Source organism: Salvia splendens, chromosome 11 (genome assembly GCF_004379255.2).
Source record: "Salvia splendens isolate huo1 chromosome 11, SspV2, whole genome shotgun sequence".
NCBI classification, from domain to species: Eukaryota; Viridiplantae; Streptophyta; class Magnoliopsida; order Lamiales; family Lamiaceae; genus Salvia; species Salvia splendens.
In genome coordinates, this window is record NC_056042.1 from 30,358,235 (window position 1) to 30,424,683 (window position 66,449).

At 37.5% G+C, this 66,449-nt stretch overlaps 5 protein-coding genes and 1 pseudogene across 6 annotated transcripts; 3 read left to right on the plus strand and 3 right to left on the minus strand.

Moving 5' to 3' along the window:
- Nucleotides 1–2,633: 2,633 nt before the first annotated feature.
- LOC121755954 lies at nucleotides 2,634–3,854 on the plus strand. 2 transcript variants are annotated; one of them, XM_042151405.1, is made up of 4 exons: nucleotides 2,634–2,883; nucleotides 3,089–3,238; nucleotides 3,385–3,599; nucleotides 3,689–3,854. In XM_042151405.1, exons 1-4 carry the CDS (start codon nucleotides 2,647–2,649, stop codon nucleotides 3,699–3,701), a joined length of 615 nt encoding a protein of 204 aa, XP_042007339.1. In that variant the 5' UTR covers nucleotides 2,634–2,646; the 3' UTR covers nucleotides 3,702–3,854. The 2 variants fall into 2 exon arrangements, with proteins under 2 accessions (XP_042007339.1, XP_042007338.1); XM_042151404.1 differs by having other exon boundaries at nucleotides 3,385–3,854.
- Nucleotides 3,855–3,877: 23 nt separating this feature from the next.
- On the minus strand, nucleotides 3,878–4,755 carry LOC121755957 (protein RADIALIS-like 3). Its single transcript, XM_042151407.1, has 2 exons — nucleotides 4,435–4,755; nucleotides 3,878–4,077 (listed from the first exon to the last, which is right to left on the minus strand). Exons 1-2 carry the CDS (start codon nucleotides 4,692–4,694, stop codon nucleotides 4,047–4,049), a joined length of 291 nt encoding a protein of 96 aa, XP_042007341.1. The 5' UTR covers nucleotides 4,695–4,755; the 3' UTR covers nucleotides 3,878–4,046.
- Nucleotides 4,756–39,498: 34,743 nt separating this feature from the next.
- LOC121754760 (GTPase HflX-like) lies at nucleotides 39,499–42,462 on the plus strand. Its single transcript, XM_042150069.1, has 7 exons — nucleotides 39,499–39,561; nucleotides 40,054–40,122; nucleotides 40,644–40,714; nucleotides 40,797–40,890; nucleotides 41,314–41,442; nucleotides 41,545–41,634; nucleotides 42,075–42,462. The coding sequence occupies exons 1-7, from the start codon at nucleotides 39,499–39,501 to the stop codon at nucleotides 42,165–42,167; spliced, it is 609 nt and encodes a 202-aa protein (XP_042006003.1). The 3' UTR covers nucleotides 42,168–42,462.
- A 154-nt stretch (nucleotides 42,463–42,616) lies between these two features.
- Nucleotides 42,617–46,473, minus strand: LOC121754761 (bZIP transcription factor 11-like). The gene is made up of 3 exons (XM_042150070.1): nucleotides 45,972–46,473; nucleotides 45,354–45,375; nucleotides 42,617–42,863 (listed from the first exon to the last, which is right to left on the minus strand). Exons 1-3 carry the CDS (start codon nucleotides 46,200–46,202, stop codon nucleotides 42,670–42,672), a joined length of 447 nt encoding a protein of 148 aa, XP_042006004.1. The 5' UTR covers nucleotides 46,203–46,473; the 3' UTR covers nucleotides 42,617–42,669.
- A 12,950-nt stretch (nucleotides 46,474–59,423) lies between these two features.
- On the minus strand, nucleotides 59,424–62,684 carry LOC121755948 (annotated as a pseudogene).
- A 1,632-nt stretch (nucleotides 62,685–64,316) lies between these two features.
- Nucleotides 64,317–65,960, plus strand: LOC121754762 (bifunctional nuclease 1-like). Its single transcript, XM_042150071.1, has 3 exons — nucleotides 64,317–64,667; nucleotides 65,229–65,525; nucleotides 65,782–65,960. Exons 2-3 carry the CDS (start codon nucleotides 65,237–65,239, stop codon nucleotides 65,958–65,960), a joined length of 468 nt encoding a protein of 155 aa, XP_042006005.1. The 5' UTR covers nucleotides 64,317–64,667; nucleotides 65,229–65,236.
- The last annotated feature ends 489 nt before the right edge of the window (nucleotides 65,961–66,449 follow it).

Genomic DNA, 66,449 nt, shown 5'->3' on the forward strand with positions numbered 1-66,449 from the left:
CGGGGCGGATCTTGTTTGTTATTACTAACTCGTGTATCTAGTGTGCAGGCTGTGAAGTAATCAAGGAAGCTAGCTAGGGTTTTTTATCAAAAAATTGTAATAGCTAGAGTTTCTTTACTCGTAAACAAGTTTGTAATATTTGATTAAAATCGGCCGTGTGGTTGAGAGTTTGACTGAGCTCTCTTGTACAAGAACAAAGAGGTCTCGGTAATTAGTGAATTCGGACTGGTATGATCCCTACAATAACAAATGCCAAGCCATTATTATTCCCCTTGATTGGAATATTAGATTCATATATTATATCCCTAGATATGCTAAATCTTCCCTCGTCATCAGCAATTATTCCCACTCCTAAATAATTTGAATAATTAAATCTATTCATCCCAAGAGTCTCAACTTCAGATACTCCACTTCATCGCAAAAGGTATATCCACCTTTTTATTATGTTAAAAATAGATAGACAATGGAACACAATTCGGTTACACCACTTCATCGCAAAAGGTATATCCACTTTTTTATCATTTTAAAAATAAATAGACAATGGAACACAATTCGGTTGATAAGAGGTTTCTCCTCCATGCAATTGGTACTAAAGGATTCAAGTTATTACAAGATAGACGAAGAGCTATTATTGATTATATCAATGTTCGAGGCCAAAGATCCCCATGTTTGAGTCCATCCTAACACATCCTTTAAATTTTATGATCATTTAACTGTAAAAAAATTTAGAAAAACAAAAGTACCATTTAAATTACATACATCACTAAAAAAAATTACTCACAAGTCACAATCACATCTCATCCTACTCTCTCCGTCCCATAATAGATAGCATAGTATGAGAATGACACGAGATTTTAGGAGATGTTGTTTTGTATGTTAGATGGAAAGAGAAAATAGTATATTTATACTAATGTGAGAGAGAACCTTTTTCTAAAAAATGAAATATGACATTTTTTGTTGAATAAAATAAAAAGGAAAGTAATCTAAATTTTCTTTTACTGTTATTTTTAAAATCTATACATGTTATTTAAACTAACTAAGTCAAAATACAAGGCAAAGTAATCTTAATTTTCTTACTCTCAATGTAGAATTGAATGGTCGGTATTCAGTCTTCAAATCATTCTCCTGTGTTTTCTTAGATAAAGAAGAATGAAATACTCCATTAATTAACAAGAACAAATATCGAATATCTAATTAAATCGTATCGCATTGATATCGCTTACTTACCAACAATTGGTAGAGTCCAAACTGTAATCAATTAAGTTGGGAAGAATCATTGAATAAAGTTGTAGGAGTATTCAAAAATGTTTGACAAGAGATACCCAAATAGTTGAATCAGCCGCAGAAAACAGAATCCTTTGAGATGAAAATGTTCCTCGAGATAAAATAGATTAAGTCATAAATCAAAAAGGTGCATCTACAAATAATAATGTACTAATTACCGGAAAGCATTTAACACAATATTTGACATTTCTTAAATGTAAAAACGATTCTCTACTAACAAAATTTAGGTTATTAATTCTTGTGAATTTGAATAAAAAAAACTAATGTTTACTGGAAAACCGATTAACAAGGAAATCATGAATATTTTTTGAATAATGTTGTTTATGATCATGTTAATTCTATTGATAGAAGCTAGCTGAACGTAAAGTGTGGTGAATTCTATTATAGGTAGGTCTACTTAAATGGTTAGATTCCAAACCGAGCCAAACTATCGGTTTCCGGTTAGCATATTAACCAACCGACTGTAGTAGGAAAAAAAAACCAACCGACTGTAGAAAGCATGCCTAGGTATGTATTCATATTTTTAGGTGAAGTAATAGAGACTTTAATATACATATCACACACTTGCATTAGGTGCTATAATAGATGAGATGCCACAAATTTTCTTGTAATGACTTCATATAATACAGACCAAATAAGAGAACTCATTCCAAAAGACTAGCCTGTTAGAAGAGAGAGTTCATTTAATCTATATATCATACACCAGTTGTTTTCACAACCAATGTGGGAATTGAGTCCGTAACATCATATGACTATAGTAAGTACCATTAATATATACTCCCTCCGTCTACGAAAAATAGGACACATTGTGAATGACACGGGTTTTAATGTGGAATTGGTAAAGTAAGAAATAAGGGAAAAAAACTAAGACAGAAGTAGTGTTAGTGTAATGTGGGGTCCATATTATTAGTAAGAGAGGGGAAAAAGTAAGAGAAAAGTAGTGTTAGTGGAATGTGGGTCCATATTATTAGTAAGAGAGGGAAAAAAGTAAGAGAGAAGTTGTTGAAAAACTTTCTCTTTTTAAATGTGCTCTATTTTTGTGGATAACCAAAAATGACAAATGTGCTCTATTTTTTGTGGACGGAGGGGGGAGTAGTTGTGATATGCGCTAGCATGAATTTATTCATTAGTTGATAAATACTCCTATCCGTAATCCATGTATACAACTTATACGTTGAAAATCAAACTTACCATATATAGAACTCATAAGTTTTTTTGTTATCATTTCCACAATATTTACATATGAAACTATAACCGCAGATAATTAGACAAATATAGTAGTTACACACATGTTATGAAAAGAAGAAAACAGAAAAGAGAGAAATTAAGGAGAAACCAGTCGATTTGGTTGCGCCGTGGGTAATGGAAAGCCCAACGGCGACAGAACGCAGACCGCGGCGGCTGAGCCGGTACAGAGAATTGGTGGAAGACAAATACGGTTTGCTTTCTCCCTACCGCCGAAAGTTCGTGTTTGAGGACAAGGAAACATTTGATTATAAGGGTTGGTACGATTCCGACGAGGAAGACGACGTCGATCTCCAAATCACCGACGTTCATGGCACCATCAAGAGATTCCTCCAACAAGTCCGCGACAGCGGGGTCCGTCATTTTATTCATATGCTATAATCTTATCATACATTCTACCTACATTTTAAAAAAACCCTAAATAAGTCATGCGTAAATTCCAAAAAAAAATTTGTTAGAAATTTAAAATCATGTTGAATCCAAAATTTGATTAGCTAGAGACGTGCATTTTTCTTAGCAAATATTATTGTCATAAGTGTTCGTTCATGTATCGTTGTAGGGTTACGATTTGGATTGTTGCCCGCCTAGTTGGTTCCACGTTCCTTTCCGGCCAATAGATCTGGCGGCTGCAAAGCAGAATGATGAGGCATTTTATAAAGAAGTGATCAAAGCAGCACATTTCGCAATCCGCGAAATCAATGCTGAGATGGTACGTATATGTTGCTCGTTATTTGTGAGCACCACCAACATTTAATCCATCCTAACATTTAAAAATAAACATGAGAAAAATGTTGAGGTGGACTAAATGTGGTTAATAAGTAGATTTGGTTATATCTAAAATTATGAGGTATGCAGACGGACAAATGTTACGAGTTTGTGGAAGTGGAAAGAGTGGTGTTGACGTCGACATGGACGAAGCTTCTGACTTTTAGTGCGAAGGAAGAAGTTATGAGGAATGCATGTGCTGATTTTGAATCAGATTCAGAGGTCGAAGGTGATGCATCCATCAAGACTATTCAGGCAATGGTGCATGAATGTTTTGATGACTCTTTAGAACTTGAACAGTGGAGGTTTAAACCACTTCCTGTTAATTCTATGGAGGTTTCAGTTCTTTGTCCTACTTCTAATTAGTTTCCTTTGACATTCTTCAACCTTGAAGGGCTGATGAATAAGGAGTAGTAAAATGTTACGTACAGAGAAACCGATCTGCCTTCGTCTCTCCAAGACCCCAATTTTGTCTAATTGTTGGGGCTAGGATTGTGACTCTAGCGTACATAATGTTAGCCACCTTTTTTACTATGATCAGTTGAATTCTGTTCTTTGAAGATCCACTATATATATGACTATATGAGAAAAACTATGCTTGTTTTATAACAATAAGGTGTACAAAGGATAGTTACGCACAACTAAAAAAAGTACAAAAAAAGTGAAGGGAAAAATACAATTATGTATGTATGGAACATCATTCATGAGATCACAAGCGTTACACACTTCTATAACACCGAACCGATTTGAGATCACTTCAGTTTGAGATTCTTCATCATAAGCCTGTTCAAGTCATGAAATCTATAATCAGTTTAGAATGAGGAAAAACACTCACAAGAAACTTTTGCTATGCATAGGCACTTATTATTGTTAAAAAGTAGTTGGTAATCAACATACATTACATCAGTTTTTGACAATGAAGTTAATATTGTTGACATGCATCAAATTGCATGAGATGAAGATGATTCTTTGTAATCTCATGTTCCAATAGTACTAATGCATGTGTTCTTCTATATGCATGCATACGTATATAAAGTACTAATAAATAAACAATTAATAACTAAGAAATGAAAATTAAACACTAAAAAACAATTATAAACCCTAATAAAAATAGATAATTGCAAAGTTGAATTAGAGTACCGGTGGTCGTTGGTGTATCCTCTGGTGGTGGAGATGGGTGTGTAGTTGGGTATAGGAACACGATCCGTTTCAATGTTGTTGATGTCTTTCTCTAAGGCCTCGTAATGCCTCCTAACTTCATCAACCGTTTTTCCACATGCTCTTGCAATGTTATGCCATCGGTGGGTCGTATCCTTCTCGTACATCACCAAAGCCTCCTCAAATTGCTTGTTCTGCTTGGCCGTCCACGACGACCCTCTTGCCATCGAGCTCGATGCCATCAAAATCAAGATAGATAGATATAGAAGAGTGTGTGTTGTGTTGTGTTGTGTTGTGTTGTGTTGTGTTGAGTTGGTGTGAATATTACATGGCACGAGGTCCTTAAATACAGAGAAAAGGAGATGCTGTGAAGCAAGTTGACGAATATTTATGGAAGGTTGTTTCTTTTTTTGGGTGAGGAATTGGGAATATGTGAAAGAGAGAAAAAAGAGAAGAAATATAAAGGAGAGAAGCTTTTAGCTTCTTGAAAAGTCGTTTTCTTGTATTTTAGAAAATGGAGTGGAAAACCAAGTAGGATTAGATCCCCCTCAATCTGATCTCTTCCTACTTGTTGTCAAGATAGAGATGCGCCAATAACATAAATTCATATTCTTTAACTTTTCATGGGATACCATACGTACGCATTTACCAAAAATGATTGGATGGCCAAATATATAAATATAGTCATTTATTGTGTATGCATCATCATTCATCAGTGATACATTTTTTTTTACTTTATTTCATCTTATTATTACTTGTTTATATTGTCAACTAGTATACGAGTAGCCACTCATTAGTTTATATAGGGGGCAGAATAAGTCAACGTTTAAGAGATGAATGAGACTTTTTTTAACTTTTGATTAAAAAAAAAGGTAAAAATGATGTTTCATAACTTAAGTTCAAAAAAATCTAAATACGTCATCATTTTTCGGGATTATAAGGAAAAAATTAAGCTCTCTTAGCAGTTTAGGTTAGTTATGTCTATTGATTAGTACTATGTCCAAACTGGAGTTAATGTTAACATACATGCAAAATTTATATGTACATTAAAAGTATCATTAAAATTCATAAAGGATATTTAATATAATACAAATATATTTACGAACGTAAGTAATAAATATTTCATTATAAATAAAAAGTACAGTACGTTATAAAGTATCAAAAAATTGATTTTAATTAAGAAATAAAAATACAAAATCAATATAAATAAAGTAGTACACGTTTAGATCTCACAAAGTAGTTCAAGGGTCTCCATTTAGTACCCATTAAATAAGATGCACTATTATGGACCAATAAAATTAAGTATTTTAGGATAAATAAACACATAAATATAAAAAATAGAACACACGATCATGAATTCATGATCATGATAGCACAGTAAACTAAACTGTCTTTTCTCCTTTTGCATGTTTTTCATTCCATTACGACGTGTTAGTTAAATAGTGCCATTAATTAATTTTCAACACTTGTAGCATCACAGCAATTCTCAAGGACCCCTAATTTTTAGGGTTCAAAATTTAGCAGTTGTTAATTTAGGAGGTCTCGAATTTGCTTCTATTTTCTGGATAACATTGGATTATGCTTCAAGAGGAAAAATAGTTCAGTAAATGGGATTAATTCTTCATTTTCTTTTGTAAATGAAAAAAATAAGATATAAAACGATTGATTTGTCCAATTATTCCTCAGGGTCAATTCGATAACTATTATTGCACTGTAATTCTGCAATTTCCCAAGATAGCAGAATTGATTCCTTCCAGATCTTAATCAGCATTGCTTTTACATGCATGATCCAAATTATTCCCACTTAATTAGAGAAAATAAAACTATAAAATATTATCATGCCAACCGTTGACACACGAGAAAAAATTTAGTATAAGCCATGTAATTAATTTTAATATAAACCCTCGAATAAGAGAGAGTTGAAGACAAGGATACGATATATTGGTGGAGTAATATAATAGTCATCTTAATCTGTGGCCGAATCGCAGTGAGGTGCCATAAATTCAAATAAGTGAATCAGCATCTAGGCGACCTATACAGCTACAGCATCGGCGGAAGGTCGACCTCAGGTATGGTAAGTGAGTTAGATTTATATTTCGATTCACTCCTTTCCTTTGGTGATGAAGGTCCTACTCCTCCCGCCCAAATCGACGTCCTCGATTGGTGGGGAACACACAAGAAAGATTTTGAACTTACACAATATACATAAATTTTGAACTGTGAATGAATTACTTATAATTAATAGTATGAGGTTTTGTTAACATGCCAAAATCAGTTCAATGTTACATGAATGAGAACAATGCTTCCGAAGAAGAGGCGCGAAAGCATGTTCGATCACTAATAGAGCAGACATGGAAGACGATGAATAAGGAAATGATGGATTCTCCATTTTCAGTATATTTTGAAGAAGTTTGTGCTAATCTCGGCAGAATGGCGCAGTTTATATACCAGAAGGAATCTGATGGATTTGGAATGCAACACTCATTGGTTAACAAACAGCTCACAAATAACATGTGATACAGTAAATTATATATTTATACATTGTATGCATAAATTTAGTTAATAATTCTATATAAGTATTGAATACTCCATATTAACACGCCAGATTTTGCCTCCAAGACAAGCATTATTCGAGGAAACCAATATACAGTTTTGATTATATTGTGTTTATCTAAATTGTTCTGCGCTCTTCCTTACTTGCATCAACTATATTAATACTCCCTCCATTTCCTAAAATTTGGAAACGTCATTCATTTAATGTAAAATTTATAAAGTAAAAGAGAATAAAAGAAAAATGAGTAAATTAAAAATGATGAATGTAATTTGTGTTAATGGATTGTTAGATATATCTCTCAAAATAGAGAATTTTTGTTATTAAAAAAATTGGACCAAAAAAGAACAATTTTTATTTTGATGAAACGACAAATGGTGCGTTGAAATAAATTTACTATTTAATTTTTATTTAATGTTAATATTTTGTGTTTATCTAAATTGGTATGCGGTCTGAAAATGACATTGATTATTATAAAATTTGTAAAGTAAGCAACAAACCTTCGAGTTGTTGGTACAGTGACTGGAATTACAGGAGATAAACAAAAACCGGGCGTAATACAACCAAAAAAAAAATCATAAACTGAAAATACAAAGAAACGATACTAGAAAATAAACTTAGCCGAGTCGAGGAGGCATCTTTCCGCAAGACGAGATACGCCCCGGTAGTGCTCTCGGTTTGGCGTGTCGTCCCCAAAGATAAAACGGCTACGTCTCTGGTGAAGCAGCACCGCAATCAACAGAGCTCCGGTGAACTGGATGGAGGAGAGGGCAGAGCTTCGACAGAAAGACAATGCAGAGAGATAGAGAGCTTATGATGCAAATGTTTGTGAATGTTGTGTAAAGATGCTTGAAATGGCTAGCCTATTTATAGGCTCAGTCCACTGCTGGGGGTCAACAGCCATGATGGCTGTCATCATTGCGAGGTTGTAACCGTCGAACGTTACGGGCGTTACAAACCGTTACGAGAACTGCTCCTTGACGCATCGGGACACGCGCGCGTCTAGGTTCATCATGACGTGGACTTCATCACGTGTCAGCCACGTAGGTTCTTACCGCGTCATACTGACGATGTTTCATCCTACTTGGCTCGCTGGCGTGGAAACGTTGGTGGTCAAAAAAGAACTACACCAACCAGCCTTGGGTCGAGCCCAAGCACCGAGCCCCATGATCAGGCCCAAAGAACACCCAAAGACCAATTGCCAAGATCCAAGGACAAGGACAAGGGCAAGGGCAAGGGCAAGGGCAAGGGCAAGGGCACGAGCACAGGCTCAGGCTCGGGCGCGGCTCAGCTCGTCGCGCGTGTGGGCTCTTCAACCCATCTTAGTCCACTATAATTTATTAAGTGTATTAGTTCACTTAATAAATACACATTAAAAGAAGTGTCTAATCTCCTATGTTGGATAATTAACACTTAATTAATCTCATGGCTTCTCTCATAGCTCATTTAATTAACTAGTAATTATTTCGCAACTTTAATCCATTATTTCTCACTCACCGGGAATCGGATTTGAGAAAATGAATATATCACGGTCATCTACTCCGAACGTAAATCGACGTTATATTATTTAATTTCACAAAATTAAATGTCTCGTTGGAAGTATTCTTGGTCAAAGTCCTTTGACCGCAACGATTCCAACAATCCCCCACATGAGTGGAAATAGCCAAATGCATATGCATGCAGACACAAGCTCAACCCTCGAGAGGTATATAAGCATAAGGATAGGTAGTTGTTGGCTTTGAACCCTCCATAGTCGACACCATCGGATACACATGTGGCTTAGTAGCGCGATGCTTTGAACTAATCCCCCACGGCGTGCACCGAGACAATGGTGTTAACGCTTAAACACCTCAGCCTCATCCGTTCTCACGTTTTGTGTCCTTTGCGGCCTTGGACACCACTTTGGATTCATAAGTGTGTTATTTGAAGCGGCCTCACTTCACACTTATATAGGTGATTTCTAATCGAGTATCTTGCCCTACTCGGTCTCCTTGAGAACTCAATCTTCTCGAGATCCTTATGAGTCATTAAAAGTCATAGACTTAGCCTCACCACTAGACTAGTTTTCCAACACTCTATTGCTCTTTAGGGAATAGATATAGTTGAGTGTTTCTCATGAACTCTCATAGCTTAGTTGTCCCTTTGAATCAAGTTCTTGGGATCTCCAGTCATCATGGTTGGGTTACCACTATGACAATTCTTTAGTTTGTGGATTTCAAACTCATTCCCTCTAACAACTTATTCATTTGATCACGGTTTAACCCTTTGGTTAGCGGATCCGCTAGATTATCTATTGACTTCACATAGTCAATTGTAATCACCCATGTTGTGATCAAATGTCTCACGGTGTTAGGCCATCCACAACGCTGTTCCTATACCGTTCCTATACCGTTCCTTAAACCACTATTTGAGGGCCCCACTGTACTTTTTTACTCCATTCCTTAACTAAGGAACGGAACCTGCAACCCTCCGTTCCTTAACCGTTCCTTAACCGTTCCTTAAATTACTATTCATTCTATTTCAATTTTTATTTTTATTTCCAACTAAATTAAATTAAATAAACACACTACAAACATACTTTATTAAAAAACAAACATACTTTATTAAAAAACACACAATATTAAAAAAAAATTACAACTTAAACTTAAAAAAATTAAAAAAAACACACAATTCAAATCCTAAAAAAATAAAAAACACACAATAAAAAACACACAATTAAACGTGGGAAAATAAAAAAACTACTCCGCCGGCGAATCATCCTCCGGAGGCGGTCGAGGTTTAGGGGGAGGGGGAAGACCAAGTAGTCCTGCCATATGCACAATTCCGTTCCACCAGGCCGTGAATTGGGCGTACGAGAAGCGGGAAGTGTCCGCCATTGTGGCGTTATGTACGCCACCATAAGTGTGTTCGAGCCTCCTTGTGAGCCCGATCCCGAGGCCGACTGGCTTGATTCTCCGGCCCTTCCTCGCTCTAGCCGCTTTCGCCGCCTTCGTCCCTTGCGGACGACGGCGCCCACGGCTAGATCCCTCGTACTCGGCGGCCGTAACCCAAAACCTCCTGCGTGCCACGATCACTGGGCGCATCGGTGTCACCAGACGAGTACTGGCCGCTCGTCGTGTGCTTCGTCCGCTTTGAGGTTGATCCCGAGCTGGAGCGGACACCACCGGGCCCACCTTTCCTCGTCCTTGACGAGCTGCCAAATATCAACATATTTGAACTGTACACCGGTGTCCTGGTGGAAGGCGCGCATAGCCGCCCTCAGTATGTCGGCGCCCGAAGCTCCGCTTTGGTAGTGCGCCGCTTCGGAGGAGTAGATCCCGCAGAATTTTTGACCTGTAAATCGACTCGGCCAAAGTGAGCACGAAGCATTGTAATATTTGCGCTTCCGGGCCCCTTTCGGCTTAGTCTCGTGGTAGACATCACGGACCTTTTCCCAGAAGCACTTGGCGGCTTGTTGGTTGCCGGACGATGGGATCATATGAGACGGGTGAGCCAGGCGGTGGTACACCCGCCTTTGTTTCTTCGTTGGTGTAGGGATGCCGGCCCGATCCTCCGGCTCCTCCTCCTCATCCTCCTCGGGTGCCTCAGACGCAGCCCTGTAGCTTCCACCGCCTCGGCCTCCTCCCTGAGTGGGTTCAACGGGATATCCTCCCGAATCTGGGACAAACCCTGGGAAAGCAGCCGCGAGCCGGAGCCTCGAGCGTAGGCATCCAATCGAAAGTGGTGGTTGGTACCCACCCGGCGTCGCCGCCCCTGCGTGCCCGGCGTCGATGACAGAACCCACCAAGTGTGTGTACATGGTTCCCAATCGCCGAACGCGGTTGAGATCCCACACCCTCCGGCGCCGCCACCACCGTAATTGCCGTCGCCGGACATTTTTTGAAGAGATAGAATATGAATTGGAGAGAATTGATGTTGATGTAGGAAGAATAGATGTGTAGTTGTGTATAAAATGATGAATTAGGTGTATTTATAGAATAAGAAAATAAAAATAAAAATTAAAAAAATTAAGAAAAAGTTAAAAAAAACGGTAATGTACCGTTTAAAAAAATTTTTTTTTTTTTTTTAAAATTCGATTTTTATAAAAAAAAAATATTATTGCGTCATTGCTGACGTGTCCCACTCGCGGGCCGGCGAGTTGGAAGCACGCACGCACGGGGATCGGCCACGTCGCCCAGGCGCGTGGCGGCTTGTTCCGTGCCGCGTTACGTGCCGTCGGCACCCGGCACGGAATGGGAACGGGACGGGAGCGGAATGCAGCGCCGCAACGCGTTCCGCGGCGAAACCGTTCCGGCGGAACGGCACGCGGAACGGTTTCGGCACGCGTTGCGGGTGCTCTTATGTCGTCGACATATATGTCGAGACTTACCGTTATAGAAGCCATTATTTGCCCTTCCAATAGCCGCTTGGCTATCGCAGTGGATCAACACTGGTGGCACTGGCTTAGACCAACATGGTGTTAGGATTGGTATACTGAAAATCATATTTCGAGCATGTTGCACGGATAGAATTGCTTGTATACAATAAACTCTACAATCCACTTTTAACCCAAGACGAGAAGAATTAATTTTATCGCATTGATGTTTGCTTGTGCATTTATAAGATGTATCTCAAACATTAAAATGTATAAGAAGCAAATAAGTCTAATTCTTCTGCATAGTAGACTGGTCGTTAACGACGTTCACAGAAGGTGACACAGTCGGTCCTTTGTAGAAAAGAAATAGAATTTCACAACCTAGATAGGCTTTGGCTACCTATCGTGAAAGGTTGCAGTGTCAGTCCGCATGTTTCCTTACCTTAGGAAATAAACGACACTAGTGTGGTATAGCACTGAAGGATCTAACAGTTGAGATAAGTCTTTCTTGCTATTTACTGAAAGACGAGGTCTCAGTGATTGTTATTTCTTAGTCATTGTTGATATAACATTGAGCATACGATATTAATTATGCACTACTTTGATTTATCAAATGGTGCGGATTTTTCGCAATCCAAGAATCCTGATATCTTGGGTAGTGGTGATTAATGTCTAGAGGTGCTAGTATTGTTATTGCAATGAATCGTGTGCTGGGTGTCCAGTTTGATAATATCCTCAAGAGGTGTTCGAAAAAGGTTTTATTATTCAGAACCCGGCCGGTTGGAATTTATTCCAAAATAATAAATAAAGATTTTGAACTAAACAACTCTTGGAAAAAGATATTAATTAATTAAAGTCAAATAGCAGACTTAAATTAATTAATGGATATTTATATCTTAAACACAAGAAATAATAAATTAAAGAGGTAAAGCCCAGATTACTCGTAATTTGGGATTGGACGGACAGTCAATATTATTATACTATAGTGGATGATAATAATATTCTATTGGACTTGTATTAAATTGAGGCTCAATTTAATTAGTAAAAGTCCAACAGGTTTGACCCAAGTCCAACTTCCATGGATCTCTAATCTGGCACATCATAACTCTATATAAAGGAGACTAGATAGAATACAAAAGGAATTGATTTTAATGATAAAAATTCGTGTTCCCTCTCTCCAGGGAGTGGACGAAATTTTCAGTTTCACGGAACTGAAGTTCAGTCTTCTGCCTAGTTAAGTCCTTTCAATTCTGACAAGCTTTGCCCACCCAAAGGTCAGATTCTGAGTTCGGGATACAGATTAGAAGGTTCGTGGTTGAGTATGAAGAACATCACGTGGAGAAGGCGCAAGCAATCGTCGATTCTTTGGAGAATCAGATCGGTAATTCTAAACCGTAGGAATTCATGAATTAGGGTTAAATTCCTTAAGCATGAATTAATGTGCGTTCTAGCATGCAATTGATTGTTTAACATGTGAATCAATTAATCCCATAATCAGTCAAATAGATCTGTTGATCTGATTTATTTGTTTATGCATGTCTTCCGCTGTGCAAGAGGCTCCAAACCCCAGCACATGGAATATCTTCAAGGAAGTTCTTAAGCCACTCGGCTTCCTCACCAGCCTTATCTAAGGCAATGAACTCCGATTCCATTGTTGATCGGGCTATACATTTATGTTTTGTGGATTTCCACGATACAACACCACCCCCTATAGTAAAGACGTATCCACTTGTTGAAAGTAAGTCTCTATTGTCGGATATCCAATTTGCATCACAGTACCCTTCAAGTACCGGGGGGTATCTCGAGAAGTGTAGCCCATGATTTTGAGTATGTTTTAAATATCTCAAAACCCTCACAAGAGCTCCCCAATGTTCTTTGCTTTGATTGCTCGTGTAATGACTCAACTTGTTCACGGCACAAACAATGTCAGGTCGAGTGCAATTAGTCATGTACATAATGCATCCGATGACCCGTGCGTACTCTTCTTGTGCAACAGGCTCGCCTTTGTTCTTGCTCAAGTGAACGTCGAGTTCAATTGGAGTCTTAACCGGCACGCCATCATAGGCTTTGAATTTATTAAATATCTTCTTAACGTAATGTGATTGTGTTAAGATGATTCCATCAGACGTTCTTAGAATCTTCATTCCAAGAATTACATCGGCTAGACCCATGTCTTTCATGTCAAAGTTTCTCTTTAACATGGTCTTTGTATCGTTAATTACTTGAGTGCTGCTACCAAAGATTAACATATCATCAACGTATAGACACACTATATCATGGCCGTTATTAGTGCTCTTGATGTCGACACATTTGTCGCACTCGTTGATCTTAAATCCATTTGATAACATCACATTATCAAACTTCAAGTGTCATTGCAATGACGCTTGTTTCAATCCATATAGAGACTTTACGAGCTTGCATACCTTTTTCTCTTGTCCAGGTACTACAAACCCTTCGGGTTGTTCCATATAAATTTTGTCTTCTAGTTCACCATTTAGAAACGCGGTCTTTACATCCATTTGATGAATCTCAAGATTGTGCAATGCAGCAATAGCGAGAAGTGAAGGGGTTGGCAGCAGAAGCGTGCATAAATTACCGATCACATAAATTTGATCTATTTAGCAGATTATTTAGACAAATTCTATTCGCGTAATTATCACATGTATCATGCTCATAACTTGAATTAAAATCATGCTTTAGAATATAAAATCCCTAAAACATGCACACTACGGAGTTAGCCAAATTACCTCGTTGATTCGATCAAGAATCGAAGATAGCTTGCGTCTTCTCTACGTGAAGATCTTCAGTACTCGACCTCGGACCTTCTGACTGGTGTCCCGGACTATACGCTGATATTTGTGTGGGCAAATCTCACCAACGTACTAGGACTTGAATAACGAAGACAGAAACTGCTCACGGAGGAAGCACAAATTTCGAACTCTCTCTCTCTAGAGGGGGACGAAAATTTTGATAGAAAAAAGTGTATTTTTTGTCTCGTTTATTCTCACCTAATTAGCTTTTTACTAATTAAATTGAACCCACAATTTAATATAAGCTTATATTGGAATATTACAAGCAACCACTACAAAAGTAATATTGCACTGCCTTCCAAATCCGAAATTACAAGTATTCCGGGTTTCCTTTAATTGCATTTAATTTATTTCCCGCGCTTAAGCTAGAAACATCCATTAATTAATTATTGTCTGCTATGGGCTTAATTAATTAACATATTTTAATCTCCAAGAGTGGACTTAGCAAGAAACTCTTATTTATTATTCATAGAGTAATTAAACTCTAACTAGCTAGGTTCCGAATAATAAAACCTAGTTTCGAGCTCCTCTTGTGGATGTTATCAAACGAGACTCTCCCCGCGCACGATTCAACGTAATAGCAATCCTAGCACCTCTAGATAATGATCACCACTACCCAATATACCTGGATCGTTGGGTGACGAAAAACCCGCACCTTTGGTAAGTCAAAGTAGTAGATACTCAATATCGTATGCTCAATGCTAACGTACATTGATTAAGAAATTAATTATCAAGACCTCGTCTTTCAGTAGATAGCATAAAGACTCGTATTGCTATTAGATCCATTCAGTGTTATACCACACCAACGTCATCCTATTTCAATAAGACTTAGAAATAATCGGACTGACATTGCAACCTTTCGCGATAGGTAGTCTAGGGCTATCTAGGTTGTGAAATTCTTATTTTTCTTTGTTTAGAACTGACCGTGTTACCCTAAATTGGACGACGCCCACAACCAGTCTACTAAAACAAAGACTTAGACTTTGTTACGTTTGCTTATACATTTAAATATGCAATAAACAACCATTAAATGTAAAACATAACAACATTATGATAAAAAATAATCTGTTGCATTTATTGGAAAATAACAATTAGAGTTTTTACAGTATCCAATCACTCGAAAGGTGATTTCTAGTATACAAAACCCTAACAAGAAGCACTCGAATAGATGTAATCCTTGTTACAGGTGAGTAGGTATCGAAGAAGTCGTGTCCTTCATTTTGTTTAAAACCCTTTACTACTAGTCGGGCTTTATACTTATCCACTGTTCCATCGGCCTTAAATTTCCTTTTAAGTACCCTTTGGTTTAGCAAAATTGAATCAATTTCGCTTTGAACAGCTTCTCTCCAATGTAGCCCGTCTGGGCCATCGACGGCTACTTTTATAGATGTTGGTTCGTCATCTAACATAAAAACAATGTAGTCAAGACCAAATGTTTTTGGTGTTCTGACCCTACTACCACGTCTTAGTACTGTATCCTTTGGATCGGGTCTTGCACGCTTGTGCGATTCAGGTTCCTCATCCGCTGATTTAGAACTAGTGGCTTCTTCTTCAATTCTTGTCTCAGAATTGGTTGAGACTTTTTTCTTGTCTTTGCAAGGAAAAGTATTTTCGAGGAAAACAACATTCCTTGACTCAATTGTTGTTCCTACAATAATAGTCGATATTTCAAACTTGTGAACAACAAATCGATATGCACTACTGTTAAGTGCATATCCAATGAAGATACAATCAATTGTTTTAGGTCCAATTGTAACTTCTTTGGGCGGAAGAACCATCACATTTGCCAAACACCCCCACACTTTGAGGTATTTGTAGGATGACTTCCTTCCCTTCCACAACTCATAAGGAGTAACATCTTTTCCTTTGAGAGTGATTTTATTCAAGATATAGTTGGCTGTCAAAACAGCTTCCCCCCACATGTTATGTGGTAATCCTGAAGTCAGAAGCAGTGCATTCATCATCTCTTTTAGAGTTCGATTCTTGCGTTCTGCAACACCATTAGATTGTGGTGAATATGGAGCAGTTGTTTGATGAATTATACCACTTGCGTTGCATAACTCCTCAAACGGGGCCACATATTCGCCTCCTCTATCGCTTCAAATCGTTTTGATTTTACAACCAAGTTGATTCTCAACTTCGTTCTTATAATTTTTGAACGCTTCTATTGCTTCATCTTTACTTCTTAAAAGATAAATGTAGCAATACCTCATGCAATCATCTATGAAAGTGATAAAGTACTTTTTACCACCTCTAGTTTGCACCATCTTTAAATCACATACGTCCTTGTGAATTAATTCAAGGGTTTTGTACTTCGTTCAACCGAGTGAAACGACAACTTAATCATTTTTGCTTAAAGACAAATTTCACATTTATATCTGGGTATCCATTTCATTAGCCTTTAGTAAATCTAAATTCACTAATCTTTTATTGGCTTTTGAATTTACATGTCTCAATCTACAATGCCACAAATTTGAACACTCAGTCAAGTAAGAGGAAGTAGATGTTTTATTATTATTATTAGCCAACGGCTTTGCAACACTGCGAGTTGCCACACTGAGCTTGAAAAGTCCATCGGTTACATAACCTTTTCCGAGTGACTTTCCAAACTTGGACAATGCAAACCTATCAGACTCAAATACAAGTTTAAACCCCTTATTAACTAGTATTGATCCTGACACTAGGTTCTTGCGGATGTCCGAGACATGCAGCACATCCTTCAAAGTGATAGTGACGCCAGACGTCATCATGAGAATCACGTTGCCAATTCTGAGGACTTCGGACGATGCTTGATTCCCCATGTTGATCTTCCTCCCTTCAACAGCAGTGTAGGAGGCAAACTTGCTTCTATCTGAGCAGACATGAGCAGTAGCGCCGGTGTCGATGTACCAGCCACCCTTGTTATCAACAAGGTTAACTTCTTCAGTGACCACAGCAATGAGGTCGTTTTCGTCCTAGTCCTTGAACTCCTTTTCAACGACGTGGGCTGCCGGCTTCTTCTTCTTGCTGCGCCAGTCCTTGGCAAAGTGGCCAGTTTTGCCACACTTGAAGCATTCGCCTTCAAATTTCTTTGCATGCTACTTTCCTTTCCCTTTATCTTTTTTATTTAGGCGAGGGCGTTTGTTGGAGGGACTGCTCCGCTCCAACAGATTGGCTTTGGCTTCCAGTGGGCTAAATCCCTTAGTCTTTTGGTCGCTTTTGCGCACATCAGCCTCAATGCGCAATTTCACGATCAAGTCTTCAAGGATCATCTGCTTTCGTTTGTGTTTGAGATAGCTCTTGAAGTAATTCCAACTGGGAGGAAGCTTGTCAATGATCGTGCACCTTAAGAATTTGTTAGGTAAGGTCATCCCTTCAGCCACTAGTGCGTGGATGATCATTTGGAGCTCTTGAACTTGCTCCATGATGGGTCGAGAGTCGATCATCTTGTAGTCCATAAATTTGGATGCTACAACTTGTTCAGTACCTGCAGCATTATCTATGCTATACTTTCTTTCTAAGCTTTCTTACATCTCTTTTGATGTGGTTACTGTTAGAGTTTAGTATACTGAAAGCATCTTTCGAATGCTTGTATATGTAATAACTCTTTTATCCATTTGTCACCATTTTATGAGAAATAATATTTTGTTACAATGTATTTTGCTTATGTATTGCTTATGTATTTATGAGATGTTGAAATGCGTTTTCCATTTAAATACATAGTTTAAGCAAAATGAGTCTAAGTCTTCTGCATAGTAGACGAGTTGTGAGCGGCGTTCACAGTAGGTAACTTGTCAGTTCATGCAGAAGAAAAACTGTTTCACAACCTAGATAGGCTTTGACTACCTATCGTGAAAGGTTGCGACGTCAGTCCGAAAGTTTCCTTACCTAAGGAAATGAACGACGTTGGTGTGGTATAGCACTGAAAGGATCAAACAGTGAGATAAGTCTTTCTTGGCTATTTACTGAAAGACGAGGTCTCGGTGATTGTCGTTTCTTAATCATTGTTGACATAACATTGAGCATACGATATTAATTGAAAACTACTTTGACTTATCAAATGGTGAGGGAATTTCGTTGCCCAAAATCCTGATAGATTGGGTAATGATCATTAATGTCTAAGTGGTGCTAGTATTGTTATTGCAATGAATCGTGTGCTGGGAGAGACCAGTATGATAATATCCTCAAGAGGTGTTTAGAAAAAGGTTTTATTATTCAGAAAACTGGCCAGTTGGAATTTATTCTATGAATAATAAATAATGTTTCTAAACTAGACCACTCTTGGAAAAAGAAATTAATTAATAATAGTCAGATAGCAGACTTGATATTAATTAATGGATATTTATATCTTTAACACGAGAAATGATTTAATTAAAGAGGAAGTCCCGGAATACTCGTAATTTCGGTTTGGACGGGCAGTCAATATTATATCTATAGTGGATGATAATAATATTTAAGTTTGGGCTTGAATTAAATTGATTTTAATTTAATTAGTGAAAGCCTGAACTGTGGCCCAATCCAATCCTCCACAGATCCTGGTCTGGCCCAAAATAATTAACTTATTATAAAAGGGAGAAGAAGAGAAGGCAGATTAATAATTCTTCCGTAAAATTTCGATCTCTACATTCTGCAGAGAGAAAAATATCATTTTTTTAGGGTTCTTCCGTAGAGATTTCTGTCTTCAATTCTTCTCCAGCTTTTGAGGATTTGACAAGCTTTGCCACACAAAGGTCAACTCCGAGTTAAAGGGAACAGATAAGAAGATCCGTGGTAGAGACTATTGAAGAAGGAGTTCGAATTCAATTACTTGAATTCATACGGTAAATCGTTGTATTTAATTGCATATATATTTAATATGATGTGTGATTATATGTTTATAAACATGTTTCTAGTTTACAATCGGATGAAAGCATGTTTAGATGTAAATCGTTCAATCAAACTAAATAGATTTCCGCTGCAAAACCAACAGTTACAACGGAGTATACATTGTACAAACTATCATCTAAAGCACATAGAATGAAATTTTACAAAGGTAATCTCTTTTCTCCAAGCTTCATAGTCCGGCATGACTTCGAGCCTAGTCTCTTGATCGCTCGGCGCGGGCGGCTCGTTTTCAGTGAGGAAGTTGGCGACGCCCAATGTTGTCAAGTAGAACAACATCTTTTGGTACCACCTTTTGAAGTCAGGTCCTCCAAACTTTGGTGGCTTCTCGGCAGGTGGCATCATTCTTGGTGTCAAAGGTATCGTACTTGGTCCATGGAAGGGACCAATTCCGTTGCCCAAAAGCAACAACGTGGTTAGGCATAGAGCCCCCACCAGTTTGCACACCATCTTTAAATCACAATACGATCCTTGTGATTAATTCAAGGGGTTTTGTACTTATCTTCAACCGAGTGAAACGACAACTTAACATTTTTGCTTAAAGACATATACATTTATCCTCGGGTATCCATTTCATTAGCCTTTAGTAAATCTAAATTCACTAATCTTTTATTGGCTTTTGATTTACATGTCTCAATCTACAATGCCACAAATTTGAACACTCAGTCAAGTAAGAGGAAGTAGATGTTTATTATTATTATTAGCCAACGGCTTTGCAACACTGCGAGTTGCCACACTGAGCTTGAAAAGTCCATCGGTTACATAACCTTTTCCGAGTGACTTTCCAAACTTGGACAATGCAAACCTATCAGACTCAAATACAAGTTTAAACCCCTTATTAACTAGTATTGATCCTGACACTAGGTTCTTGCGGATGTCCGAGACATGCAGCACATCCTTCAAAGTGATAGTGACGCCAGACGTCATCATGAGAATCACGTTGCCAATTCTGAGGACTTCGGACGATGCTTGATTCCCCATGTTGATCTTCCTCCCTTCAACAGCAGTGTAGGAGGCAAACTTGCTTCTATCTGAGCAGACATGAGCAGTAGCGCCGGTGTCGATATACCAGCCACCCTTGTTATCAACAAGGTTAACTTCTTCAGTGACCACAGCAATGAGGTCGTTTTCGTCCTAGTCCTTGAACTCCTTTTCAACGACGTGGGCTGCCGGCTTCTTCTTCTTGCTGCGCCAGTCCTTGGCAAAGTGGCCAGTTTTGCCACACTTGAAGCATTCGCCTTCAAATTTCTTTGCATGCTACTTTCCTTTCCCTTTATCTTTTTATTTAGGGGAGGGCGTTTGTTGGAGGGACTGCTCCGCTCCAACAGATTGGCTTTGGCTTCCAGTGGGCTAAATCCCTTAGTCTTTTGGTCGCTTTTGCGCACATCAGCCTCAATGCGCAATTTCACGATCAAGTCTTCAAGGATCATCTGCTTTCGTTTGTGTTTGAGATAGCTCTTGAAGTAATTCCAACTGGGAGGAAGCTTGTCAATGATCGTGCACCTTAAGAATTTGTTAGGTAAGGTCATCCCTTCAGCCACTAGTGCGTGGATGATCATTTGGAGCTCTTGAACTTGCTCCATGATGGGTCGAGAGTCGATCATCTTGTAGTCCATAAACTTGGATGCTACAACTTGTTCAGTACCTGCAGCATTATCTATGCTATACTTTCTTTCTAGGCTTTCTCACATCTCTTTTGATGTGGTTACTGTTAGAGTTTAGTATACTGAAAGCATCTTTCGAATGCTTGTATATGTAATAACTCTTTTATCCATTTGTCACCATTTTATGAGAAATAATATTTTGTTACAATGTATTTTGCTTATGTATTGCTTATGTATTTATGAGATGTTGAAATGCGTTTTCCATTTAAATACATAGTTTAAGCAAAATGAGTCTAAGTCTTCTGCATAGTAGACGAGTTGTGAGCGGCGTTCACAGTAGGTAACTTGTCAGTTCATGCAGAAGAAAAACTGTTTCACAACCTAGATAGGCTTTGACTACCTATCGTGAAAGGTTGCGACGTCAGTCCGAAAGTTTCCTTACCTAAGGAAATGAACGACGTCGGTGTGGTATAGCACTGAAAGGATCAAACAGTGAGATAAGTCTTTCTTGGCTATTTACTGAAAACGAGGTCTCGGTGATTGTCGTTTCTTAATCATTGTTGACATAACATTGAGCATACGATATTAATTGAAAACTACTTTGACTTATCAAATGGTGAGGGAATTTCGTTGCCCAAAATCCTGATAGATTGGGTAATGATCATTAATGTCTAAGTGGTGCTAGTATTGTTATTGCAATGAATCGTGTGCTGGGAGAGACCAGTATGATAATATACTCAAGAGGTGTTTAGAAAAAGGTTTTATTATTCAAAAAACTGGCCAGTTGGAATTTATTCTATGAATAATAAATAATGTTTCTAAACTAGACCACTCTTGGAAAAAGAAATTAATTAATAATAGTCAGATAACAGACTTGATATTAATTAATGGATATTTATATCTTTAACACGAGAAATGATTTAATTAAAGAGGAAGTCCCGGAATACTCGTAATTTCGGTTTGGACGGGCAGTCAATATTATATATAGTGGATGATAATAATATTTAAGTTTGGGCTTGAATTAAATTGATTTTAATTTAATTAGTGAAAGCCTGAACTGTGGCCCAATCCAATCCTCCACAGATCCCTGGTCTTGCCCAAAATAATTAACTTATTATAAAAGGGAGAAGAAGATAAGGCAGATTAATTAATTCTTCCGTAAAATTTCGATCTCTACATTCTGCAGAGAGAAAAATATCATTTTTTTAGGGTTCTTCCGTAGAGATTTCTGTCTTCAATTCTTCTCCAGCTTTTGAGGATTTGACAAGCTTTGCCCACACAAAGGTCAACTCCGAGTTAAAGGGAACAGATCAGAAGATCCGTGGTAGAGACGATTGAAGAAGGAGTTCGAATTCAATTACTTGAATTCATACGGTAAATCATTGTATTTAATTGCATATATATTTAATATGATATGTGTATTATATGTTTTAAACATGTTTCTAGTTTACAATCGGATGAAAGCATGTTTAGATGTAAATCGTTCAATCAAACTAAATAGATTTCCGCTGCAAAACCAACAGTTACAACGGAGTATACATTGTACAAACTATCATCTAAAGCACATAGAATGAAATTTTTACAAAGGTAATCTTTTCTCCAAGCTTCATAGTCCGTCATGACTTCGAGCCTAGTCTCTTGATCGCTCGGCGCGCGGCTCGTTTTCAGTGAGGAAGTTGGCGACGCCCAATGTTGTCAAGTAGAACAACATCTTTTGGTACCACCTTTTGAAGTCAGGTCCTCCAAACTTTGGTGGCTTCTCGGCAGGTGGCATCATTCTTGGTGTCAAAGGTGTCGTACTTGGTCCATGGAAGGGACCAATTCCGTTGCCCCAAAAGCCAACAACGTGGTTAGGCATAGAGCCCCCACCATTCATGGGCAAAGCCCGCCATGGTCGTACCAGCCCCGAAGGGACCAGCACCCGCATGAGACCCGAAGGTCCCAGCATTCGTGTGAGACCCGAAGGCCCCAGCACTCGATCCATTAAAGGATCCGAAGGAGCCACTAAAAGTGGAACCAACCGATCCACTCGAGGTGGATCCACTAGTGGGGCCAAGGGGTTAACAAACTCCCAAAGGGTTGTAGATGAAGATGGATAGCGCCCGGGAGTGGGCATCATCGTCGGAATCGACGACGTATTGACCGGTGCAGTGGTCGACAAGGTGGATGGAGATGCGGCGGTGGTGGTGGCAGCAACGGTGTTGGATTCAGTCGACATCTCCAGCAAATGTATTAAGTTTCGAAAGTGATTAAGTTCAGTTTAGGTTCTGTCCTTCGATGGCAGGTTTATCTCGTCTTGTGTTTGTTGGTACAGTGACTGGAATTACAGGAGATAAACAAAAGCCGGGCGTAATACAACCCAAGAATGAAGAACAAAAACTGAAAATACAATGCAACGATACTAGAAAATAAACTTAGCCGAGTCGAGGAGGCCTCTTTCCGCAAGACGAGATACGCCCCAGTAGTGCTCTTAATTTGGCGTGTCGTCCCCAAAGATAAAACGGCTACGTCTCTGGAGAAGCAGCACCGCAATCAACAGAGCTCCGGCGAACTAAAAGACAATGCAGAGAGAGAGAGAACTTATGATACAAATGCTTGTGAATGTTGTGTAAAGATGCATTGAATGACTAGCCTATTTATAGGCTCAGTCCACTGCTGGGGGTCAACAGCCATGATGGTTGTCATCATTGCGAGGTTGTAACCGCCGAACGTTACGGACGTTACAAACCGTTACGAGAGCTGCTCCTTGAGGCATCGGGACACGCGCGTGTCTGTTCGTCATGACGTGGACTTCATCACGTGTCAGCCACGTAGGTTCTTACCGCGTCATACTGACGATGTGTCATCCTACTTGCCTCGCTGGCGTGGAAACGTTGGTGGTCAAAAAAGAACTACACCAACCAGCCTTGGGTCGAGCCCAAGCACCGAGCCCCATGATTAGGCCCAAAGAACAGTCCAAAGACCAATTGCCAAGATCCAAGGGCAAGGGCAAGGGCACGGGCACGACTCAGCTCGGCCCGCGTGTGCGCGCGTGTAGGCTCTTCAACCCATCTTAGTCTACTTTAATTTATTAAGTGTATTATTTCACTTAATAAATACACATTAAAAGATATATCTAATCTCCTATGTGGGATAATTAACACTTAATTAATCTCATGGCTTCTCTCATAGCTCGTTTAATTAACTAGTAATTATTTCGCAACTTTAATCCATTATTTCTCACTCACCGGGAATCAGATTTGAGAAAATGAATATACCACGGTCATCTACTCCGAACGTAGATTGACGTTATATTATTTAATTTCACAAAATTAAATGTCTCGTTGGAAATATTCTTGGTCAAAGTCCTTTGACTGCAACAATTCCAACACGAGTTTAACTTGCGTGCTGTCTACACCGAATATGAAACCAAGTATAACAGTACCCACCAAGTCAGAAGATCTCCCATTCCTCAACAACATAACTTTGGCTTCGCATTTCAAGCCGATTATGATGACCCTGACGCGCAATCCCAATTAGACGACCTATACACCCACAGCACTGGCGGAAGGTCGACCTCAGGTATGGTAAGTGAGTTAGATTTATATTTCGATTCACTCTTTTCCTTTGGTGATGAAGGTCCTACTCCTCCCGCCCAAATCGACGTCCTCGATTGGTGGGGAACACACGAGAAAGATTTTCCTATACTTGCGTCAATGGCCAAGGAGATTTTTTCTGTTCCGGTTTCCACTGTCGCCGTCGAGTCCGCTTTTTGTGTTGGCTCACGTGTGTTGGATAAATCAAGAAGTAAGCTCTCCGTAAAAAATATGAAAGCCGTGATGTTACTTGATGATTGGGCCAAAACTGACGTCAGAGAACAAGAAAATGATTGGGATGATCGTCAGGAGGGATCACAAGAAGAATTCACCGGGGATGAATCGTAGGCCAACCGCCAACCGCCGGCCAAGCCAAATAGGTAAGTAAGGTAAGAGAACTATGTGGGCTTTGATTCCCTAATGCAAATGAGCATTGGGGATACGTATGCACCTCAACTTAAATTTTAAATTTAAGTTGAGCTCTAGTCCTTTTTCCTTTATTTCTTATTTTTCCCATTTGTTTCTAGTTTAAAAATATGCAAATACAATTAAATAATTGTATTTGTATATACTCTAGTAGATGAAGTAGATTTCTCTATAAGGCTAAATTCGGGAAACTTGACAATTCTACTATAATTGTTGATTGTTAGACTAAACTCAACATTTAAAGTTGAATTGTTAAAGGTGTCCTCAATTTAGTTATTTAGAAAGATCTCTTTCGCCGACTAAGAGTATATATATATTTATAAATTTATTGTTCAGAACTTCAAGTCTTTTTTGTAGTTTGTAATTAGCTTCGTTGTAGTTGTAGACTAGTAGTCTCGTTGTGTTTAAAATTTTGTTTAAGACTTCAAGTTTTTTGTGATTTGTAATTGTTGTAACTTGTAATCTCAATAAAATTACAACTTTCATCGTATTTTTTTGAATTTTATTTACGCACATTTCATAGATAAACAAATAAAAAATGTAAAAAAATAAAAAAAAATTACTAACCGCCGAACCGGCCCAGAACCGGCGGTTTTGAACCGCCTCGTGAACCGGCGGTTTTTTGAACCGGAACCGGAACCGCTGGTTCATGACCGGATCCGGCAGTTTCCGACCCGTGTGCATGCCTAGTTGTGTCGGAGAATAAAATCGCTTTAATGATCACATTTGATGAACTCCAGTTTCCTCCACAACATGAACTACTAATCTACATCTTCCATCAAAACTAACAATTAATTAATTCAGCATACTCATACAGCCCCCAATCACAATTATATACACACTAAATAAACCTTATGGATCACAATTTTCTGCAGCTTGAAATTCTTGATCAGTCCTGTTACACACAAACAAAATTGATGCAGAGTTAAAATCAGAGTCATTGTATTTTTTTAGCATATTAAAATTCGTGTGAGTGTACCTTATTATCGGCCGTTGCGGGCGGCCCTGTAGTTGGGGATGGGCACTTGATCGGTCTCGATGTTGTTAATGTCCCTCTCTAGGGCCTCGTAGTGGCGCCGCACTTCCTCGGCGGATTTCCCGCCCCCGACTGCTCGGGCGATGTTGTGCCACCGGTCGGGGGTGTCCCTATCGTACTTGGCTAGGGCCGCCTCAAATTGCTTGTTTTGCTTGCTACTCCATGATGAGGATGTCATTGAGCTTGATGCCATTTCAGAGAAATACAGAGAGAGAACAAATGTGTAATGTGTTCGTGTGTGTGGGGTGAGATGTGAGAGATTTTGTAGGGGGCGAGTTTAAATACCCAAAAAAGGTGATTCTTTGGAACAAGTTGAGGAATATATTTTCATTATCTTTGATTTTCTTCTTTATTACTATTTCTCTATCAGCTGAAATGGTTTGGGGAATATGTGATTCGCATGCTCAAAGGTCGCAAACACCAACTAATTACAGACCACAAAGGGATTGATGAATTCTTGGGGGAAATAGCATACACCATTTCGTCCCCTAATTCCAAGACTACACGATACTCTTGAACAAATATGTACATGAAGAAATACTCTTTTCAATGCAGCAATTCATGTACGATTTTTTTTTTCAAAAAAACATTTAAGACTTTGTTCGATACCATGAAATTGAGAATGTGGAATTAAAAATTGAGCCTTCAATTCCAAATTGGAAGTCTAGATTTTTCATTTAGGATTACATATATGCATAATGCACGCCAATTTGGGGGGGGGGGGGGGGAGGACTGATCAAACCAACATGCGCGACCCAATTTTAAAACATAGATTTACTTAGACTAATATAACCTATGCTTTTTTATTCCTCCAACAATAGGTGAACTTTCAATTTATACTCTGTTTCGACATATATATATATATATATATATATATATATATATATATATATATATATATATATATAAATAGTTTTGAATGTGTGGCGGTTAAATGCGGCTGACTTTTAGGGCATCCGCAGTGGTGCAGATGTCCCGGCGGAATTCCCCACAGAATTTCCACTGCCACGTCATAAGGACTTCCCACTGCTCTGCCACGTCATACGGAATTCTCTTTGCACAGTGGCGGAATTCCCCTGCGGAATTCCCGATGGAATTCCCACATAAAAAAATATCACAAATTCACAAATTAACCAATTTGCGGAAGTAAAGAATTTACGGAATTAAAATTTCGACAAGAATACGGAGAAAACGAACACACGTTATTTTAAAAAAAAACATACTTCATTAAAAAAAAAATTAATTTTAAAAAAGTACATTATTTTTAAAATAAAAACCGGCTCCTCACTCCTGGATTCCTCGCCGCCGGTTCCCTCGTCGTCCCCGCCGCCGCCCCTCTCACTGTCACCGCCGCCGCCACCCTCGCTGTCGTTATCCGGTATCGCGTCGAACCCAAGTCGCGGCGCATACTGTTGAGGAGGGGTCTAAGCTTCCGCTTGTAGTGGGGGCCGCTCGTCGAGCGCCATTCCTGCATCGCACGTAACAAGGCGTCGTGTGTGGCGATGCGGGCATAGGAGGGGTTCTCGGGATCCGGCTCTTTCTGGGTGGGTGCTGCCGATTGGGCCTCAGCGGAGGCGGATCCGCTGGGACTTCCCCTCGACAAACGCACCGCGACCCTTTGCCCAATCGGGCGACGACGGCGGGAGGAGGATGTGGGAGTGGGGAACTTTGAATCGGCGGGGGGAGTTCAGTGGAACCGGCACTGCTGTTGTAATCTCCGGATGCGCTGATCCTCGTCCGCTTCGGCCAGCCGGATTCCACACCCGCACTGAACTTGGGCGAATACTGCACCGCGAGATACACATCCCAATATTTGAATTCCCCGAAGCCTTTTTCAGAGTCGGGGAACTGCTGGTGAGACAACAGCTTCACATCCTCGGCGGACAAGCCGCTGGTTGCCGAGCGGAGGTTGTTTGTGTAAATACCGGCAAATCGGCTGAGCGGCTTCTTCAATCGATCCCACTGTTTCCAGCATTGCTCCGAGTTGTGGGGCTTCCCCGCCGCTGGTTTGAACTGGATGTAGCTCTGGCTAATGCGCCACCACATCCGGTCGATGTGCTGGTTCGCCCCGACGTATGAATCCTCAACCACACTGATCCACGCCTTCGCTAGCGCGACGCACTCGTCCGAGCTCCAGATGGTCCGCTTGGTTCCGCTGGATCCCTCCTCCACGTCAGCAGCGTACGTCGGGACGCCCCGTCCCCTGCCCCTCCCTCGCCCTGGCCTCCCCCTCCTCTCTGTCGCCGGCGGAGTCTCCCGGGTCAGAGAAAGGCCCAACTCATCGAACGAGAACGTGTCGACGCCAGCGAACTGAGTGTCGAGAGGAGGACTCACCGGGTTGTCCGTCGACAGTAAATCCATAAAGGGCAGATAGACGTTGTCCACCGGCGATTGGGGGACCGGCGGCCTACTCCCCCCCGAAGCGCCAGGCGATCCATGCATCATCTCGGGCATCATCATCCCCGGCATCTGGGGCATCATCCCCGGCATCTGGGGAATCATCCCATACCACTGTGGGTACATGTTGTAGTACCCCGACATCATGCCCGATGGCATTTGAGATTGGGGCAGCATCCCCGGAATTTGGGACATCGACTGGGAAAATTGCTTACTCCCGCCGATGGGAAAATGCGGCACCGGTGAATCGCTCGAGGCGGGAGAAGAATCGCTATCGTGGTGTTCCATTGATGATTCGAAAGAAAGGTATTTAGAGAGAGAGATACTCGTTAAAACAAGTGGTGCGAATGAAATGAAGTTCAACGGGATGTATTTATACAAAATCAAAAAAAAAATAATGCAAAGGCCGGAATTCCGTGCGGAATTCCGTGACAGTCCACGCAATGGCGGACGTCAGGACGGAATTCCGCGGAAGGCCGCGAACCTGCGACGTCCTATTCCGAATTCCGTATCCGCGCGTGTGTGGCCTAATGGCGGACGTCCGCCATGGAATTCCGCCACGTCCGTGGGAATTCCGCATCGAGTCCGCCATTGCGGATGCTCTTAACTGAAATCGCGCGACATTGAAAATATTAGAAATTGTCAAATTGAGAATTAAATTCTTGTATTTGATGTAAAAACAACATTATTAATTTCAAAAGTAAAAAATAACCAATTGTATGATCATTGCATTCTTCGTATTCCTCAACTTTTATTACTATTAGAACTTTAAATATACTCTACTACATAATGGTTAAATTTTTATAGTAATTTCTAACAAATATTGGCTTAAATTATACGGATAAGGTAACTTTTCTATGAATTCTTGAAAAGTTGTTTCTCTGTCTTTTTTCACAATATATCATCATCATCATGTGCAAGTGGATATTAATTCGGAACTCTAACCAGCTAGTGGGATTAGATCCCTCGAATATGAAGCCCCTACTTGTTAATTTTAAATGCACGGATATTCTTAATTTACTTTAATTTGTGGGATTATGATGCTTTGGCTACGCACATATAATATTTTAATGAATGTTTCAACTTTTATTAGATTCATAATGTCCGACAAGTTGCACTTCTATTTAATTAATCTCTCCATGTATAGAGAAGTAGTAGTACTATATTTAAGTCCAAAACAAATCTCAGGTCTGTGCCTAAAACCGATTGAGATAGTATACATAATTAGATAAAATCTTAGAAGAAAAAACATACTAGAGAATATTATAAACAAATATTAATACTAATGTAAATGGAAGACTTCCATTGATTTTAGTTTGAATATACATATGCCAAATTATAGTTCACCACTTGATTGGAATCAATTTTCCAGCTAGATCTTTATTTCACAATCACTCTATTTTAAAAGAATCAATTCGTAATCGTACTAAATCATTTCGACCAGCAATATTGCTTTTTAAAACGATGGAATGGGAATGGTACATGATCACCTGCAATTATATATTCCCACTTCTTTTCGAAAGAAATTTGACCGAATCACCCACGTCATCTTAAAAGTTAAAATCATGGGCATGTAAATAACATCCTTATTAACTAAGAGCATCTCCAATGCCGGCGTCAAAATCGCGACGCCGATTTTTCGCCGACGCCGGTTCTGACGCCGAACCATTGGAACCGGCGTCGGCGAAATCGGCATCAAAATCGGTGTGGCCATGCCGATTCGCGCGATGACGCCGGTTCCGACGCCGATCCTCACGGCGCCATTGTGGGTCCCGGATCGGCGTCAGATTTTATTTGTTATTTTTTTTCTTTTGAAAACACTATATATACGCGCTTTGAACGTCATTTTCATTCGCACCACTTGTTTTAAGAGCATCTCCAGTAAGACTGGACATCAAATAGCCCTCACATAGCCTTCACACTGCCACATCATCAGCACTACAATTCTCCTGTCACATCAACTGGACATCAAATAGCCCTCACATAGCCTTCACACTACCTATCCACATCACTAATAACAATTATATAATTTAATTTACACTCGTATCAACATACGGAATTTAATTTACGAGACAAATACATTTAAATTGAATAATACTATTAAAATTTCAAAAAGTACAATAATTTAAAAAAATACATTTAAAAAAATTACATTTAAAAAATTACATAAATTTACATAAAAACTAACGCCTTACAATCCTCCGCGCCCACAACTCTTCAACTAAATCCTTTTGGAGTCGAATATGAGCCTCCGTCTGACGCATGTCGGCATGTGCTTGGAGAAAGGAGTAACACATGCCGACATGCGTCAGATGGAGGCTCATATTCGACTCCAAAAGGATTTAGTTGAAGAGTTGTGGGCGCGGAGGATTGCAAGGCGTTAGTTTTTATGTAAATTTATGTAATTTTTTTAAATGTAATTTTTTTAAATGTATTTTTTTTAAATTATTGTACTTTTTAAAATTTTAATAGTATTATTCAATTTAAATGTATTTGTCTCGTAAATTAAATTCCGTATGTTGATACGAGTGTAAATTAAATTATATAATTGTTATTAGTGATGTGGATAGGTAGTGTGAAGGCTATGTGAGGGCTATTTGATGTCCAGTTGATGTGGCAGGAGAATTGTAGTGCTGATGATGTGGCAGTGTGAAGGCTATGTGAGGGCTATTTGACGTCCAGTCTTACTGGAGATGCTCTAAGGGAGAACTACATCAAAAGTCTCTAAGGCCATCCACAACGCTGTTCCTATACTGTTCCTTAAACCACTATTTGAGGGCCCCACTGTACTTTTTTACTCCATTCCTTAACTAAGGAACGGAACCTGCAACCCTCCGTTCCTTAACCGTTCCTTAACCGTTCCTTAAATTACTATTCATTCAATTTCATTTTTTTTATTTCCAACCCAATTCAATTTAAATAAACACACTTTAATAAAAAATAAACACACTTTATTAAAAAACACACAACATTAAAAACAAATTCAACTTAAACTTAAAAAAAATAAAAAAGCACACAATTAAAATCCTAAAAAAATAAAAAACACAAAATAAAAAACACACAATTAAACGTGGGAAAATAAAAAAACTACTCTGCCGGCGAATCATCCTCCGGAGGCGGTCGAGGTTTAGGGGGGGGAGGAAGACCAAGTAGTCCTGCCATATGCACAATTCCGTTCCACCAGGCCGTGAATTGGGCGTACGAGAAGCGGGAAGTATCCGCCATTGTGGCGGTTATGTACGCCACCATAAGTGTGTCCGAGCCTCCCCGCGAGCCCGATCCCGAGGCCGACTGGCTTGATTCGCCTCGGCCCTTCCTCGCTCTAGCCGCCTTCGCCGCCTTCGTCCCTTGCTGCCGACGGCTCCCACGGCTGGATCCCCCGTATTCGTCGGGCGTTGGATCCCCCGTACCCCCAAACACCTGCGGTTCACCCTCGCTGGCCTCACCGGTGTCACCAGACGAGTAGTTGCCGCTCGTCGTGTGCTTCGTGTGCTTTGAGGTTGAGCCCGAGCTCGAGCGGACACCGCCGGCCCACCATTCCTCGTCCTTGACGAGCTGCCAAATATCAACATATTTGAATTGTAGACCGATGTCCTGGTAGAAGACGCGCAAAGCCGCCCTCAGAATGTCGGCGCCCGAAGCTCCGCTTTGGTAGTTCGCCGCTTCGGCCGAGTAGATGCCGCAAAATTTTTTGACCCGTGCGTCGACTCGGCCAAAGTGAGCACGGAGCATTATATATTTGCGCTTCCGGGCCCCTTTCGGCTTAGTCTGGTGGTAGACATCACGGACCTTTTCCTAGAAGCACTTGGCGGCTTGTTGGTTCCCGACGATGGGATCGTACGAGACGGTGAGCCAGGCGGTGTACACCGCCTTAGTTTCTTCGTTGTTGTACGGATGTCGGCCCAGATCCTCCAGTTCCTCCTCCTCCTCGGGTGCCTAAGACGCAGCCCTAGAGCTTCCACCGCCTCGGCTTCCTCCCTGGGTGGGTTCAACGGGGATATCCTCCCGAATCTAGGACAAACCCTGAGAAAGCCGCGAGCCGAATGGTCGAGCGTAGGCATCCACATCGAAAGTGGGTGGTTGGTACCCACCCGGCGTCGCCGACCCTGGGTGCCCGGCGTCGACGACCCGAAACCACCAAGTGTGTTGTACATGGTCTCCCAATCACCGAACGCGTTGAGATCCCACCCACCGGAGCCGCCACCGCCGTAATTCCCGTCGCCGGACATTTTGTGAAGGAGATTGAAATAGAAAATTGGAGAGGAATTGATGTTGGTTTAGGAAGAGTAGATGTGTAGTTGTGTGTGAAATGTAATAAATTAGGTGTATTTATAGAATAAGAAAATAAAAATAAAAATAAAAAAATTAAAAAAAGTTAAAAAAACGGTAATATTACCGTTAAAATTTTTTTTAAAAAAATCAATTTTTTAAAAAAAATATTAATTATTGCGTCATCGCTGACGTGTCCCACTCGCGGGCCGGCGAGTGGGAAGCACGCACGAAGCGGGGAGCGCCACGTCGCCCCAGCGCGTGGCGGCACAAGCCGTGCCGCGTTCCGTGCCGTCGGCACTCGGCACGGAATGGGAACGGAATGGGAGCGGAATGGTGCACCGCAACGCGTTCCGCGGCGAAACCGTTCCGGCGGAACGGCACGCGGAACGCCGGCGGCACGCTTTGCGGGTGCCCTAATATTTCTGTTTGTGACACTGCAGCTCCCTAATAAAAAAAAATATCGCCGAAAGACTCTAGCGTTTAACATAATCACATATCTTGTTTTTTGTAGCCAATTTTCGGACCAAAATGCCCAAATAGCTTAAAGGGCAATTTAGTTAGATGACCACCAACTTGCACACTTACTCTCTGCACACCTGCAGACTTATTTCCTATGATGCACATTTCAATTGTCAATTTATCTCTCTTCAATTCATTTCTCTCAAATTTGAGAGTTTTTGTTCTCATTTTCTATGGTTGTTTTAGTTTGCTTACCTTCATCTTAGAGAGAATTTACTGATAACTAAAACCACCGGTTCTTATTCTATAGTATTCGCATAGGTGCAATGACGGACCCAGGTGGGGTCGGCCAACCCACCGCCGGTCCGTGAGTGCCTCCAAGAAGGCTCCGAGAAATGGCCATCGACCCATGGATGCTCCGGCACCGACCCCACACTATGGCTGCTTCGTCTCCATGGAAGATGAATGAGGAAGATAATTAAAGGAATAGGGAGTAGAGAACAAGGTGAATTAGTTTCAGAAAAGATGAGAGATTCTTGAGAAATTGAAAATGAAGACAAGTCTTGGAAAGAAAAAAACCGAGAAGAGAGCGGCGCGTCGATGTTGTTTTGTTTAGAGCATCCACAATGGCGCCCGTCCAGGCGGACGTCCGGTCGGCGTGCCGGAGTTCCGCGCGAGACGTCCGCCATTGCGCAGTGGTGACGCGGATACGGACGTCCACTGCGGACACCGGAGTTCCGCGGCTTTCCCGGGACGTCCGCACCGCTATTGCGTTGACCCCACGGACGTCCCGATTATTTTATATTTTTTTCAAAAATTCTATAAATACGCCGGGATGTCCTTGGGGATGTCCGCCACTGTGCAGTGGGAAGTCCTTATGACGTGGCAATGCAGTGGGAAGTCCTTATGACGTGACAGGAGGTGTTTTTGGGATGTCCGCGAGGATGTCCGCCGGGACATCCGCACCACTGTGGATGCTCTTAAGGAAACCTAATTGACTTTTTTTTAGGTGATGAATGCATTTTACTATATTTTACTCTTTCTTTCTTAAATTTATGTACATAATAGGATTACTTGTACAATTTGATGTAGTCTAAGTAAATTGAAAATGTATAAATTACAAAATAAAATTGTTAATTAGTAAGTATTACGCATTAATTTGATTTGATTTTCAATTTTATTTTTATGTATAGTTAAAAATAACAACAATATTTGTCAAATTACAAATAAAATTTAAAGACATAATAGGAAATTAAAAAAAGCATAATTATAATAATAAAAATTATAAAAACAAAGTACAAAACATATCTCAGAATACTAAAATACTAATATCACGGCCTAAATAATTTCAAAATATGAATACTTGTAGTAATTACCGTGCCTAACAAAAGATAATACAATAGGAGTATTAATATTAAGTTTTTTTAAGGAGGATCGACGGTGGTTCCCCACCTACCCCCGAAGTGACTCGGATCCCGGATCGACGGTGGTTCCCCCCACCTACTCCCGAAGTGACTCGGACCCCCGGCCTAACGGTCGGAGGTGAAGCGTCTTATCACCGAGACGCGCTTCGTTGTCTCCTTGGGAGCAAACGAGTCAACTTTTCGACCCCAGAACTGGTACACGGCATAGTCAACTGTCACCCCCAAGGTTGGGTACCAACGAGTCAACCTGTCCCCACCTACCCCCGAAGTGACTCGGATCCCGGATCGACGGTGGTTCCCCACCTACTCCCGAAGTGACTCGGACCCCCGGCCTAACGGTCGGAGGTGAAGCGTCTTACCACCGAGACGCGCTTCGTTGTCCCCTTGGGAGCAAACGAGTCAACTTTCCGACCCCAGAACTGGTACACGGCATAGTCAACTGTCACCCCCAAGGTTGGGTACCAACGAGTCAACCTGCCGACCCCAGAACTGGTACACGGCTTATCGACTGTCACCCCAAGGGAAATTAATCCCAAGATGCGCCTCCCACGGGTCGAACACGTGACCTCGCGGTATCCTTGCCTCCCTCCTCAACCACTTGAGCTTGGGGGCTTGGATGAGTATTAATATTAAGTTGTAGGTGAAGGGTTGCTGGAAAAAGAAAAAGAAAAAGTCACCTTCACAAATCAGTTCTCTACTACTTATGTCAGGCACAATAAGGAACAGTCGCTGGAGAGCAGCATGCAGGTCGACATTGTCATCATTGTAAGGGTTTTGACCAATATGCCCTTTTGGGGCTTAAGGGTGTTTTAGACAGAAAAAATATGATCCGTGATTATATTTAACGTTAGAGTCTTCTGGGGATATTTTTTTGTTAGGGACATGCAGTGTCACAAACGGAAACATTATGGACTTTTGATGTAGTTCACTTTATAACTAATTGGATCAAAGTTCATGATTTTAGTGATCAATATCCTCTAAATAATTATTGGTAGCCTTAAACAAATCCATTGGGTTTATATTCATTTATTTGAATAACAATATTTATGATAAGAATAACAATTCTGTGGACGGATGTAGTTTTATTCATGTAACATGTTATAAAAATATTCTAAATCTATACATATATAAAAGTTGAGTTTTGGGACGTTTTGAATAGCTATTTTATGCAAGGGATGTAAATGCAATTGAGAAAATTATTAAATTTAAAGTCAGTAACTATCATATTTTAACATATTAAATAAAATTAAATTACTTACAATCATTGTTTATTGATTAATGGACGTTTTTAAGTTTTGGGGATATTTACATGATTGCCATTTTGAATTAAAAATATAATTTAATTTAAATTGATTTTTGTTATTGAAATTATGGATCTTAATCGGACAGTTTCATATATCAACCTTTTCATGCCTAATAAAAATTAATGATGGTAACTGCAATAGACACGTTTTCAACTTTTCATGCCTAATAAAAATTAATGATTTACATGTTTTGGGGATATTTACATGATTGCCATTTTGAATTAAAAATATAATTTAATTTAAATTGATTTTGTTATTGAAATTATGGATCTTAATCGGACAGTTTCATATATCAACCTTTTCATGCCTAATAAAAATTAATGATGGTAACTGCAATAGACACGTTTTCAACTTTTCATGCCTAATAAAAATTAATGATGGTAACTGTAATTTAATTAATCTAATTATAGCCTTTAATAGAGAATTAACCTATCGCTGTGGCTTTCAATTCAAATCTTGATGGACAATGAATGATTGTTATTAAAACGTATATTATGAAATATGTTTTTTTATAGCTGAGTAGAGTGACAATTTTATAAGATTCTTGTGATAAATGAGGGAAATGAACAGGTTTTGGGAGTCAAAATGTTTTAATATAGGATCATTATAAATATATGGTTTTGATACCTACAAATCCGATCACTCATTATATTGTATTTTATGCAAAATTGTGATGTGGTGTTTCTATTTTTACCATTGGAGAATCTTTACATCAGGTCATGATTCTTCGTATTGATCTGCGTTATTCAAAAAAAAGATGAGCTTTAACATTAATCTTCTTAAACAAGGACTTAAAGGGAAGAAGAAGGAATGTATTGTGAGCTTCAATCTAAATCTTCTTCAACAAGGATTAAGAGAGGAAGAAAAAAGGATGTATTGTGTGTGGTTGCAACAATTGCACCGATAATGGCTAGGAGGCGATTTCTGAGGGGAAAGTTTTTCACCAAGTAAAAAAGATAAAGAGAAGATAGAGAAGCGGTGGCCGACTCATTCGAGAGCACTAACCGTGATGTAATTTGTCTTGCTGCGGAAAGAGGGTTTTGTCACACAAAAAATTATTTTTTATCACTTATGATGAATTAATAAGTGGTGCATAATATGTATATTTGCGATGGGATAATTAAACCTATCAAAATCGAGTTGATCAAACAATTAGTTGTTCAAATAAAATAAAATAGTCTACTACCAAATGTTACTTTATTATAATACTATTGTTGAAATTAGGCTTTAGCACTTAATTATTCAGGATACAACTGATTTTATATAAAGAATCTAATTATCTTATCTATAGGTGATCATGCGGAGTGAAATATATATTATATTAAGTATTTTTACAAAAAGAAAATTTGCAGTATTGAGAATTGTAAAGTAGGGTGTATGATATTTTTAAAAATTACTACTACTAATTTTGGAAAGAAAAAGTTATATAGAAAATTTTATTGGTAGCGAATTTTGAGGGCTGATTCTAGCGATGTTTTTCTTATTTATTCACTATATTAATTTAAATTGGGCGCTGATTTAGGGTTGGGATGTATTGATCAATTACTTTAAATATGTTATATGCTTTGTGTAAAATTATGGGTGATTGAGAAATTATTTAAAGTTTATTGTGCATTGAGTGCAACTTACCGCCTATATTAGTTTTTTAACCATAAAAAATGCGCCCATGAGGCCATGAATATAACTTATGTTCCAATTAGTTATGCTTTACAATACTAATAAAGAACTTGAATTATATTTGATTACTTTTACATATAATATAGTGTATAACAAAGTTTTCCAAAATTTATGGAGTAGTTGATTCCTCTTTTATTTAATTCTTTAATATAATAGGTTTTTATCTCTTAGTATGATTTAATAATAGAATACTGTAGTATGCATTAATTGTTTCATATATATTTACATTTATTAATACATTTTTGTTTATCATTTTATAAATAATATTATTTCTAATTATATACAACTTTGAGAATCCATAAGTATTGATGTTTTTAAATATTTCAACCAAGGTTTGAGTGATCAACAAAGTAAAATTGAACAGGGGCGGAGGAGAATTTTATTGATATTTGGCTCATTTGTTGGTCATGATGAGTATATTTAAAGTTAAGGGTTTAGGATTTAGGTTTCAAGGTTTGGGTTTAGTGTATAGGGTCACTATATTGCAATGAAATGAAGCTCGACTATGAAGTGTCTCACCAGTGCAATCTTAAATTATTGCAACGTAAACTTGCTCCTGCAATTATACCTCAACGGTTAATTCATATTTCACAGAATTAAAATTCTTTTTATTTTAAGTCTGGTATTTAAATGTCAACACAAATATGTGTTCAAATTTAATGTGATCGTATTGACATTTTTAATAAAAGTTAGTATTTAAACGCACTCTCTTGTGACCATGTGGGGTTAATGTGATTGGAAAAGTATAATCATAAGTAAGAGGATGTCGAATATTCTTTTGTTTATCATTTCACAAATTTTATTTCGCATAATGAAATAAATATGAAGAAATTAAAATGACCCGTGCATCGCACGGGCGTGATACTAGTTGTGAATAAATTCCGAGTTTTTTAAATCATGCGATGTGTTAAACTCATGAGGTGTTAGTTCATATGATTTTGGTTTTTTTTTTTTTGCAGGGTAGATGAAACACCCAATAACGGGCGTAAAATTTGTACGGTTGAGAATTATATAGAATGGAGTGTTCTAGAATTAATATTTAAGGTTTTAGGAGTGGGCTAGAATCTAATATATTATGTCCAAAAAGTTTTTGATATGATTGTGCATGTGTGTAAGATATTATTAGCTTCCAACTACAAATGAATAATAGCGAGCGGAGTTCCATTATTCACAAATCCAATTTTAAAGACCGAATTAGAGACTAAATTAGGGCCTTTAGATCTAGGGTTTAATGGATGAGATTAGACCATGCTATATTAATTTCGCTCCTTCATTAGGTAGACAATTTACTTCAATGCAGGGGTATTTCGGTCAAAACATATATGAGCTCATCTCTACCCCATCTCACTTCTCTTACTTCCTCCGTCTAAATCTCTCTTCCATCCATCTCCATCTCTAAACAAAATTGAAATCCCTAGAACTCGTCGTCCTCCCACGCATCTCGCCCTCCTTCGCGGTACCGTCAGGCTGCCGCGCCGGCGTGAGACGGCATGTGCTGCCGTCACTCTCACGGCGATCACGCCCTTTCAGCGCCGTCACCCCACCTTAGTCGCAGATGCGTCGTACCAGCCACCATCGTTGCGCTCGAGTTGTCTGGCTCCACCTCTGCCTATTTCCACTCGAAGCTACGTTGTCGTCATATCCTTCGTGCTGCATCTGCTCACCGTGTTGTTCGTTGCTGCAGTCGAGTGACCACCATGGACAGAACTGCCTCGCTGTTGTTTCTGAGTACAAATAACTCTTGGATCATGAAATGATGGTCATAATTGATTAAAAAATGCGCGATGAGCTAGTGAGATTGGTGCGGAAAAGGTGATGCATTTAGTTTTGATTACTCAATCCATTTGTTCAATTATTGCGGCAGAGTTTTGGTTTTCTGAAGCTGAAGGTTCTTCCGTGGACGCTGCAGAAACGAAGTATTTGTAGAAGAATTTGGAGTCCTACTGGATGAAGTAAAAACCTAGTATAATGAAGTATTAATTTTGGAATGAAGTAATAAACCTACTGGAATAAATTGTACTATTATTTACAGTGAATAAAGTAAAAAAAAACTTGTTCAATGAATTTGAAAGAAACATGTGTTGAATCATGTGAAAACCTATTGGAATGAACTAAAATCACTATTTTGAATTAAGTAATGACACATTTGAATGAAGTAATAAACCTACTGGAATAAAGTAAAATATGTTCATTTCCAATTTATTATGTAATGGATGGAAGAAGTAATACACTTACTTGAATGAAGTATAAACGTACTAGAATGAAGTAAAAAATATATTCATTTTCATTTATTACGTATGTATTTTGAAGTAATAAACCTATTGGATGCAACACTTGATCCTACTACAAGAAGGGTCCAGGCTAGTATTAATGTCAAAAAACACTTACTTCTTGATTCGATTTGGGGACAAGTGAAATTTCGATTTGGGGGACAATTACCTCACAGTCACAGCTAATTATGATGCTTAGTAAATTTTCTAAACACAAACCAATGGTTGTTTAGGTACAACTTCAAATTTTTCTTAGTAATCTCTTTCTTTAGATAATTTTAACTTTTTTAAATCTATTTAGTATTTTATGTCGCTTCAAATCATTCTATTGATGCTGTTTTCTCGCTAATATATATAGATAGATATTTGGTTTTGAACTTTTTTGTTTCCTTTGGGTTCCCTTGGTTTTCATTTTACTTTATTCTGCTAAATCTAATATCAGACATGAGAACTAATCAATGATATTCATGATTTTGGAATTGGATAAGATAGCAATACTTTACTATTAATTGATTCTGCAGTATAAAATGTCATTTTTGCACATCCTAAATGTGAGATACTGTCTTATTATCTTTTGTATAGACAAAGAACGGGAAGGAGTTTCTTTTGACTGACACTGTTGGCTTCATCCAGAAGTTGCCAACAACATTGGTAAGTACATTTCCAAGTCCAGACGTTTCATTTTTGTTATCCATTTTTTCTTGTGATATGGTTCATATGTTTTCTGATTTACTGGATCCCCACTCTGTCTCTCTGTTAGAGCATACACAAGGGATTATTCGGGGGTTATGATCCTAACGTAGTGCATCGAACACGCAAAACTAGATGTAGTTACATGAAATTTATGATTAAGAAATAAAGTTTTACATTCTATTCCTAGTATGCATAGATGTGCTAAAATATAGTAATAAAATTAAAGATAATAAGGAGAGTAAATTATACCATATATAAAGATCTTAAGTGAAATAGTAGTAGTTTAAAGGCATTTGCTCGTACCGAATGGATGTTGTATGGTATTATTGGATTGTGCTTGTAGAGGTAGAGGTGTCTGTTGAGGATTGAGATTTTATTGATGTGCCATGTGAGACCCACCAAATAGTGGAATGACTCCTGCTTGTGACTTGTGAGGATTATTATTATGATGTTCTTATCTCTGATCTTTCTTCCACCAGATTGCTGCTTTTAGAGCTACTCTTGAAGAGATATCTGAATCGTCACTTCTGGTACATGTGGTGGATATTAGGTAAAAGTGATTTCTATTTTCCAATAGCAGCTGCGAATCACAAGTTATGCAGTTTCTGATAACATTGTCCAATTTGAATCAGCCATCCATTGGCAGAGTTGCAGATTGATGCTGTGGACAAAGTTCTTGAAGAACTTGATACATCCTCCATCCCAAAGTTAATTGTGTGGAACAAGGTATCATGGATAATCTAGTCTATAGTGTTTGTTGGTTGACAACTTGCTGAATCACCTAGATTTTGTATTACTCTTCATTGTTTAATGAAAATTTTAGAACAATCAACCCTCTTGCTCCTTATGCCAAAATTTTTTTGGATAAGGCAATGCACATTGATTTTGCTGAATGATAATTTTCTTAAATTACATCTCTAATACATGAACGTGTATGACCGCATGGCGCAAGCCTCAGTGGTTATTGATTTCTTCTACAGCATTGGCACAGTTTGGTAGTCCAATTCATAACAATAACTTAATTTTTTTGTTATTTGTTCTTAATTATGAAGGTGCCGTGATTTCGCTGATCTGTTCAGATTACCTGCTTTGACAGATTGTTCCAAAAAACATAAGGAAAACGTTATGTATTAATGCATATTTTTGCAGGTCGATAATGCCAAAGATCCTGATAAAATAAGATCTGAAGCCAAGAAAAACCCTGATATTGTATGCTTATCTGCTTTAACTGGTGAAGGACTTGATGAATTCTGCAATGCAGTTCAAGAAAAACTGAAGGTACTAACCACTTCCACTATTCAAATTGGAAGTTGGTTGTTTACGTGATTCAGAATCTTTTTTGTGTACTCAATATGCTTGCTTGATCCTGTTTTTTTATAGGATACGATGGTATGGGTGGAAGCTCTGATTCCGTTTGACAAAGGAGAGCTCCTAAGCACCATTCATCATGTTGGCATGGTTGAAAAGATTGTAAGTTTTTTTCTTCGTATTTCTATTTTACACTCCCTTTCTTCGTGAAGTTGAAGCTTGAAAAAAATTAACAGATGTAGTTGCCAAGTATATCAAAAATAGAACAGAAAACTGGAAATTTTGCCATCCTGCCTTCGGAAAATTATCTAATCCTACAAAACATGTGGAAATTGTAGAAAAAGAATAATAAGTATATGTATTCCTCTGTTTTCCATCAAATAGAACACACCCTAGGAGTATAATTGCTCTTCTATTCAGAAGACATCTGATCCTTAAATCTTATTGAGATAAAAAAAAATAGGGGTTATGCCTAGAAAATTCTCAATTCAGTATCCATTTCATAGGAATTTTTGGCAACATTAATATAGGAGCTCGACTCGTTGTGACCATTAAATGTGCTTCGTAATGAAAAGTAAGAGATAATGATAATGATTTGATAGGAATATGTTGAAAATGGAGCTCTGGTGAGAGCTCATGTTCCACTCCGCTTTGCTAGACTTCTCACTCCAATGAGACAAACCTGCGTGTCATAGATCGTGACCATTAATATGTTGGAGTTTGAGATGAAGATGCGGTTGCAGCTCGTGTGATCATGATCAGTCCATGTAGCTACTAAAGCAGTGATGCCTATTTCTCCAAACTCTCCTCTGTATATAGAAACCGTGAGTTGCTTATTCACTTCATTTCGAAGCTTCTTGCTCATATATCAGGAAACCTCAAGCAAGGTGGAAATGAAATATGTTTGTAAATCATACTGTTGTATGATGATGAACTTCTACGGCCACTTTTACTAGCTAAGGATGTTTAGAATCACAAATTTCTAGCTAAGGAAATTGTTTCTTGTATTGCAATTTCCTCGTGAGAGGGCAAGAAAATCACAAAACACGTAAATGACAAGGTGTGGTAAAAGTATGATGGAGCACCAAATATGAAAGCTTAAAAGAAAATCCATTAGCATAATAAATCTTCTACTATTTGCAAAAAATTTATCTCTTGTATTGCCTCATTGCTACATTACGTTTACGTGGATAAATATTAGTGGTGTGGGGCCTCCAACAAATTCCATGAATTGTTCAACAAACCATGGCCAAAGTTTAAGTGATCAGCCTCAAAGACGGCGTGATGAGTCAATATTTGTTTGAAGGAATGGAGTCTGTGTGAGAGCTCCATGATCTGAGCCCTCAGCACCGAGTTGTGCACCTCAATTTTCACACACTGCTGCATGGTGGCTGTTAGAAAGGAAAATATGTAAGTAAGGAAAATATGTAAGCAAGGAAAAAAAATTAATTAGGGAATGAGTATTATGGCAAATCTTGCCAATTTTATGTGACCCTTGGCCTATTTAAAGGAGGTGTACCTATTGTAATTCTCTGAACAAGTTGAATGAATAATACTCATATCTTTCAACATGGTACCAGAGCAAAGGCTCATAACAAAATCATCATAGCCTAATACCTTTCCCGACCAAGAAGGCGGTTATTTTCAACCTGCAACATGTCAGACGATGAAGAGAAACCAAATATGGAGGAGACACGATTAAAGATGAGTAAGAATGTTACTCTAGCCGTTAAACTCAACGGGATGAATTATCCCCTATAGAAACGGCTGATGAGAGTAGCCATCGTGGGAAGACGAGCAAACAGGTATATCACCGGTACACCGCAGCCGCCGGAACCTGGAATGAAGGGGTACACAGAATGGGAGGAAGCCGATATGACAGTGTTCTCATGGATAATTGACAACGTCGAAATAGAAATTGTTGTCGACTTTGCACATCACCAAACCGCGCAAGCTCTGTGGGAGAGCCTACAAAGTACATTCGAAAGTACTGCAAATCCATATCTGTTGTACGATCTAGAGGAAAAGGCAGGCCGAATCGTGCAAGGGGAACATGGGCTAGAAATATATTGGTGACATCTCCACGGAATCTGGGTTGAAATTGACCGATGCCAACATCAACCTGTGGATTGCTGCGACAAGGGGATTAGCCAACTTCGAACGTATGTAGCAACAAGACGGCTGTTCAAATTCCTAACAGGCTTGAATGCAAGATATGACGGGATCCGAAGGGATATTCTCAAGGAAACCCCGTTGCCCTCAGCCGAGACCGCATACGGTCTGGTAAAACGAGAAGCTACGCGGTTGAAAATCATGCCGGCAGCAGACATCGATCTCCAGATCGGCGCAATCAACGATGGATCATCATCGGGCCAAGTCGGACACGGGTTCGCCGTCAGAAACCAGCCACCACCGCGACCAAAAAGCACACCACCACGAACCGCCGCGCAACAGCCCAATCGCCAAGGCGGTTTCAAACCCGACAAATCAAAATTTGGTGCTCTCATTGCGGAAAACAAAGACATACTCGAGATACATGTTTCCTCCTCGTTGGATTTCCGGAATGGTGGGATGAAAATCAAAAGGCTAAAGCTCGATTAGCCATCGGAGTAGAAGATGGAGGCGGATTATTTCTGCAAGGAGCAGGGAATAGGGAGATGACTAACACCCGTGGGAGAGCAGGAGATACCGGTCCTCAACCGGGTGGAGGCGGCAGGCCCGACGAGGCAGCCTTCGCGGAAAAGAAAGGAGGCGGGTCATATGGAGGTAACGGATTGGGGTTGAGAAACCCCGATCCCCAATTTGATTTTCAGAATAAACCCCAAAGCATGAGCAATTTAATTTCTGGTCCTTATAGTTCAGAATATATGCAATATGACCCGGGAAAATTACAGTTAGGACCCCAGAAAAACTATATTCCACGTTTGACCCCAAAACTGTCTGAAAGTTCCGTCTTAAGCCCAAATCGTTTTGCACCCTTGGAAAATATACTTATTGCATGCATTGCCCAAAGTAAAATTGACCCTAAGGAGAGTGAGTAGATTTTTGATTGTGGGGCAACTGATACTATGACCTACGATCTGAAAGATTTTTGTGAATTTAATGGGCCAACTAAAAGCCAAATTCAAACTGCCGATGGAGAGTTGACCGCTGTGGGTGGGAGTGGAACCATTGAAATATCCCCAACCCTGAAGCTTACAAATTGTCTCTATGTGCCCAAATTATCTCATAAACTTATGTCTATCAGCCAGGTGACGAAAGAATTAAACTGTACGTTACTAATGCATCCAAATTTCTGTGTATTACAGGATATCAGGACGAGGAGGATAATTGGGCGTGGCACTGAGCGTCAAGGTCTTTATTATGTGGATGAGATTACTCAACAAGGTGGCACCGCGATGCTTGCTCACGGATCTGCAAATCGGGAAGCTTGGTTGTGGCACCGCAGATTGGGGCATCCATCCTCGGGTTATTTAAAATTGCTTTTTCCAAAGTTTTCCCATTTTAAGGATATTACTTGCGAATCTTGTGTTTTGGCAAAAAACCACAGACAATCCTTTAGATCAAGTGATACTCGTGTTAAGACTATTTTTTCTCTAGTGCATGCCGATGTTTGGGGTCCAGCTCCTATTGTTGGTGATCATGGTTTTAAATATTTTCTCATTTTTGTGGATGACTGCACTAGATTGACTTGGGTATATTTTTTAAAGCATAAATCTGACGTTTTTGAAAAATTTACCCGTTTCTTTACAATGATCCAGACACAATTCCAAACCACGATCAAAATTCTTAGATCCGATAATGGTAGGGAATTTGTTAACAAAGACATGACTGATTTTTTTAAAGAAAAGAGGTTAGTTCATCAAACTACTTGTCCTTACACTCCTGAACAAAATGGTGTAGCTGAACGAAAGAATAGGATAATCCTAGATGTCACGAGAGCCCTGTTTTTTGACTCAAATGTTCCTAAATTTTTATGGCCAGAAGCTGTTGCCACTGTTGTCTACCTGATTAATCGTCTGCCTACAAAAATTTTGGGTATGAAAACTCCTTTGCAGACTCTCGCATCCCTTACTTTTATTCCCCCACCTCTCATACTTCCGCTCAAAATCTTTGGTTGTTCCGTTTATGTGCATGTACCAAAACACGAAAGAGGAAAATTTTCTGCATGTGCAATAAAATGTGTTTTTTTGGGGTATGGGGTAAATCAGAAGGGCTATCGATGCTATCACCCGGGGTCTAGGAAGGTTATAACAACCATGAATTGTAATTTTCTAGAAAGTGAATACTTCTATCACACCCAACCTCGGGGTCAGGGGGAGTGCTGTTCAGGGGGAGTGTGATAAAATTGGACCCCTCAGTTTTCCGATGCCAAGGAAAATATGTAAGTAAGAAAAATAGGTAAGCAAGGAAAAAAAATTAATTAGGGAATGAGTATTATGGCAAATCTTGCCAATTTTATGTAACCCTTGGCCTATTTAAAGGAGGCGTACCTATTGTAATTCTCTGAACAAGTTGAATGAATAATACTCATATCTTTCAACAGTGGCATTCATGCTGTTCGATATCTGGTTATTTAGTTCGGAGAGATGAGCAGCCTCAGCCGTCAGATCGTCCACATACTTCTGCTTCTTCACCCGCGCTGATTCGCGGTTTGATTCCATTCTCCTCTGCTTCCGCTGTTGCACATCCGTGGAAGAGCACGGCGGCGCCAAGGAATCCATTTTCATTTATTTTATTATGAAAAAAAGTAGAACCAGTAGAGAAAAACAAGAGAGAGAGAGTGAAGGAGATAAGCTCTGCGCCGCAAACCAGAATAGTATATCATAAAACCACAAACAACAATCTCACAAACCACATGCATCACACATCACACTAGCTATATGCATTAGATTCTAGCTAATTATCTTCCTTGCGAGAGAGAGAGAGGGGAAAGGGAAGAAGTGAGGGAAGGGTGATGACTTATTTATAGTACAAGAAGAGTGGAGACAACTGAAAATATATGAATATATTCTAAATTAAGAGGAAAAGGCGAATGAGAGAGAGGGTCATATAGATTCCTCCTCTACATAAAAGCAATACTACGAATTAAGTACTTTCCATCCTCTAACTAAAAACAAAATCAAATTTAAAAGGCTTAGCATTACTTGAACATACTAATTCTAGCATTTTAGGGCGCCCAAGTAGAAAAAAAAGTGAAAATAAACATCTACCATGTGCGAATTTGATTATACTAGTACTATGTTACTTTTCAAGTTTAACAAAAAAGATTTTCAATTCTTAAGTACAAAATAAAAGTGTCCGAGCCAGTCAGTAGGCCTTTAAGAGCATTCACATCCATGCTCTTTGGCAAGAGCACAACACCCACGTCCATGCTCTTCCGCAAGAGTATGCTTGAAGTGTGGTAGGAGAATAGCAAAAGTGCTCGTGCGTGCTTCTGGTGTTATACTAGGTCGAGATGCCAAGTCCTATGAATCCACTAGATCACTTGGTCTAGGAACTCAAGAGAACACGAAATGCTATGTTGTTGGGCACACTAAACTCCCGTTCAAAGATCCCTCGACCCGAATACTATGGATTAGTATAGAGAAACAGGGGTCGATCCCACGAAGATGGACACGTAAGAAAGCATTTAGAAACTTTGGACAAGGGCGGCTGCTGCCACGCAAACTGGGTTGAGGTTTAACTACGACTAGACCTAGGCAAGAAATGTAAACACTAGACCTAGAAAACTGTAAACATGCTGAGATCAAACATCATCAAGACTACGGGATATTAAATTCCCTTCCTAGACCGTGTAAACGGCTACCTAATAGAACCAGACAGGAAGCATATAACAGTGGGGACCATAATTCCAGAATTAGCAAGTACGGCAGAAAGGCTGCAAATAACAAACTGAAACTCTAACTAACAACGACATGCATCTTTTTAACTGAATCAAAACCGCAGATGAAGAAAACAGAGCACGTACCTAGACTCGAACAGAATATAAAAGTTGGGTCGTCGAAAACTTACAACAAACCGGAAATAACACAGATCTACATATACTAGACGGAATGAAATGAAAACACGAAGGATAGGCATAAATTCAAACCAACTCTGCTCAGATTTACGTCGGATGCTTAATCCACTCCGGATCCAAGCGATCCGAACCAAACAACAACCTCAATCAACTCCATATCTTCCGATATAACAGATCTACTCCGATCAACACCGAATTCAAACGATTCCAATCAACTTAGCTACAACACCGAATTCAAACCTCCGATTCAACCACCAACAAACTCTGATCAACCCGATCCAGCCATTACTCTGCACAGATTCAGTGAGCAATTGCGAAACGCATCCAACACAAGTAAACCAACTCAAATTCCAGAAAATCACAGGAGTGAAATTAGAAATCAACATCAACGACATAACAGAAAATTAAACTTGCATTAAACACAAAAATATCCGGTAAAAATAGAGAGTCGAGCTCCGAACAGCGAAGCTCGGTGAAATCCACAAAATACGAGAAATAAACTGGAAATTGTTTCTTCGCCCTCGACAGGACGGTGTTACACCCAGATGGAACTAAAGTAAAAAGGAAAGTGAACCCAGCCGTGAACCCCTGAATTTCCCAAAGAGAACCCAAGTGTGTAAGAGAAAAGTGAGCTCCTAGCTACAATCCGTAACGAGGCCTCCACCGAGAAGGTCCTTCTAGAATGCATGCTTTCTTCCTTATATAGGCGCGGACATAATCTTCTAGAAGTCTTCGTAGAAATCTCCATTCTACCCTTTAGCTCCGAGATTTCCTCCGTCTTGCAATTTTCCTCCACAATGCTCACTTCTTCGCCAGTTTCCTCGGACATGTGATTGTCCTCTTCTTTTCCTGGACCTGGTGAAATTCTTCTACACACCTGGCTTAAAACGTGTGTTAGAACCAGTAAATCCACGAATTTATCCCCTAGACCTATGCATGAAATTAGCCTTATCAATGCTCAAGGGTCTCACCATTTTATTATTTAATTTAAATATTTCAATTACTAAAAATATTTCCACAATATTAAATGCATTAATAATACACGAAATACTATTACAAATTACTAAAAAATATAAAAATGATATAATTAAAATCCTAAAAAATAAAAATTACATAATTAAAATCCTAAAAAAAAATATAATATCTAAAATAATATTTTTAAAATTTTAAAATCGAAAATTTAATATTTTTTGAATTTTTTTAAAATAAAAAAGAAAAGAAAATTGCCAACGGCATTGCCGTTGGCCAATAAGCGATCGCCACGTCAGCCTACTCGTCGGCATGGCGGTGCTCGATGCTAAGAGCAGGGTCGTGCCGACGGCAAGAGCACAGCTGCGAGCAGCTGCATGCTGCGCCGTCGGCACGACGGGCCCGCCTTAGCAACCGTTGTAGGTGCTCTAAGGCTTACCACGAACAATTTTCAGCAATTTTATATCACAATTACGTGGAATTTTATCGTGTAAATTCAGCTTATAATCAACATGATGTTGTTATTGTGCTCAATTTTATCTTTTTTTTTTCAACGTTAAGCACTTTGGCAATATTATGTTCTGTAAAATTAAAATATTCAAATTGTTGCCTTTGGGATGAAGGCAAGTAAAAAGTCTAAAGCAAACACTTTTCAAGCCAATTGTAAGTACAATTTTTTATCAAATCAAGTAAGGTATAGTGTCTATGGCCTCTACACTTTGCTAGTTGCTACCGTTATCATTCACTTTGTACAAATAGTTCAATAAAGAAAAGCATCATCATATACCTAGAAATAGTGAATTACTACACTATAAACGTTCTAACATAAAATACTAAAATGAAATATTTATTAAAAAGTGTAGAAAGTCCATGTTTTGTAGGTAAGCTCGACATAACCTAAGTTTAAACTCATGCACTTTCGACAGCGTTTAAAGACATGACCAAAATCCTTTTCTTGTTAACCTTTTATATTGATAGCTATGTTTTTACTTAATCAAATACATATTTTACATGAAAAAAGTTGCACAACTTGATTCTAAAACAAAATCAATTCTCAGCCATAGCTTGATAATAAATTAAAGTACTTTTATACTAAGTCAAAAGTGGTCATACTCATAATTGAGGCCCCACATAACCGACCCAAGGACTTTTTGTTTTTGCTACCTATGAATTTGGAACACAACACAAAAGTGTAGCACCTTAAATCAAATTTAAATGTTGGTGCAATTATTGTTTAAACATGATAAGGCTGCAGTCTTTATGGACCCTAATTAACTTTCTACTATATTGAGATACTAGAAAGAACGAATTGAAAATAAATTATGCGGAATACTATATATAAAATCGAAAAGATTGTCAAACACTAAGAAAAATAAGTTGGACAGTGGAAAAGAAAACTAGGAAGAGGAACGAGGCAAACTTACAACCGAAAGGAAATAAATAAACAATCCAAAAGTTCAATATTTTGGTTGTGTAACTGTAATATTTTCATAGAACAAATATCACACCTAATTAAGAGTTTAACCAATCCAGAAGTAGATAATTTCATTTATGTGATGGAGTAGGAACCTTTTTGTCTCAATTGATTGTGCAATCGAAACAAATTTCGTGTTAGCTATGTATGGTGTTATTTGTTAGGATAATTATTGATGTTTATGGTTTGCAATTATGCTTGTAGGCTAAGAAATTCAGGATGCTAAAGATAACAAGTGTTTGGAAGTGCACCCTACCAAATTACTAGTATTACTAGTCTTGTTTAAATTTAGGGTAATGTTATATGGCCACATTATGGTCAGTCATAAAATGATATTTAGGTCAATATATAGCATAAAAGTAATAACTACTTAATTATGTTATTTAATGATGAAGTTTGTTTACACTATTACCCTTTGCTATTTGTTTTAAAGATGGTGTATTAAATTTAAGTTTGACTTAAATTCATACATTTATAAAAATTGAAAACATGAAATTAAATAAAATTAAAGAAAAAAAAGGAATATACCCAGATTCATGCCTTCACACCGTCTCAATCTCGTCGATTTTGATATCGTGATTTTCGAGTCATTTATTTTTATTTTTATGTACACTATAATATGTTTCATTAATAGTAATATTCAACTTATTTTTATGTACACTATATAATGAATATTTAATAATTTTTCAATTTTCAATTATAATCTTATAGTAATTGAATTTATTAGTACACTAGCTTTTATACTAATAACAAAATACGTTATGACATGCCGATTTATCTTACATTAATTAATTAGAAATAGTATAACAAAATACGTTATGACATGCCGATTTATCTTACATTAATTAATTAGAAATTTTAATTGATTATAGATTTAATTCAATAATTAGAGTTATCCATTGATATTATAGTTGATTAAAATATTGGAATTCAATACAAATTTTTTATTATAACTAATTATAAATTTTGATTGAGATTCAGTAGAATAGTTAGAATTCTCAATTAATTTACATTCAAATTTGATTGAGAAATTGAAAATGAATTGTTTACGTTTATCTTATATTCAGTATTTAATCAAATTGACCAATTGATTGAATATATTAACTGATTTTAGATATAACTTTGACGGTTTAGGTCTTATTTCTTAAGTTGCTAACTACAGCTCAATAATAGGTATTAGATCTTCAAATTAAGGTCAATATCATTCAGCCCCGAGTATCAATACAATATACTCCCACCGTCCACGAAAAATAGAACACATTTGCCATTTTTTGTTTTCCACGAAAAATAGAGCACATTTAAAAAATGAAAGTTTTCAACAACTTCTCTCTTAAGAGCATCCGCAATGGGGCGGACGATGCCCGATGCATTGTCCGCGCCCTATAGATCGTCCGTGGACGATACACGGACGATAGGGCATCGTCCGCCCCATCGTCCGCCCATTGTGGGCGACGCGGACGATGCAACGCGTTTTCATTTTTTTTCTTCGAATTTTTGTCTATTTAAACCTCGTTTGTCATTCTATTTTTCATACGAACATTTCTCTCATCTCTCACATTCCAACTATAAGACCATGCTCATCTCATGAACGACATAGTTGAAGAAGTTTGGGCTCGTAACCGCCGTAGTTGGAAATGCGTATTTTTTTAATTCGTATTGTAATGTATAAATTTTAAATGAAATGAAGGTTTTTTTTCCAATTTTTGTAGTTATTTAAATATTCAAATAAAGAAAATGCTTAGGGCGGCTTATAGGGCGCCCCACTACAGGTGGAAGGGTAGGAGGATAAAATGCTGACGTGGCGGTGCATAGGGCGGGCTTTGGGCGTCCCTTAGGGCGCCCCATTGCTAATGCTCTAATAATATGGACCTCACATTCCCTTAACACTACTTCTCTTATATTTTTTTCCTTCTTTCTTACTTTAACAATTCCACATTAAAAACCGTGTCATTCACAATGTGTTCTATTTTTTGTGATGGAGGAAGTAAAAAATTTTATAATAATAATAATAATAATAGTAATGATAAAATATTTCTTAAGATTATAGTAGATGTCGAGTAATATTATTTTAAATAAAATCTGAATAAAAAGCAAAAGGATAGAAAGTAATCTAATAAAACGTAAATATCTTCTAAAAATAATAAAACACGGTTGGATGGATGAATATAAAATACATACTTTATAAACTAAGGTAGAGGGTAGAGTTGTCTTCAGAGTTTTGATATTTTAAGGGGAGTTAATTATTAAGTGAACTCATTTAATTTTCAGCTAAAAGACAAATTATAGCTGACAGCATCACTCTTAAATTTATCCTTAATAGTTATTAGCTAAAACCATACATATATATTTATCCTTGAATAGTTATTAGCTAAAACCATACATATATAAAGGTGAAATAGGGCCACATGAGTTCATGTTTTGGTTGCTATATACAACCTATATACTATCAGTTAAAAAAACTTTTTTTTCCTTTTCGAGGGGATCAGTTAAGTCAGTTTCAGTAAGTTGTGAGTAATTTCAAGGGGGTGTTCGGTTTACAAGATGGTATCCATAATTAAATTTATAGTGTGTTTGATTCATAAAATTCAATCTCACAACTCAATTCTGGATGAATAATCATGTGATAATTAGTTATAGCTAACCCCCTTATGACTAAAATAATCTCACAACTCAATCATAGATTATATATTGGTATTATTTTATCTTGGCAACCGAACACCACCCAAGGAGATTGAAAAGGGGACTCATTTCATTAGTTTATAATTTACTTTTCCACTGTTAGAGTTTCTATTCATTTTCGATAATTATAGTATATTTTTTCAAATTTCTGTCCATTATTTTAATTTTACTCCCACTACTAGTTTGAAATTAAAAAAATCTGATGTGAACATCAACATAGCATAAGTTTGACTAGATTTGTGGCCGCAACTTACGATCGATCATCGATCCATTAGTCATAACGTCATAGCAGAATTTGTGGTGATTATTATTGATTATGTCCAAGTAGACTATTAATGAGTATTTATGATCAAGTAGACCTTTTCGACTGCTTTTAACTCCCCCTAATCTATACTAATATAAAGTGACAGTTTAATGAAAGGACATTTTTACCCTTTTTGGAGGGAAAATATGAAGCTATTTTATTTACCCTTTTAGTCATTTTAAGAAATAAGTTGATTGGACAGAAAAGAGGCTGCTCCTATTAAAGAGTAAGGGTTTTTTTTTCTTCTATTGCTTTAGAAAAATTATTTTTGTCAATACTAAACTGCAGGCCTATTTATGTTAAATTGCAGGTCTATTTTTCATCGAAAAGTGCTTCGGTGCAGGCCTGTTTGTATTAAAAAAGCATAGGGCTGCGCATGAAATGCTTTTCTGTTGCACAAACTGTAATTATTTTATTCTTGCAAAATATATTCTTCCAAAGCTAACAATGAGATCCATTTTGCATCTTTCCATTTCCCCTGAAAATAAAAGAGAACCATGCGTTAGAAGTATCACATTCAAAACATTGATACATAAAGTTTAGTCATTTTTATATTTCATCAATGTACTTACCAAAATATGTATCAGACAGTAAATTTTTTCGAGAAATGTAAAATGTTCTATAAGATTATGTTCACTCCAAATTAAATATTTACAGTAGAACATGTAATCTTACTGGAATATTATGTTAAAAAGATGGAATATCCAAGGAATGGAGTATGGCATTAGTACCGGTACACCAGATAAATCTGAAATCAAAATTACTGACTTTAATATAAATTTGATACCACTTAAAATATTCAAGATCTATTTTAGATGAGTCAAAGTAAACAGTATAACTAATACAAAGAAACTTAGGGCCATTTCTTAGATGAGTCACAGTAACCATATAATTAGATTTCGGATTTAGTTGGTTACCAATCATATGTTATTACAAATGTTTAATCAGTAAAAGATTATTGTCTACCAATAGGAAAGTGACATTGAACTATTAAGTTCAAACTAATATCAATCTTGAGTGTCACATGACATTAAAATGTAAGTTTTATTGTGCTATTTCTATCATAGATGGTAAAATTTTAGCATGTATATGAATTAATGTGCACCCATTACAGTAACATTCGAAATCTATGAGTAAAAGTCTTTTGGTTTCATAGATTATAAAGAAAGAATTTCATACCTTTTGTGTTACATGTTTACATGTTGATGCATAGAGCATGTTGATGCATAGAGTAGATAGAGTAGATTGTAGCCTCCCACGCCTACCATGTGCAGCTGTTCATCTTCCTAAGGTTCTTCTTCTCTCTCCTTTTTTCTGCAGAGTGAAGAATAAGGGGCTGCAGTTATGTTTTTAGGGTTTAGTTTTGTTTTTGTGAAATGAATGAGTCACCTATATACAATACAAGAATAATTAATAAATGAGAAACGAAAAGGGACTTGAATGAAGTTACTATGTGATTCAAACTTATGAAATAAAATGAGCTGAATTTTAGACAAAATATTTCTGTAATATTTATGCTTTAAGTGTTTGTATTAATATTAGTTTATAGTTCTTTATATTAATATTTCCCATGTTAAGACTTTTCAATGTAAATATTATTATCTGATATATTTGGTATATATATTGGTATTTCTAAAAGGTCTCTCATTATTGTGTTTTTATGGGGAACCTGCATTATTATCTTAGCTGCTTAACATGATAGCCCTATAAATACCCTGTTATAACACTCCTACAATCACTTACCAACCTGTCCTCTTCTTCTTCATGTTTTTAATTTCATCTTATATCTGATTGATTTTGAAGATCAATGTAATAGTCAATGTATGAGCTCCTATGAATACTCACATCTATGCATTCTAACCTTGAATCTGTCATTGTTTCCATGTATCTCAAATTGAAACCTTGAATGCCTCCTCTATTTGAGATTTTTTGTACAGTCTGTCCTTGCATGTAGAATGTGGAATTGTTTCTTATTGTCACTTGCAATACATTAAGATGATTCCCTGCAAAAAGAAAAAATAGAAGCAGCATTCAGTTACTTAGCATTTAATGAAACAAATTAGTCTTTATCTAATCTTCTATGCATATGCACTCTTTATTCTTCATCTATTTCTTCCTGTTTCTTCTATATCTATTTATTCCCGTTTTTAATTTTACCTGATTTCTGATCGATTTTGAAAGTCAATGGATTGTTACTACTGCTTAGCTCCTATAAATGCTCTGTACACATTCAGTATATTGTTCTAATTTAAAATTCAGTTTGATTAGATTTCACATTATCTCATGAGTATTTGTATATAATCTGCTTTCTCTTTGCTGCTACGAATATCATCTTTGTTGTAGATAAGTACCTGGACAAAATATACATATTGTCCTTAGAATGTAATATATTCTTTGTTAAATTTGACCAGACTCGGTCTAATGCTGTATAAACTTAACTTAATTTGTTATTTCTCCATCTGTATGGCATGTTTATCTATATTAGTTTGACCTTCTGTTTCTACGTCCTTATTTATTCTCAATTCAATTCAGTTTAATGATATTGATAACTAATATCTGTTATTTACCTCTGCAGGATTTTTTTTATTCTGCTTTCCTTTTCCTGCCATTACAATCTTCATTGTTGTAGCTCAGTACCTGCACAAAATCACATCTTTTATGCAAATAAATTATAAATCTGTCTGAATTCGCTTATTTTATTTACAAACTCCCATATTGATTCCAGACTGACCACACTATTACAGTATCAGCAGACTTGGCACGCAATTTCAATAACAATCCATGTATCAAGTAATTACTAAGTTACCTTGACTGCATAGCACCAATTTAAGTCTTTTTGTATTCTGATTCCACCATCCATTTCCCCTGCAAAATAGTTTAGTAAAATTTGTATGATAACTAAAGAAATTGTTTAGCATACAAATTACAGAGATGGTGTAGAAAAGAAAAACAATTGTTGCATATTTAGTTAGTATTGTGTAGTCATTTAAATCAGAATACTTTATAACTTTGTGATGCAACTCAACATTAAGCTTTTTCTCAAGTCTTTCACTTCAAGCGACTAAAAGATAAGCATAGTAGGTAACTTCAATAAAGTTCAATTGATGATTATACAATTTATTCGAAGTAAATATTAAATTATATATATAGGAGTACATCTTAAATAAAACTTCACTACAGATGTTACTTGATGGGAATTATGTACAACAATGTATAGCCTGCTATAAGACCTTTATGCAGCACAAACTAAGTATCCAAGTTCAATTTGCTTCTGCGTATGTAAAATCTACTTTGAGAATAAGTTTTATAAGTGGATTAGGATGTAAACCCAACATTCACACCAACTGTGAGCACAATCCCATTACTGAACCCTAAACCCAGTACAAATTTTAGAGTATCCAACTTGGACATTCAATTTGTTATAAGCTAGGTACAGTTTTATTGTGAAGGAATTTTTACCGTTTAGAATTAGGTTAGGTTGAACGAGTCTTCTTTCTCCATTTTTGACTCGAGTTTGAATCTCTAATAGCAAATGATACTCCTAATCGATATAAGTTGCTCCAAATTGATATTAGTATCTCCAGATCTACTACAGTTTCTGCCTCTTCTTCCATAGCAAACAAAATATTGTCAAGCTATTTAGTTCAATTTGAAAACATGCTACTCAAAAACTAAAATATTATAATCCTACTTGAAGAAATTGATACCTTTTTATCTCGATTATGAAGCGGTGGTTTCAATATTGTGGTGAGCGGCAGAGTTTCGACTGATTTGTGCTATGTTTTGGAAGAAATCCTTCGATTGCTTTGTTGTAGTCTGTCGGGAAATGGACTATTGTCGATCTATCGGAATGCTTCGGGTTGGGAAGGCGAGTCCGATTAGGGTTTCGTTGCCGACTTACCAGAAAGTTTCAAACTTTTCGTGTAGCGCTGGGCATCTGGAGTCCCCACCCTGCCTATGTTGGAGTCGGCGCATTGTGCCTGTGATGGAGTCGTCGTCGTTTGCCGCCGTGGAGTTGTCGACCGATCCCCCATTCTTCTCGCCGTTTTGGTAGCAAAAAAGATCAAGGTTGAGGGGGAGGCGATTTGGGATTTTAGGAAGAGGAATAAAAAAGTTTTTATATAAAATATGTTATTATTTCCTAATATTAAACTAATCTAACTGAACAAAATACTCATAATTTTATTGTGCAACTTGAGAGGCATTCAAATATTGGGCTTCTCAAATTTGATAAAAATATGCAATTGGGCCATTTTATGTTGTTTGAAATATTGTGTTCGTCATGTTTCTTTTTTAGGCCTTTTTTTATAATATGATTGGGCTATTTTATAATAATGTAATTGGGCTGTTTTAAGATTTTTTAAATTTTGGTCTAGGTTTCCAGTTTTTCGAAAGCCCAATATATTACTGTCGCACGTTATTTGAGAGTTGAGTCACTTCTTTTTTGCATTCATTTTTGAAAAATTATAGTAATAAATAATTAAAGTGGAGAGATTAAAATGGAGAAATAGTAAAGTGAGAGAGAGAATACGAACGATAAGACTCTCCTCTACATTATTTCCTCTCTTACTTTACTCTCTCCACTTTAACTATTTCTTATTATTTTTTCAAAATGAGTGCAAAAAATAAATGACTCAAGTAACTTGGGACCGATGGAATATTATATATGATAAATGTTAGAATTATAATATTTTGGTAATGTAGCTTGGATTTTATATTATAGTTCTTTTTTTCTGATATTTGAACAAATTTTAAATATTTCTTTTTATTTGAAATTTAATTATGTAAAATTTACTTTGTATATATTAATAATAACTTTTTTTGTGTACTTGATGTTGGTAGATCCGTTGAGAGTTCATACTTATAGTGACAGTGTTATTGATCAACATAGTTCATGTAATGTGAATGATAACTGATAATTTTATTGATTGACATAGTTCGGTGAATGATAGTAATTTGGATTAATCGAGTTTAAATTAAGATGGGAACAAATATTTTTTTGTTGATTAATCGAGTTTAAATTAAGATGGGAACAAATATTTTTTTAACAAAAACATCATTATGTCGTTTTTATCATCCATGGAGAAGTGTCTTCGGTTAGAGAACTATGTTTCAATTAAATTTACATTAACAATGAAGCTAATTTAACAATTAAGGGAGCAAGTTTGTGTGGAAGAAGGATACATTAAGTGTTCACGAATGGTTCTGCTCATATACATTAAGTTGAATTTTTGAATAATTTAAACTGTTCAGGTACACCTAATCATTAATTGATGTTAAAAGTTGAAACTCCTGTGATGTTGTTAAGAAACATAGATCATTCTAATGGTTTGTGTAATGGCACCAGATCGATAATTACCCGGTTAGGTGATTATATTTTGGAGGCCGTGTCTTGGGGGCATAATATTGGTCATAGGGTTTTGATTCCGCGAATGTCATTGATACCGTCTGATCCAAGGCTACAATTCAGATTCCAATGATGCCAATTTCCATTGGTTGTGTCATATGCAATGACCAGGGGCGGAGGGAGGGTGGGGCCAGGGGGGCCCATGGTCCCCCACTAATTCTTAAAAAGCTTAGGGGTATTTTAGTAATTTCACAATAATTGTAATTTATAATAAATATAATATTAGAGATAGGTTTCAGCAAAATATATATGAATCGTGCCTCTTAATTTAGCGTATTCATTCTGCCGTTCCAATCCAAGTCTGAATTTAGCGTATTCATTCTGCCGTTCCAAGTCTGAAATCTGGTAAACTAGAATGATAGTAGAAGTGATTCTGCTTTTAATGTTGTTTACAAAGAAGTATTTCAAAATGTATGAATTACGGGTGTCAGAGAGATGTTTGAACGATTTTATTGATGAGATGTTTTAATTCTATGTTTTGTTGATCGAATTTATAATGAACTATTTATTTATTCAAATAATTTTATTTATTTACTTTGGTATTTAGTATTTCTCAATCTTTTGTTTGTATATTCTATTCTATTTCTATTTATTTCCATCATCATATTCTATTCTATTTCTATTTATTTCCCTCATGTCCTTTCGTGACAGTGGATTGATAGATGCAGAAGTAGAAGTATGTTTTTAAATTCTTTATAATCTTATGAGTACAAAATTTAAATAGTTTCTATTCTTGATTTGCAATAATTTTTACATTTTTCTATATATTTTTTATTTTGATTTAATTCTTTGTAAATATATTTTCTTATTTTTTGAAAATCATTTGGCCCGTGCATAGCACGGGTGATAACACTAGTCTGTAAAAAAATCAGACTTTCTTCATCAATTTATTTATGGATTTTAGAAGTTGCAAATAATTGCTATTTATTTTAATCATTATTTAGTACTCGCATTCTCTACCCTACACTCAAGTTAAAATCTACTACTAGTACTATTGTTTTTTAAATCCATCTCTAATTCTCTGCAATGGTGTACCCAGAAAATCAATAATCATGCTTATGCCTTATCATGCAAGTGTCTCAACTACTATAAAAAGTGTATAATTTCTACAACACCTACAATATTATTTTGAAGAAAAAAAAATATTCATGGAGGGATAAGTAATGTACAGGAAATGTTGATGGCATACAACACCAGACCTATGTACAGATTACAAGGCAATGGCGCTCTTGAAAAGAGGCCAAGCCCGTGAACCGCATTCCAAAAGCCAATATTAGCAGAACATTAGCAGCTCAAACTGTTAATGCCATTGCTCTCATGATTATTGAAATAAGAGGCTAAATAAGGAAAAGAAAAAAAGGAACCCAAATGATCAAGGTTCTTATAACTTAAACAGAACACAGACTTACAACGTCGAATCTTCAAATGGCGATTTCAGTGGTTGCAGGAGCACCTTCTGGGTGGTAGTGCAGTATCTCAGTCCACATCATTTCTCTAATCATCCCCTCCTCTAAATCCTCATCTATGTCGAGATTGATTGGGACCTGAGCTGGAGGATCACATCTCGGGTCGTACAGGGGAGACATGTACGGGTGTTGGAGTGCATCAGTAACGCTTATTCTCTTTGAAGGGTCAAAGACAAGCATCTTCTGCAATAGATCGATTGCCAGAGGATGGGCGTGGGGATAAAGATGGGTGAAGGGAGTCCCAAGGGAGTATGGAAGAGTTCTGATGTATTTCTTTGCCTTTGGATTGTCAATGAAATCAAGATCATCTTCCTTTTGGCTGCCAAGGATGTTGACGATTAACTTTAGCTGGTTAAGACACTCTGTACCGGGAAATATAGGCTTTCGGCCAAGGAGTTCTGCAAAGATGCAACCAACAGACCATACATCTATTGAAGTCCCATAGTTGTCACAGCAGAGAAGGAGCTCTGGGCCCGATACCAGCGAGTAACCACATACTCAGTCATGAACTGGCCTTGACTGCTGCTGGTACGAGCAAGGCCGAAATCACATATTTTAAGATCACAGTTAGCATTGATGAGCAGGTTGCCAGGCTTTAAATCGCGATGAAGAATATTTGCAGAGTGAAGATATTTCAGACCTCTAAGTAACTGCATTAGTTTTTAGAAATAGTAACAAAAAAAGGTAAAACAACTGATTGTGCAAGATCAATATATTAGAATTGTGTATATATGTATAGATAATCATAAAATAAACCAGTAAACGAAAAAGAAATCAAATCAGGCATTCATATCAGATGATCATGGAAATCTCAAAATACTCATCTGAAGAACAATGTTAGGTCATATCCTGATTCTTAGCATCACGAATATACCAAAGAATGGTATATGCACAATCCCTTAAGGCACAAGCAAACAAAAAAATTTCCTTCCTACAAATAAACTAAAGCAATTACAAATGTCATGATTTGTCCCTGTATTCCATAGCCACAGTAGAGTACAAGCTATTAGCAAGACTTTAATGACAAAAATCCTAGGATCTCAAACAAGCAATTAAAGTTTCAAATAAATAGGAAATAGATGTCAGAATTTAGCCGACAGGAATGCATATAATAAGCGTAACATGATTTTTAAAAGTAGGTATCTATTTTTTCCCTTTTCTTTATTGCCCCAATGGTAGGGGAGAGGGATGGTATGATGCGGTAGATGTTCTGGTGTAAGAAGAATGAATACATAAGAGCATCTGTAAGACACTGAGCGACTGACCAAATCCATCATTGTAATACAACTTCGTTGCAAAGAGTCAAGCAAGCTGCTACTGCACTATCTACAACTCAACTACTCGTGGAAAATACCTGGAAAAGGAAGTACTGGCAATGGTCATTTGAAAGTGCTTGAGATGACTTGATGATCTGATGCAAATCTGTATCCATAAGCTCGTATACCAAGTACACGTCTTTGAAGCTTCCCTTGTGAATAGGGAGCATGACATCTTTCAGAGCTATCACATTTTCATGTCTGAGATGCCGGAGAAGCTTCAGCTCCCGTAAAGTTCTTAGTGCATCAACACGATTTTCAAAGGCATTGTGAATTTTCTTGATAGCAAGCTTTTCATTAGTTTCTCTGTTAACTGAAGAACACACTATGCCATAGGCACCTCGACCGATGGGCTTGATTGGGACATATTTTGTATCAATCTCAAAAAGCGTCTGCCACATGGAGTAGTAATGTTTTCCTTCATTTCTGACCCCATTTGGAGGTTCCACCGGAGTTGCCATACTACAAAAGCCATTGCCAAATATTAGAGAATGAAAAAAATTGGTTGGCATCTCTACAACATATACTTTCCTAAATTAGTGTCATAACAAGTAATCGTTATCATTCAAACTTCTGCCCAAATCCTTACGTAGATTATCATTGGTGTTTGATTCTAATTGTAAATTGTACATGATATCATTACACAAATAATACTACAAAAGATATAGCAGACTAGCAGTTGACAAGCAGAACATTGCATCATTTCCTTTAGCAAATTATTCAACTTTATGAGAAAAGAAAATCTATCCACCTATCAGCAAGATAATCTGCAGCCTATCCAAATCACACGAGCAATAAAATACCAATATAAACTAGTCAATGTTTGCCTAGTTGAGAATGGTAAATGATATTCTCACAACAAGTATACAACAAGAATCATTCGCCATTTCCTCATCTAGCTAAAAGAGCACCTATACTCTTTGGAGGCTGGCCGAGTACTGAGATAAAATAGAAAATTATAAACTCGGCTTATATTTGTTGCATATTTGTTCCATATTTCAATCCGACTGGTAAGACACAAAAAGACTTGTAAATTATAGTCAGATAAACAGAAGCAAGCCCAATATAAAGACCCAATTTTTATATTTTTTATTTTGTTCTATTATTTTCTAAATTTTGAAGGAGGCAGCCAAGTACAATCTAAACAAAGTACTATCAATTTTTGCATAAAGCAAACAACAAGTAAACATAAATGAGAGTACTTCAACAACGGAAACGAAAAACAATGAATTCACAAAAAAAGGAGAAAGAAGAAAACTCTTTTTACCCCAAAATTGACCTCAAATGTCTTCAAATCGCCCCTCAGACCTAAAGATTATTCATTTTCCCATCCGAATTCCGACTTAAAGCTCAAATCAACCCTAAACCCTGCCGTAGATCCCCATCTTAAGCTCCGATTCGGTGCTAAATTCACTCAAATATCGATTTTTTTCTGGAGGAATTTCACTCGGTCAAAAGGTACCTGAAACTTGCTTCAAATTCACAGAATTGTAGCAGAGTTACCTCACATTCCTATTGATGTTTTTCACTGCAACGGACAATTTGTGGATAATAATATCTTGTTATTTTCAAGGAAAAAATAATTGCAAGTAAATGTTGGGATTCGTTATATGGTAGTAGCTCTCTAATGAAGTAAACATGGGCCCACTTGCTGACAATCTTTTTTATTAACATAATTATACTACTATTAATGCATTTTATTACTATATTTTATTATTATTAATCTAATTTAACAGTCTCGCATGTTAAGTATGCATTATAAAACACTTTCCTCCTAGGGGCCAGTTTGGTTAGTCGTAAAACGAATTAAACTGTCCATTTTCTCTTTTATTTATTCTTGTTTGGTTAAATTGCTTTAATGGTGTCAAAACGGATAGCGGATGTCAAAACTTACCTGACCTTGTGCCCAACAAATATCAAGTACCGGCCATCTGTTTTTTAGGGTTGGGTACGGTTGCGAGGAGTGAAGGTGTTAGAAATTATATATTATGATTTTTTTAACTTCGGATTTTGTCTAGGCTCCCTCCGTTTCTAAAAGTTTCTCCCATTTTTCTATTTATATTTATCCCATAAAATTTGTAAAATTTCACTTTTGATCATTTTTAGTAATTGACCTCATATTCTACTAACTCATTCTTACTCACATTTTATTATAAAACTTATAAAAATAATATATAAAAGTATGACTCACATTCCACTAACTTTTTCAACTCACTTTTCATTATATTTTTTAAAACTTGTGCCGGGTCAAAGTGTGATAATATTTGGGGACGGAGGGAGTAATATATAATTTCTATATTTAATACTCCCTCTGTCCCATAAAAATATGGGCGGATGAGATGGCACGAGAATTAAGATAAAATTGGTAAAGTAAGAGAGATGAGGAGAATAGTATGGTAAAGTAAGATAGAGGAGGGGAATGATAGTTAAAGTAGAGTTAGTAAATAGTGAGACCTACATTATTAAATTGATATTACTTTTCAAAAATGGAATGTACATATTTTTGTGGGATAGATGAAAATGGAAAGTGCACATATTTTTATGGGACGGAGGGATTATAAAATTGAAAGATATTTTTTAGTTATCTATATTATAAAAATAATCAATGAAACATCAGAGAACATGCAATTAATCAAACAAACCCTGAGCCACGTAGGCCCGACTCCAAACCAGGGCTCTGATACCACCACTGAGAGGGTTTGGTGGTGAACACCTGAATCCACATTAGTATGAATGATATTATCCACTTTAAGCAAAGTCCTTACAATTTTACTCTAAGGAAACTTCCCAAAATACTACCTCTTATTAATAAAGTTGGGATAGTCTATATATATTATTTGCAACTCTACTCATTATCTGATATGGGATATAGTTTACACTCCCAATATCAAATTTTCGAAATATAGTTGAGGTTTAAATTGATTCCGTATATAGTTCAAATTTAAATTGATTTTATCTGAAATAAAGTAATATCGTTATGTCGAGTTATATATAATAAAAATTCTAAAAGTGGCATATAACTTTTTTTGCGACAGAATTTATCACCCAATCCATTTTGTAAGGACCTCAATAATTTGAATATTTAATCAGTATTATCGCTAGTTGATGACAATTTTTAGAAAATAAAGTATTCAAAATCGGAGAAGCAAATTACCAAAAAATCAGTGGGAGAGTTACAAAAATGTCACTCTCGAAAATGTCTATCCAAACTGCAAAATATCGCACACTCCACTAATCGTTAACTCTCTCTCTCTCTCTCTCTCTCTCTCTCTCTCTAAATGTGTATACATTTATGAAAAGGAAGAATCCCTTATCTCCTTCTCCTTCTCCTTCTCCTTCTCCTTCTCCTTCTTCTCTTCTCTCTCACACAATTTGATCCTTTTCGTTTATCCAGACTTCTTGTCGGTTGTTACCTATCCGTTACTCTCCACTCCCCTCTCATCTCTTCCATTATTGCTCCTCAAATCAATATGTTTCTCCAATTCTGATTCATTATTGGAAATTTACGGGGATTCAGCACTATTCCTGTTTTCTAAGAAGAATCGGTGGTTTTTTCAGGTGTGATCATAGGGAATTTCGCTATTTCATCGAATAATTGATTTCTGGGTCAACAATTTTCTGAGAGTGCGAGAAAGTGAGCACTAAAAAGTTGCCTTATGATTGATTTATATATTTAATATTGAGAAATATTTGTGTCTTTTGACTTGATAAAACTTTCTGGGCTTAATTCGGTATTGGATGACGTTTTTTATTTAATGATAGTGAAAAAGGGAAGATTTTGCTATTGTTGTTTGTTCTGAATTTTTGTAGTTTGTGCTGCTGATATTTTGTCATTAGCGATTTGAGGTAAAATTGTTAAGTCATCATATATGATCCCGTAGTACTTAATTGTGTATGGTTTGTATTTGTTTTTCAGCATATCAGGCGCAAATGATTATTCTCCCTGAAATGTGCTTATTTGGGGAATTAATAAAACAATTCTATAATGTAGTAAAAATTGTCTAGAATCACTGGAAGTTGTTTATGGAGTACTTATATAGCTTTGATTCTCATTAGATTCACATGTTATGCTTATATTTTAAATTTTAATTCAGTTATTATTTCTTATGCTTTGTGAAGAAATTACGATGGCTTCTCTACAAGGCCCAGTTGTTAGCCCTGTAGTCTGTGCAAAGCAAACAGGACCTTCTGTGGCTGTTAATTCACCCTTACTGAAAGCTAAACTAATTAAAAGTGGATTCTTGGGGCTTAGAGGGCTTGGCTACAGCAGGGGTAATGCGGGTAACTGGAAGCATTCCAGGAAGTGCAGAACAACACAGTGTAGCTTCAGTTCATCATCAAATGGGAATGGTAGCATGGCAGGGAATTCCAGTGAGAACGACGCTGATTATGTGAATTCAAGTGTGGTTGAAGCTGGTAAGTAGTATTGTCATGCTATGTTTTCTGGTGCATGAGGCATGAGTGGACTGGTTGGTGATGTTGCACATGAAACTGTAAGCTAGCAGTAATGCTTTTGTTAACATTGATTCAACTTTCTTAATATCGAATTTTATAATGATGATCATTCTTATGATATGAACTTGTGGTGGGCTTTGTTTCTCATAAGGAACCTATAACTTATTGCACACATGAAAGATTATAACTCATTGTGTATGTTAATTGTTTGATATAGTTGAGGTGCGAAGTGGCCGAGATGGCTTCATGATCAAGATGAGAGATGGTAGGCAGCTGAAATGTGTCCATAACAATCCTCTGGGAGGTCATCTGCCAGATTATGCTCCACATCCTGCAATTGTATTGAAGATGGAGGATGGGACAGGGCTTCTTCTTCCAAAATTGGTTTGTATGTGAATGATATTATCTCAATTTTCTGATAGACCAGAACTTGTTTTCTCTTTTTATATCTTATTCTTGCTCTTCTGTCCTTCTCCTTCCTTACAGTGAGAGTGCAGAGTGCTTCTTATGGCAGCTGTGCGCAATGTCCAAATAGTAAAGCCATTTTTCTATTCCAATTCATTTATTGTGTTAATGATTTTTTGTTAGAATTCATATTTAGTCATTCTTTCAATGTATTCAAGGCTATAGTGTCGCGAACTGTACAAGTGTGTTGATGATATAGTGGAAATAGTGGGTCTATCATCATGAAGTTGCAACACACTTTCTTCACTAACGACCAATGCTTCGTTTGTTTTCAAATAAACGTGGTGCTATTTATTTGTAGTGAAACTTGTTCATGAGTATAGAGGATATGTTTTTAGTCACCGACAAAGGGTGCATGAAAAGGCCATATTTGCTGTATATGTGTCAAGGTAACGTTGCATGTGAGTAAACTTAGAGCAC

What these genes read in the sequence shown, in the direction of transcription:
- LOC121754762 (XM_042150071.1), top strand. Translation starts at nt 65,237, where the DNA reads ATGGCTTCTCTACAAGGCCCAGTTGTTAGCCCTGTAGTCTGTGCAAAG. An exon ending in TTCAAGTGTGGTTGAAGCTG is followed by an intron (nt 65,526 to 65,781) that starts GTAAGTAGTATT and finishes TGTTTGATATAG; the next exon opens with TTGAGGTGCGAAGTGGCCGA.
- LOC121754760 (XM_042150069.1), top strand. Translation starts at nt 39,499, where the DNA reads ATGTATTTTGAAGTAATAAACCTATTGGATGCAACACTTGATCCTACT. An exon ending in CAGTTCAAGAAAAACTGAAG is followed by an intron (nt 41,443 to 41,544) that starts GTACTAACCACT and finishes GTTTTTTTATAG; the next exon opens with GATACGATGGTATGGGTGGA. An exon ending in TTGGCATGGTTGAAAAGATT is followed by an intron (nt 41,635 to 42,074) that starts GTAAGTTTTTTT and finishes ATGATTTGATAG; the next exon opens with GAATATGTTGAAAATGGAGC.
- LOC121754761 (XM_042150070.1), bottom strand. Translation starts at nt 46,202, where the DNA reads ATGAAAATGGATTCCTTGGCGCCGCCGTGCTCTTCCACGGATGTGCAA. An exon ending in TCAACTTGTTCAGAGAATTA is followed by an intron (nt 45,376 to 45,971) that starts CAATAGGTACGC and finishes TCTTTCGTTCAG; the next exon opens with CTACACCATTTTGTTCAGGA. An exon ending in ACACCATTTTGTTCAGGAGT is followed by an intron (nt 42,864 to 45,353) that starts GTAAGGACAAGT and finishes CCTTTCTAACAG; the next exon opens with CCACCATGCAGCAGTGTGTG.
- LOC121755954 (XM_042151404.1), top strand. Translation starts at nt 2,647, where the DNA reads ATGGAAAGCCCAACGGCGACAGAACGCAGACCGCGGCGGCTGAGCCGG. An exon ending in AACAAGTCCGCGACAGCGGG is followed by an intron (nt 2,884 to 3,088) that starts GTCCGTCATTTT and finishes GTATCGTTGTAG; the next exon opens with GGTTACGATTTGGATTGTTG. An exon ending in GCGAAATCAATGCTGAGATG is followed by an intron (nt 3,239 to 3,384) that starts GTACGTATATGT and finishes TGAGGTATGCAG; the next exon opens with ACGGACAAATGTTACGAGTT.
- LOC121755957 (XM_042151407.1), bottom strand. Translation starts at nt 4,694, where the DNA reads ATGGCATCGAGCTCGATGGCAAGAGGGTCGTCGTGGACGGCCAAGCAG. An exon ending in GGATACACCAACGACCACCG is followed by an intron (nt 4,078 to 4,434) that starts GTACTCTAATTC and finishes TGACTTGAACAG; the next exon opens with GCTTATGATGAAGAATCTCA.